At 39.5% G+C, this 60,948-nt stretch overlaps 1 protein-coding gene across 3 annotated transcripts; it reads left to right on the top strand.

The window, feature by feature from the left end:
- The first annotated feature begins 6,124 nt into the window (after positions 1–6,124).
- MRPL39 (mitochondrial ribosomal protein L39) lies at positions 6,125–28,648 on the top strand. Of its 3 annotated transcripts, none has more exons than XM_079704866.1 (10): positions 6,125–6,199; positions 6,994–7,200; positions 9,210–9,349; positions 12,015–12,114; positions 13,195–13,262; positions 16,733–16,845; positions 19,365–19,430; positions 20,652–20,805; positions 25,613–25,676; positions 28,541–28,648. In XM_079704866.1, exons 1-10 carry the CDS (start codon positions 6,136–6,138, stop codon positions 28,546–28,548), a joined length of 984 nt encoding a protein of 327 aa, XP_079560992.1. In that variant the 5' UTR covers positions 6,125–6,135; the 3' UTR covers positions 28,549–28,648. The 3 variants fall into 3 exon arrangements, with proteins under 3 accessions (XP_079560992.1, XP_079560991.1, XP_079560993.1); XM_079704865.1 differs by having other exon boundaries at positions 25,613–25,778; positions 28,541–28,599; XM_079704867.1 differs by lacking the exon at positions 25,613–25,676 and having other exon boundaries at positions 28,541–28,637.
- Positions 28,649–60,948: the final 32,300 nt, after the last annotated feature.

Here is a 60,948-nt window from a genome sequence, read left to right as displayed (position 1 = left end):
AAAAAAAAAAAAAAAAAAAAAAAAAAGAGCATTGCCTTAGTTAATTTTCACCCCACCACCCCAAGAGCATGAACCCCTCACTCTGAAAAGCTCTGAATTTGTAGGTGATCTTTCTCACTCTGAAATAGGATGGATGGGTGGTGCTGAAAAAGGAGCTTACTTCTGGAGACGCAAGCAAGCTTATATCTGTCCCTCTTCATCAAAGAAAACACATTTATTAACATGTGTTTGAGGGATTAGTACATCTTTGAAACCCTAAGCAAATGGGAGAATTCTTGCAGTGTCCACAACACTATGCAGTGAAGGATTTGGTGTGGCTTCCGCAGGGTGGGATGATCCAGAGCATTCTAAAGAACACATGCCAATTTCAGGAGTCCTGGCATTTTTCACATGCCCTGGTGTTTCCTGTCATCCCAGATGCTACACTAGCATTCTGTGTGAACTTGAGCCAAACACTAGCCTTTCTGTAACTTCTTTTCTCTATTAAACAAGTTGGGGGTGAGTCGAGTAAATGATCCTTACTATCTCTTCAACTTGTGATTTAATTTATAGTTTTCAAGACTTACTGAATCATTAGTATTTTAAATAAATATTATCTGGTATCTATTAATAAGAGTCAGAAACAAAAAAATTGTGTTACTTTCTTAACACAATTTATATACACACATGCACATACATACATGCATATTTTTTAGAAATGAAAAAGAAGATAATATTATGTACAAGAAACTCTATGCCTTGATGATCATCCTTGGTTCTCTCTTTACTATTAGGAAAAGCACTGATAAGATTTTCTTGTGGTATAAAGAAGAAAGGGATGGTTTAAGGAGGAATGGTAGTGGAAGAAGTGGACTATATGTACATCTTTATATTCAGCTGCATTTCATTTCTCCAGATACCCAGCAACACATACAGGCACCCAGTCACCCCCCCACACACACCCTCCGCTGCCACCTCAGCCCATTAGAGAGTTGGTAAGGACGGATGTTGAAGTTTAGCTATGGGTTGCACCTGCTTTTTCTCTCTCGTTATTTCTTAGGGGTAGCTTGTCTGTCCTCACCTGCCAGGCCAGGTGCAAGCGGAGGGTATTGTGCCCTGATGTGAGATGACTGTTAGAAATGTGCATGTGTGTGTGTATGTGTTTAACACGTAGGAAATGTAAAATGCATAGCAAGTGCTTCTTTAACTTCTTAAACACAGCTTATTTTGTGTGCTTCACAGACCTCCAAGTACAGGGAGCCTCACTGACCGAGAGCGCCAGCTGCTGACTCTGAAATCCATGGCCATGTTTGCAGCCACACCCCCAAAGGCTGCTCCCAGCCAAAGACTGGGTGCGGCCAGGACAATAAGGCAGGTCCACTCCTGCGAGACTGGGACCCCTCTGGTGGTGGACTTTGGCTCAAGGACACCCCTCAAAGCCTTGATGACCCTTCTTTAGCCTCCTCTCTACCTTCCTTCCTTCTCTATTTTATGAGGGGTCAGCTTTACCAGGCTCCTCCCCCTTTTCTCTCATAGGTGTTTCCCCTAATAAAACCCTTGCTTGATTAACTCTGTCTTGGTGGCTCTTAGGGGAAACAGATGAACACAAACTGATAAAAAGTACAGCTTTTCAAGGCAAAGAACCACATGTTTGCTTGCTTGCATTTTGGGTCAAAAAGGGTGGAAAATAAGATTATCTGTTTGGATTAGCAGACTGAGGCCTCAAGAACTCTCAAGGATACATAAGAAATTAACAACAGTGGTAACCCCTGTCAGGTTTTGGTTAAGAACTTATGAATGGGGAAAGAAGCTGGGAGGAAATTTTCCACGGTATGATATATTTTTTTTTGATTTTCCAAGCGAGTAAATGTATAATAATTTGAAGATGTAAAATCAATTATTTGGATTTAAAAAAACATGTAAATTTGAGAAAAAAGAAAGCGTCGGCTTTGGAGGTCGATCTTCATTTAAGTCTCAGCTCATCTTGTGATTGTGGGAGAATAACTGTGTTACTGGATTCTAGATTTCAGTGTTCTGTTTCTCAATGGAGAGTTTTATAACCTCATTTACTGGCTCCCTGCAGAAGGCAGACACCTCCTGCCAGACTCCACTGGGCTTGGCTGTGGGACTTGCTGGGGTTAGGGGACTCGGAGGCTGAGAACCAGCTGGATCTAAGCAGAAGCTCTGAAGGGTCCTGATGAGTCCTTGCTCTCTTTTCTCTTTGCCACAGAATCGCAAGTCCCAAGCAGGGGCTGCTTTTACAGCATGGATTCTGGGATAATATTGCAGAACCCCAGCGGGCCTTTAGCTGCTGCCCCTGACAGGCAGTGTGCGCAAAACCGACTTTTGTGGTTGAAAACTACTGTGGTTATTCCCCCAACTTTTATTTGGAAAAATTTGAGAATAAAGTTGAAAGAGTGGGACCATCAGCAGCTCACTTAGCTTCACCAATTGGTAACATTTTGCCACACTTGCTTCCTTTCTCTTGCTCCCTCTCTATGTTTACTGGACTGTTTGAGAGCTACTTATGGGTGTGAAGATACCGCATCCCTAAGTATTTCAACATTATATCCTAAGAACAAAGCCTTTCTCCTATATCAATACAATGATCATATCCAAGAAATATAACATTGATACAATAATATTAATTAGCATACAGTTTATATTCAAATTCCTTTCATAATAATACAACCCCCCCAAAAAAAAAACTGCATGGAATACACAGGGCTGCTTTTCTGAGACTTGATTCTTTTGCTAGTTCCGAGAACCAGGGATGATACTTTGGTTACTATTCTGCTGACATGAACTTTTCAAATACATAAGGATTATGTACCTGAGAAGTAAAAGTTAAGAACATGCAACAACCACAGCAGAGCAGCACAGGACTTGCATACCTGTTTTCATTCCTGGCCTCCAGGGGCTGTGCAGGGCCCCGTGACTGACCGAGGGGGTCGAACGCAGAGCCTGAGACACAGTCAAGAGGTCACTTTTAGTGCTCAATCCAGCACAACTGAAGGGATATGAAACCGCACACATGCTATTTAATTTACCTATTTATTAAATGGAATGAACATTTTTTATGCTTACATAAATATTTTGCATATTAAGAAACTGGTAAGATTTTTAACATACATAAAACCATGTAAATAAAACTGTGTGTTACCATGTAAAAACAAAAATAAATATCTCTCAGTAAAAAAAAAAAATATCCTTTGTACATTTTTTTCTTTCTGATCCATGATCCAAGCAAGGATCATACACAGGTACTAGTTGTATGTTTCTTTAATCTCCTTTAATTTAGAGCAGGTCTCTGACCTTTTTTGGTCCATCTTTCACAAAACTGATATTTTTGAAGAGTACAGGCCGGTTGCTTTATAGAATGTATCATTTTCTGGATATATCTGATTTTTCTTCCTCATAATTCTTTAGATTCAGGGTCAACATTTACGGTAGGAATACTACATGGATTATTTGTTTATATCACAACAAGGAGGCACAAATAATGTCAAACTGTCCCATTTTGGGTGATGACAAGTTTGACCACGATGTTAAGGTGGTAGCCACCAGATTTCTCCATTGAAAAGTTTCCTTTATCCCTTTATATTTTGTCAGTAATCTGTGGGGTGATATTTGTGAATATCTTGACCCTCAACAAAATTTCCCCATTGGTTTTAGTATCCACAGATGATCCCTTCCTGAATTAAACATTACATTGGTAGTTGCAGAATGGTTGACTTTTCCCCATTCTGTTATTCCTACTCTATGTGTTACCTGGAATTCTTTTGTAAAGAAAACGTCCTCTCCACTCTCTACTCCCATTTATTTTTGAGTATCACTATAGGCTCATGGATTTTTAGCATACATAACATCATAATCCTTCATCATTATTCTTTTTGTAATTCAAACTAAATTTGTACAATGGGAGCCCCCTTTAAGCTGGATCCTATGTCCTTTTAACAGGTTTCTTCCTGTCTTTGAGTATTTTCTTGCCTTCTGGCACAATAAGATGCTCCAAGTTCACCTTCGATATTTACTGTCACAGACCTGATTCTTTTTATTTGGGAGGGAAATTGAGAGAGTGAGACTAAGATTTGGGGAGGGGGGTGATAAAGAAGGGGGAAAGATAGGAGATTTAGGGTAAGGAAATATTTTTGGGGATTCTTGGCCAAATATCCAACTCACGTAGGTCTCTCAAGCTCTCCCAAGCTGAATTTCCTCTCCTAGAAAATGAAGATTAATATGCTTATTGCATGAGTAGGTTGTGAGAAAACCTGACTGACTGGCATGTCCAACATGACTGGCCATACGTTCAGTATTTGTTGGACATGATCATTTCTAACATCTTTCCAGCCAAGTTAATTTCTGTGATACTTGTGACTTCCAATCACTGCTTCCTGGGCAATTCATGATTAAACTTGCTTAAATTTATGTTCTGAGGCTTTAAGTATCACTCTAAAATGTTCTGAAGGCAACTACATGAGGTTAAATGGGGACAGACTCTAAAAGGCTAGTGAAACAAAGATCACCAAGGGATCAAATTTAAGGAGGAAGCAAAAAATACACATTTTTTGCTGATACATACACATCACACATATATATTGATGTATGCATATTTCGTGTTTTGAAATAGTATCTTAATTGAGAGGTGATCCGGTAAAACGCAGACTGGGTTTAAATCCAAGTTCGGACACTTACTTACATTCCTCATTTAAAAAGTGAAGATAATTATACTTTCCCTGTGCAGTTATTGCGAATGTAAAATTTGGGCCAAGGTGACAGATCTAACAAGCACAGAGTCTTTTTTTCTTGCAGTTTTATAAATAATGTACAACTCTGTTTAAGGTGTACAGCATAATGATTTGACATATGTATATATTGCAAAATGATTGCCACAATAAATTTAGTTAACATCCATCACCTCATAAAGTTACGAAAACAAAATACTTTTTCCTTGTGATGAGAACGTTGAGAATTTCCTCTTTTAGCAACTTTTTAGTACACCATATAGCATTGTTGATTATAGTCATCATGTTGTACATTACATCCCCAGAACTTATAACTAAGTTTGTGCCTTATGATCACCGTTCCCCAATTTCCCTGCAGGAGGGAGTCTTATGGTGCCCATCTGTTCCTTAGCCAGTATCACCACCTGGTGGAGGTGTATTTCAATTGCAAGTCAAGGAGCAGAGTGAGGAAAGGCCTTGGGCTGAATTTGTCAATTTACATGATTGATTTAAATAAAGCTATAGCAGTAAACAACTTTGAATAAGAGCATTTCCATACTTAACCTCTGGGATGCTTACTTCAATAGCAGCAACATCCTAGTTGGACAAAGGAATCAGACACTGCGCTGAATGCAAAGGCATTCAGTCATTCAACAAATACATATTGAGCACCTACTGTGTGCCACGCTGCGTTCTGGTTGCTTGGGATCCATCAGTGAACAAGAGACAAAAATTCCACCCTTTAACATGGGATCCTTTTAACGTGCTCTCTATATAGTATATAAATTAATGTAGATAATTTGTAAAACGCTCTACGGATTACAAAGTTCCCTCCAACGTCAACAGGACACGTTTTGAGGTCCATATTACTACAGCTAAACAAATGGAGAAGCCGGACGCAGACCCACTCCAGCTACCCTAAGAACTCACCCTTGCAAAAAGGAGAGTTAAGCCAAGAGCTTGAAGATGCCATCGACGTGGCCGGCCGGGCTGACCACGAAAGTAAGAGTAAACAGAAGTCATCTTTTCTCAGTTTTTCTCCCCAGAAACATACTTTGAGAGAAACAAGGGTTTCGCCCAGCAGGCGGGGATCGAACCTGGGCGGAGGTTGACGACGCGTGTCGGGCTCTGCGGCTCCAAAGGAGACGCTTGTCCCCCTGCAGAGCCCACCGGGTGGCCGACCGGCCGCCGTGGGTCCCAGGACCTCCGGGTCATCCTCCACGCGCCAGGAACAAGCCGGACTCTGGACTCCAGACCTCCAGCGACTGACTCTCAGCGAGGAGCGAGCGCGCCCCCTGGTGGCGGATGCAGCCCGACAGCCCGGCCCGGAACAAAACTCTCCGACGGAACCTGGGGTGCGCGCTCGGAGTTTCCGGGGAAGAAGACGGAAAAGGACCTGCGCGCGGCGGTTCCTAGCGCCGCGGAGGAGGCAATGGCCGTGGGAATTTGGGGCTTGCGGCTCTGGCGGGCCGCCCCCGGCGGCGGGGCTGGCTGGAGTGAGTTTTAGCGGCCATAGGGTCAGGGAGGGAGGCTTAGAGGGTGGTGTCTGCCCAGATTGGGCCCGAGGCGGGTCCTGGGGGGTCCCGCGGGGTTGGGGGCCGAGGAGGGTCTTTTGAGTCCCTGCTGTGTTGGTCGCCCCTTCCCGGCCTTGGGGTACATATCTCGGGACGCGAGAGGGACGGGGAGGGCAGGGGCGGGGCCGCGGGAGGAGCTTGGGGCGCCCCTGGGAGGGAGACCACGTCCCGGTGCAAACATGTCCTTATTTTTCCACTGGACTCATACATGCCTTGCCAAATCCTCTGATTTGGGGTTTGGAAAATAAGCTTAGCATTTCTCGCTCTACATATGGAGAGTTTTGGCGTGGGACCTGCAGTCTCGTGGAGCTTTCTTGTCCCCAAGACCTTTTCAAAGAGACAGTTTTGCTCACCTTTCCAATGACTGGTCTGGTTTTGACTCCACTTCCTGGTTACTTTTTGCCCTTTATTGTAAAGCACAGATTGGAATACGACCGAGGAAAGTGGTGGGAAGTGGCGATCTGATGGTGAAAGAGCAAAGTTGAAGTAAAGGCGCGGATCAGGGCAGGCTGCAGTTCTTTTCCGTGGGTGTTTTAATTATTAATATTAGAAAGGGGTTTAAGTTTACTTCTGAACTCATTTTGGTGAACAGCGTTTAAAATTCCCTTGCCTCCTATTCTTTCCTTGTTGGAGGATGGTGACACGGGAGGGGAACAGGGTGGGGCAATATATTATTTTTTTGGTCAGTATTCACATTTATTGTAACTTCTGCATAGGATTTATAGCAACATCACCTGCTTCTCAGCTGTCACCGACCGAACGGACAGAAATGCAGAATGATCTCTTTAACAAAGAGAAAACCAGGCAGCTATCATTAACTCCCCGAACTGAGAAGATTGAAGTGAAGCACGTTGGGAAAGCTGACCCTGGCACTGTCTTCGTCATGAATAAAAACATTTCAACTCCTTATAGCTGTGCCATGCGTAAGTAACGAATCAGGGTACCATTTTGAAGATTTTGCATAAATCAGGAGAAGAACCGGTGCAGAGGAGACAAGATGCTGTAATTGCTCCCTGAACTTCCCGGAAGTTCTCCTTTATGTAGCATCTTACTGTGTGTTCACTGCGGGCTTAGCAGTTGAGGGCACTGTGGGTCTTGAAAGGTTGGTGCTGTAACGCATAGGTTGTCCTGGGACTTGCTGGAATCTGGCTGAGTTTAGAGAGCTGTCACTGTTTCCTGCAGGAGGCAGACCTGAAAGCATTGCTACTAGTGTGCTTGCCCCTTCTAGACACACTGTGGTGTAATGGGAGCAGTCACCATGTGAGTCCCATTAAAGGATTTTGGGGTGGAGGGACTGCCCTGGCCTCAGATGATCAGCTGTTTTTGGCCTTCTTTTCCTTTCCTGCTCTTTATAGCCTAACTTAAGTCTTTTATCTGCTCACCACTTGCCTCTCTGTGTGTTGTGTCTTTGTTTACATTTACACGTACATGTAGTAAATGTGTGAGTGCATGGGGTGAATGTGATTGGGGTAAAAATATTTGTTGTGTTCATATCTTAAGGGAGAAAACAAGGCCCTGTGTGTGATTTGGTGTGGAAATGAAGGGAACAAGGCCTCTATGTTATTTTTTTTTTTTTTTGCGGCGGGCCTCTCACTGTTGTGGCCTCTCCCGTTGCGGAGCACAGGCTCCGGATGCGCAGGCTCAGCGGCCATGGCTCACGGGTCCAGCCGCTCCGTGGCATATGGGATCCTCCCGGACCGGGGCACGAACCCGTATCCCCTGCATCGGCAGGCGGACTCTCAACCACTGCGCCACCAGGGAGGCCCCTCTATGTTATTTTTGATCAAAATGCTTTTGTAGTAGCTTTGATAGAACTGGTAACGTTTAAATTCCGAAAGGACAAAACGTAGATATGTACACCTACATGCTCGCTTGTATATGACTGGTTGCATTGTTCAGATTTTTGGAAAACTCAGTAATGATTCCATTTAAGGAATTAACTTTAGTTAAAAGCTTAAGCTGACCTGCCAAGTGTGTACTCTCAATCTTCCTTTACTTTGGCACTTGAATTAGTACTTGTAATTGCTTACTTGTTTGGCAAGCATTTATTGAACCTCTGCTGTAGGATAGGCATTAGGAATGCAGAGGAGGCTAAGACAAAGCTCGGGCCCTTAAGGAGTTTTACACACATCACACGTAGAGATGAAGCCTCTGAACCACTCTTAGCGTGACCGCTGCCCTCAGACTTGCTTGTCACTCATACCCTCAGTCATTCAATAAATTTTATTGAGTACCTGGTGTATTTCAGGCCTGATGCTAGTCTCTAGCTATACTGGCGAGTGAGCAAAAATAGGCATGATCCCCGCCTTATGGAACTTATTTAGACCTGTGGTTTGACCACTTCTGTGAATAGCTGGGTACTCAAAAAACATCTAATCAGAGTTGGAGTTGCATTCTGGAGTCATATAACAGACCAGAGCTGATTGGTTTATGTGTGAATTCATACTGATAATTATTGAATAAAAACTGGTAACTATGGTATTTAACTTGAAGAGTTCATGTTAGGGAAGTAAAGATGGTTTGGGAGCAAGACCCCAAACCATGTAGAACAGACTTGCTGGGATGTATATTTATATATTCTCCTTTCTAAGTCGTGTGTGCATATAGCCACATATATCCACGATGCTGCTCTCTGAAAATTTAAGGGTAGCTCTTGGAAAACTATTTTATTACTTAATAATTGACAGATTAATTTCAAGTTAGACTTAGGCTTAATGATTTTTGTTTGGGTAATTTCATTAATAATTAGCAATACATTGGATGTGTTGGGAATTATTTTTTTATTGGCTACAAATCTTTCTTTTCTCCCCAAAAAAGACAGCTTGCAGAATCTTGCCTTTCTGTTGTTTTATTTCTTAACGTAGCACTTAAACATGTAATTTTCACTTGGGTTTTGTTAGAGTTAGATCTTCAATCTGTTTTAAATTCCTAGATTTAAGTGAGTGGTACTGCAGGAAGTCCATTCTGGCTCTTGTGGACGGACAGCCTTGGGACATGTATAAGCCTTTGACCAAGTCATGTGAAATTAAATTTCTTACTTTCAAAGATGATGATCCAGGAGAAGTCAATAAGGTATTTCTGCTTCTATGTTCTTTTGTACCCCTCCCCCCAGTTTTTTTTTCTAGTCTTTTTTTTAAATTAAAATCTGTTTCCTATGGAGTTTGAAATGTACAGATCTGGCCAAGGTCAAATGTTGTACTGTACTAGATAATCAGGGTTTTACTTGGTAGATTAGGCATGTTCATAGTTCAGAAATCCTCAGTGGCATCAATGTCTCTGTATTTTGGTTTGAGAAAACTAAATGACATTCATATCTTTGTTCAGCTTACTTTTATTAATCACCCTGTATATTGCAGTTATTTCATTCTTGTCTTTCACCATCTTTTCTGGATTATTTCAATAACTTTTTAAATCTCCCACCCAGCCCTTTTTTTTTTTTTTTTTTTTTGCGGTACGCGAGCCTCTCACTGTTGTGGCCTCTCCCGTTGCAGAGCACAGGCTCTGGACGTGCAGGCTCAGCGGCCATGGCTCACGGGCCCAGCCGCTCCGCGGCATGTGGGATCTTCCCGGACGGGGGCACGAACCCGTGTCCCCTTCATCGGCCGGTGGACTCTCAACCACTGCGCCACCAGGGAAGCCCCCACCCCCCTTTTTTAATCTGAAAGTCTTCCTTAATAGTCCTGCAAGAGTTTTATTAAATGATGTGACTAAGGATGATGTCACTTATCCCTAAAGAACTTGCCTACCTGGTAACCGTTCATATAACTTTCCCAGCTCTGCGTGGACACTTTTCTCACTCTCGCCTGCCTTTTGAGCTTCACCTTCCATGAGATCTTTCCACTTCCTCTTTGCTCCAGCCACACTGGAGGACTTGGTCACTAATGGTTTCTGTTGTGTTATCCTCCTTGCTTTTGTTGATGCTCTTCGAGTATTTACTTTCCTCCCTATTAAAATCCTGTTTATCTGTTATAGTTCAATTAAAATGCCATATGCTCTCTGGAACCTTCTCAGTTTCTTCTTGTCAGAATGAATCCCTCTTTTCTTCTGGGCCTCACAACACGTGGCTAGTGTCTCTAGATACAGTAGTTTGATTTTCCCTTGTAATATGAACTGTTGAATGTACTGGATTCTTGGCTCTGTGAAGACAGGGATCATGTCCCTTTTAGATCTTGTCCTTGACTTACATACAGTAGGTATTTAATAAATATTTGTTGAAATGAAATACTTAAAGAAGGAAATGGTAGACATGATAATAGTAGTAGCTAACATTGAACATTTATTGTATATCAGGCACTGTTTTAGTGATTCACAAGTATTAACTCATTTAATCCTCATTAAAAAAAATCCCATAAAAGGTGCTATTATCTCCTTTTTACAGATAAATAAACTGAGGCAAAGTGAGGTGTCGTAGCCTGACCAAGGTTACCAGTTTGCTAAGTGGCTGAGCCTGGATTTGAACCTAGGCATTGAACCTGGAGTTCACCAGACAATAAAAACAATCAAGTCAGATAGATGAGGAAGTGCATTTTGCTACTGGCCTTCAAGGCCTGGGTTTGCATTTATTTTTAGTGTATTTGTGTGGTTGTGTAGAACACATTCTGAAGCAGTCTCTGCCATGTGCAACCAGATGAGCCCACTCTTGTTGTCCTCAGATATGGACAAGAGCTTAGGAAAGTCAAGTGCCTAGTTATAGTAGTGCCAGTACAGAGCTTAAGATGGTGTAGGACTTATGTTTCTCTTTATGACTCTGGGAAGGTCACTGCATGGATACCCACATTGGGCATGTCCATGGATCAAAATGCTAGTGAGATGAAAGCCCAGTTAATAGTGAGGTTGCTTTGTTATAAATATGAGTAACCTAAGTGATATGTGATGTTAGGTATAGGATAGGAGTCATAAATAATTCTTTTTTTAAAAAATTTATTATTTATTTTAGGCTACATTGGTTCTTTGTTGCCGTGTGCGGGCTTTCTCTAGCTGCAGCAAGCGGGGGCTACTCTTCGTTGCGGTGCACGGGCTACTCATTACGGTGGCTTCTCTTCTGGAGTACGGGCTCTAGGCGCACGGGCTTCAGTAGTTGTGGCGCATGGGCTTCAGTAGTTGTTGCACGTGGGCTCAGTAGTTGTGGCTCGTGGGCTCTAGAGCGCAGGGTCAGTAGTTGTGGCACATGGGCTTAGTTGCTCCGTGGCATGTGGGATCTTCCTGGACCAGGGCTTGAACCCATGTCCCCTGCATTGGCAGAGGGATTCTTAACCACTGTGCCACCAGGGAAGCCCATAAATAATTCTTAAAAGTTGGCTTCCATTGTAAAGCAATTATACTCCAATAAAGATGTTAAAAAAAAAAAGTTGGGTTATCCCTCCATATTTATATATGTTATAAACAGGTACATTTTAATATATTTATTTTACTTTAGCACAAGTTTGTTAACAAGTTAACTTTATCCTGGGTTAAAAATAAAATTACTACCGATAGTAAAACTGTTTATTCGTTGATAAATATTATAGTGTCTGATATCTTATACAAACATTGCTAACCACATGAAGTTGGTGCTTCATTCTTTTGTGGGTTTTGCTTGGTGGTGGTCATGTCATGGTCTGATGGTAACCATTGCTAAATGCGGAGGATGGACAGATATTTGAGAAATGGTTCCTAAGTCAAAAGTCAACCTAAATTTTAATATTAAAGAAATGTTAGTAAATCTTATGTTTTTTATGTTTGTATTTTATTTTTCTAGGCTTATTGGCGTTCTTGTGCCATGATGATGGGCTGTGTGATAGAGAGGGCATTCAAAGATGAATATGTGGTCAGTTTGGTCAGAGCTCCAGAAGTTCCAGGTGATGTACATATATAAATAAATAAATAAACATATATATATATATGTGTGTGTGTGTGTGTCTGTATATATATATATATATGTAAATAGACACACACACACTTTCTGTAATCTTTGAATATTTTGGTGCCTATTTTTGTTGTTGTATAGAGTTCACTTCTAATTTAGTCTAATATAAATTACTATCATACATACATTCCATTTATAATGGGTAACAAAATACATCCTGTTACTGTCATATATACCTTCTATTTATAATGGTAAAAGAATCCATTTTATTTAATTATTGGCGGTCAATTATTAACATAATAGAATTAGAGAAGAATGTTTCTTTTGAATGTGAATTTCATGTAATTATATTGTGTCATTATTTATTTCTTACCATTTTAAGTACTTATTTCCACACAGAATGTGAGGAAGAGGAGATATGAGTATAAATAGACTTCTGTAGAAAACTGTGTTTAGGTGGTACCATTTCACCAGAAATGACCCTGACACTGGAGAGGAATACCATTTTGGGGAGGTGGAAGAGTTCACATTCTTTGTAATTTGCCTAAAACTAGGATTTTGCAACAGTATGTGTAGTAGGATCACAATTGTATTTTTTTTAAAAAGGTGGAAATTTATATACCAAAAAATATTTGATTTGGCAATAAATGATTCTAAGCAAAACAAAACAACAAAAAATGAAGAAATTTAGAAGATATTAAAAAAGAAATTAAACATTTCATGTCCATTTAGTTATTCATCTACTTATTAAATATATTACTCTTTAGGAATTTTTATATCTAGTAACTAATATTTGAGATCTCTATGGTGGTAATATTCCTGAAGAAAATGTGAATGGTTAAAAAATACTGGTGATGTTGTGTTAACAAAAAGGTGAGTTAGTTTTATGGTAGGGGGAAAGTTGGTACAGCTCTGACAAGCAGCTGGAATAATGGTGACAATTTTATAATTTGTAGTGTTGGGAGAGATTGTTGACCCTTCATTTTATGGTCTAAATATTCATTTGTTGCAAATTAATAACTTTCTACCCTAACAGATTTGACTTTGCTTTTTATTTTGGTTGGATTTACAGTAATCACTGGAGCCTTCTGCTATGATGTAGTTTTGGATAAGAGACTTGATGAGTGGATGCCAACAAAAGTAAGTCTACTCTTTGGAGTATTAATTTTAGAGTCTGTGCCTTTCTTTGTTAGAACGAGTCCTGTGTTACTATTGTTGAATGGTACTGCATGTCAAGAATATTTAAAAGAATCAGTCAATCTTTATTGCTTTTTAGTGTATTTAAGACAGATGTATATGATTGAGGGTATTCACAACAGCGTAGTACCCAGAGTAAAATATAGAAGCTTAACTATCTTGGTTGATGTGGGGGTGAGGGACCTGGAGCCTTACCTCCTTGGATCTTCAGAGCACAACTTGAAAACTACTGCCCTAAGCCATTTTAAGCCTACTGCATCCTGAGATCTTCCTATCAACAAGGGTTACATTGAGAGTGGGGGAGGGGTGAATTAAAATATCAGGCTTTGACAAAGGTAACCGAAATAGCAGCAAACTAAATAGCAGCAAACTAACCTCTTCTGGAGTGGTCTGCCTTCATAAGGAGGGTGCTCCTTCTTGGTCTGGGACTGGGGTAGCAGCAGGAGCCTGGCTAACAGAGTGAATCTAGATCAGGTGCTGTGTAGGTAGAGGATGCTGATGGCTTGCAAAAGTCAAGCCTAGAGGCTTAGTTATGATTGGGGAGAACAGACAAATGCCTAATTCTTAATTAAGCAAAACTGTATGTCCTACAGATTGGAAGTCTGGAGATCAGAAGAGGGGAGGCAGTGTAGCATACCATTTTATCAATTCCACTATGTACATTTTTTTCACATTTTAATATCTCTGAAAACAAATGTGTCTTTTGTTTGTTTATATAACTTTTAAAAATTAAACTGTTTTTAGTTGAAGAAAATTATAGATACACATGGAGTTGTAAGGAATAATACATAGAGATTCCATGTTCCTTTTACTCCGTTTCCCCAATGGTATTATCTTGCAAAACCATAGTACCATATCACAACCAGGATATTGACACTGATACAGCCAAGAACATTTCTATCACCGCCAAAATTACCCACGTTTCTCTTTAGTCTCCATCTGCCCCCCATCCTTAAACTGTGGCAACCACTAATCTGTTCTCTATTTGTATAGTTTTGTCATTTCAAGAATGTTATGTAAATGAAATCATTCAGTATGTAATCTTTTGGGATTGACTTTTTTCACTCAGTGCAATTCTCTGGAGCAAATGTGACTTACAGTAGATAGCATCTTATGATTATAACTGGTAATGTTTTTTCTTAGTGGTGCATCTTGGATTTAGTGAAATATTGTAGTTTCTAAAAGCATAAATTTTGGAGTCAGCCAGCAAATGCATGGAAAGATGCTCAACATCACCAATCATTAGAGAAATGCAAATCAAAACCACAATGAGGTATCACCTCACACCAGTCAGAATGGCCATCATCAAAAAATCTGGAAACAATAAATGCTGGAGAGGGTGCAGAGAAAAGGGAACCCTCCTGCACTGTTGGTGGGAATGTAAATTGATACAGCCACTATGGAGAACAGTATGGAGGTTCCTTAAAAAACTAAAAATAGAATTACCATATGATCCAGTAATCCCACTACTGGTCATATACCCTGAGAAAACCATAATTTAAAAAGACACATGTACCACAGTGTTCATTGCAGCTGTATTTACAATAGCCAGGACATGGAAGCAACCTAACTGTCCATCAACAGATGAATGGATAAAGAAGATGTGGCACATATAGACAATGGAATATTACTCAGCCATAAAAAGGAATGAAATTGAGTTATTTGTAGTGAGGTGGATGGAACTGGAATCTGTCACGCAGAGTGAAGTAAGTCAGAAAGAGAAAAACAAATACTGTATGCTAATGCATATATATGGAATTTTAAAAAGCTGTACTGATGAACCTAGTGGCAGGGCAGGAATAAAGATGCAGATGTAGAGAACAGACTTGAGGGCACGGGGTGTTGGGGGCGGGGAGGGGAAGCTGGGATGAAGTGAGAGAGTGGCATGGACATATATACACTACCAAATGTAAAATAGCTAGCTAGTGGGAAGCAGCCGCATAGCACAGGGAGATCAGCTCGGGGCTTTGTGACCACCTAGAGGGGTAAGATAGGGAGGGTGGGAGGGAGGGAGACGCAAGAGGGAGGAGATATGGGGATATATGTATATGTATAGCTGATTCACTTTGTTATAAAGCAGAAACTAACACACCATTGTAAAGCATTTATACTCCAATAAAGATGTGGGAGGGGAAAAAAAAAAAGGAAATCACAAATGACACCTGAAAAAGAAAATTTTGGAGTCAGGGAAGATCCAGGTTTAAATGCTGGCTTTGACAGTATTTCTTGTGTAATCCTGCCGTTACTGCTTAATATCAAGAGAGAGAGAGGAGGGAAACAGGAAGGAAAAAAGAGAGAGAAAGGGAGAGAGGGAAGAGAGGTATTGGGAGGGATGGGGTGGTGAGGGGAGAGGTTGGAATGGTTTCTTCATGATCTGTGGACTTGTGGCAATATAATTTCTTTTTTTTCCAAGTCTGTCAAGATTCTTAATTCATTGGGGGAGTTAAGTAAAAACTAAGGAGATGAAAATTTAAGTCTCATTATGTATGAAACTTGCTGCCTCCTTTTCCTTTTTTTAAAGATAAAACTTTAAAAAAGAAATGTACTAGTTAATTGCAGGCACCATGGAGTTTAGAAAGTGGGAGAAAGTTACAGTCAAGTAACAGCTATATTAAACCATGAATGTGCATTGGTTATACAGAAAATTATCCATTTAAGAATGGAGAAGAGCCATTTCATTCAAAAGAGTCTATTAGGAAGTTTATGGAAAGAATTTTATTACAAAAATTATTTGCATAATAGTGCTTGATCTTTTCTGTATTAGTTATGATTTATAGTGTGAAAACTCAACTATAGTTTTTATTAAACTCATAAACATTGTTAATGTGTATTATTAATCATTTTAATTGTGTGAAATTGACATTTTCATCAAACAGAAATTTCTAATATTGGATTTATGCTATATTTTGGACATGGCCAATGATGACATTACATTTCCTAGTGAAAGTTTCTGAATCACATAAATAATAATTTTTTCCTTATGCATTTATTTAAAAAGCTTAGTTTTACTCATAGTGTAAACAAATTTTTGTATCTTACCATTTACTTATTAGTATTTCTACTTGTTGCACCATCATTGTAAGAAACATTTATAGGGCTGTATAATTTGAATGAAATGTTTATTAAAATGTCTTTGTAGGATTATCCATAATAATTATTTCTAATACAGGAGGCTATTTAATTACAAGTTAATTACAAGTTTTATGGTTTGTAGAATTGGGAGAAATTGCTAATTGTACATTTTATGGTTCCAGTATTTAATTGTTGTAAACTAATGCTTTCTTTCCTAGAAAATTTGCTTTTTGCTTTTTGTTGTAGTTGGACTTACAATATTAAGCATACAGTTTTATCTACCTTATAGGGAAATGTTTTTAAGTAAATTGTTACAAAAGGTTAATACTTTCATTTTTAAGGAGAACCTACGTTCCTTCACAAAAGATGCTCGTGCTTTAATTTATAAAGATCTTCCATTTGAAACTCTGGAAGTTGAAGCAAAAGTGGCGTTAGAAATATTTCAACACAATAAGTAAGTGTTGGCTTCCTTTTAAACAAAATTAAACCTCCCAAAGTTGTATGTAATGAAGAAAATTCAGCTCTTAATAACTTTCATACTTGATGTATTTATGTAGCACACTTTTTACTTTTTAGCTCTGGGATCTCTTTTCTGCACCAGCCTATTTGTTTTTGTTCATCTCATTATTTCACTGAGAAGAAGTGCCCCTGCCACACCTTTGATAATTTTCTTACTTTGTCTTACTTCTCTTTTTCTTTGGCTAGTCCTTTTCTTTATATCACCGTAGCAATATGTTTCCCTTTTTTCCTTCCATTGTGAAGTGGTAGCCTATGTTAAGAAATTGCATTATTTTGAATTTAAACTTAAATTTATTTAAACTGTTGCATTTGGCAACCTTTCCTTCCCATCTTTCCACTCTTCAGATGAAAAGGGTAAGACAGAAAATGGAGGCAGCTAACAGCTGAAGTAAAACGTTCACACAGATCTTAGTCTTCTGTATGGGAATTAACCATTTGATAGATTTTCTTTGCCAACATGTTAAATCCTGCCTGCCTTCTCAATTCCCCTTTTCACTCAGAAAACTTACAGTTCATCTTCTACTAATTGTGAGAACATAAACTAAATTTTAATGTTAAACTAATTAAAATTAGAATTAATTAGAAAGGAATATCTGCATTGCAAAAAATCATATAGATACTAGATTCTAAAGCCAAAATGTGCACCTGCAAGTTGTTAAAGGTAATGGTTTGGAATTTCTTTAGCTATTTATAAAATGAGGCACAGATTCTCATGGGGCTAGTTTATAATATTTAGCATATTTTGGAACCAGTGTACTTAGAAAGCAGTAGGAATATACTGAACTGGAGTACAAATAATTCTTTACAACTAAATTACCATTAATTCTATAAGAAAATTCCTTAAATTATCAGAATTTATCAAGTCACCACCCCCACCAAAATTCTAGGGCTGTGTTGTCTAATAGAAATATAATATGAGTCATCTATATAACTAAATTTCCTAGTTAGCTACATTAAAAAAAATTCAAAATAAAGGTGAAGTTAATTTTAATAAAACAATTTTATTTAAACAATGTATCTGAAACATTTCAACATGTGATTGATATTAAAAACTTAATATTTTATAGTTCTCTTTTTCATACTAAGTCTTCAGAATCTGGTGTATATTTTACACTTAAGGCACATTTAAATTAGGACTAAGTACATTTAAGTGCTCCATAGCTACCATATTGGGCAGCGTACTCTAGACTTTCATTTCATGTTACACTGAGATTTCCGTTTCCTCCCACTCAGCTCTCAAAGTCTAGGAGAGGCTTGTAGGACTTTGGTAACTCTAGGTGAATGTGTAAAGGGAGGTGGGAGATCATTTAGGGGCAAGTTTGAGGAGACAGAGTTTTGGAGGTTGAAGGTGGATCAGTGATGGGGCCTTTCTCCTGTAGGGGGAACTTTCAGTGGCTTTGCCTCCCAGGGGACAGGAGTTTCTCTTAGAAGTGGGTCAAGAGGAACAAGTATTCAAGGGAGTTGGCTCCCTCAGTAATCATCAAGGCTCTGGAAGAAGGGGTGTGGCAGTAAGTGGATGTTTTTTGCACAAACTGACGCTTCCCAACCTTGCCACACATGTGTAATGTTTGTTTAGCATTCTGGGGTAAATAGGCAAGGCTCTTAATAGTAAGTGGTAAGGTCATGATTTGCACCTGGGCTGTGGAGTTCCATCTGTACTATTCATTATACTGACAGACCCTAGTGGATTTGAGAGACATTTAGGCAGTAGAATTGATGTGACCTGGTAATGAATTGGACGGAGGGAATGTGGTGGGGGAAACAGGAATCAAGGAAATCTCTGAAGTTTTTCACTTGGAGATGTGGGTAGTTGGTGGTGTCATTTACTAAACTAGGGAATTCAGGAATAAGAATAAGTTTGGTGAGAAAAGAGAGGGTAAGTTTTTGTTCAGTTTGAGAACTTGGGAGTGTAAGATGCTTGTAGACACCCTGGTGGATGTCTGGAGTGTTTTGGATATACAGTTTGGGGCTCAGAAGAGGTATGTGGATTAGAAGCAGAGGTGTAGAAGATATAAACACATAAGTGGTAATTAAAACTGTGCAAATCAAGGAGCTAGCCCAGAGAGGATGCTTAGAGTGAAAAGAGTTTATGGACAGAATCCTTGAAGGGCAGGGAAAGAGCAGGGTGACCAGAGAGTTAAAATAACAAGCAGTAGGGAATGAATGCCACAGAAGCTGGTAGAAAAGAACACTTTGAGAAGTGGAGGTGAGCAGTGGAAGTAAGGACTAAAGAGTGTCCATTAGGTTGGCAGCAAGGAGAACAGTTCGGTGGAGTTGTGAAGCTGTGGCCAGATTGAAGGAGGTGAGGTGTGAATGGGAGGTGAGGAAGGGGAGGTTCCGAGTGTAAACCCCTCTTGCAAAAAGTATGGCTGAAGAGGAAGAGAAAGGGAAGTGGCTTTAAACACCTTTTTGTACATTTAGAATTAAAACATTTGTTTCTTTGCTGCTTTTTAGGTACAAATTAGATTTCATAGAAGAGAAGGCATCTCAGAACCCTGAGAGAATAGTCAAGCTACACAGGTAAGTAAAAATATAAAAATTGACTGCTATGCTAATTTATAGGAAGGCTTAGTTTTATTGTTGCCTGACTGGTGTATGACTGGAAAAGATTTGTACCTTAATTTGTTGTTCTGACTACCTTACTTTTTACCGCTTTGTTCAATTTTTTGCTATGGTGGTAATTGGAAGCTTTAAGTCATCTTCAGGAACAGTTGTGGTTTCTATTCCTCATTTTATTGTTTGTTATTTTTATTTCTGAAAGAGTTGGAAACCATTGTAAGAAAATGTAATTTTTAGAGTTAATTTTGAAATTGGGCAAAATGCTCATTGTTATGAATTGAACGTGATTCATATGTATACAGAAACATGAATACTGGCTAATTAGTTACTACTTATGTTACATATAAGGAAGTTATATCACAATGTGCTTTCTGATGCTGGGATGAGAGAGGTAAGAATGCATTATGCAAAAATGGCTTCACGGCCTGTATCAGTTTTCTCAACTTCATGTTTTCTTGACTCAGATTTAAATTTTTTCCTCTAGGAAGCTGTCTTACATGCTAAATTCTAAACTCTGTTGCAGTTAGTTGTTATCAGGTGATAGGATATCAGTTTTAGACATTGGATCCACTTGATAGCATGATGTGTTCAGTGATCTTAAAAATCTTTAAGGGACTTCCCTGGTGGTGCAGTGGTTAAGAATCTGCCTGCCAATGCAAGGGACACAGTTTCCAGCCCTGGTCCGGGAAGATCCCACATGCCACAGAGCAGCTAAGCCCATGTGCCACAACTACTGAGCCTCTGCTCTAGAGCCCACGAGCCACAACTACTGAAGCCTGTGTGCCTAGAGCCCGTGCTCTGCAACAAGAGAAGCCACCGCAGTGAGAAGACTGCTCACTGCAACGAAGAGTAGCCCTGCTCGCCGCAACTAGATAAAGCCCGCGCGCAGCAACAGAGACCCAAAGCAGCCAAATAAATAATTAATTAATTAAAAAATTATTTAAAAAATCTTTAAAATTATATCAATGCTAAGTAATAAAAAGATTCATTGATTTTAATTTCTAAAATTTTAGTCTCATCACTTGAGATTGTTGTGTCAGGGGCTATTAGAGATGGAACTGATCCACATGGATTGTTCTTGATTAGGGATGTAGTGGCAAAAAGAATGAATAGATTTTTTTTTGACTGTTGTAAGTGATTTGATTTTGAGGTTTTATTTGTTTATTTTTTAAATCAAATCAGATTTGGTGACTTCATTGATGTGAGTGAGGGCCCTCTTATTCCAAGAACAAGTATTTGTTTCCAGTACGAAGTGTCAGCGGTTCATAATCTTCAAGCCACCCAGTCGAGTCTTGTACGAAGATTCCAGGGTCTCTCTTTACCTGTGCACTTAAGAGTAAGTAAAGCTTAAAGTTTCAGGTCATTCAGTTTGGGTGTGGGTGTGATTCTGGTCTTGATTTTATACCAATTTGAAGGACATACATTTTAATTTTCATTAAGTTGTGTAGCACTAATATTTTGTCAACTTGGCTTTATGATTAAAAATAATTTTACCCAGGATGTAAACAGATACTTTACAAAAGAAGTATCAGTTGAAAAAATTAAATCAAATAGAGATAGTTTCTCTTTTTTTAATAAATTTATTTATTTATTTATTTATTTATTTATTCTTGGCTGCATTGGGTCTTTGTTGCTGTGCCTGGGCTTTCTCTAGTTGTGGTGAGCGGGGGCTACTCTTTGTTGCGATGTATGGGCTTCTCATTATGGTGGCCTCTCTTGCTATGGAGCACGGGCTCTAGGTGCACGGACTTCAGTAGTTGTGGCACGCAGGCTCAGTAGTTGTGGCTCGTGGTCTCTAGACCTCAGGCTCAGTAGCTGTAGCACATGGCCTTAGTTGCTCCACGACATGTGGGACCTTCCTGGACCAGGTCTTGAACCCATGTCGCCTGCATTAGCAGGCGGATTCTTAACCACTGTGCCACCAGGGAAGTCCGAGATAGTATTTTTAATACTTCAAATTAGTATGGAGGAGGGTGCAGTGAGGAGTAATGGAGCACATATTGATAGGAACTTCAGGGGTGCCTTTTGGCCTTAACGTTTGGCACGTTCTTCTCCCTATTCTATTTTGAGGATCTACTCCATACCATTTTCCATATTACTCCCACCCCTTGCTAATCCTTTTATTTTTTTAATTAAAGTTCTGATTTTGAGATAATTGTAGATTTATATGCAGTCCTAAGAAATAATACAGAGAGATCCCAAGTACCTCTACCCAGTTTTTCCAGTGGTAACATCTTGCAAAACTATCACAGCCAGAGTATGGACATTGATACAGTGAAGATACAGAGCAATTCCTTCACAAGGATCCCTCATGTTGGCCTTTGATAGCCACAGCCACTCACACCCACTCCCCTCTGCCCCGCCTCCACCTCCTTGCTTCTGGTAACTTCTCACTTGTTCTCCATTTCTATAATTTTGTCATTTCAAGAATGTCATATGAATGGGATCATTCACTATTGTGATCTTTTGGGATTGGGTGTTTTCACTCAGCGTAATTCTCCGGAGATTCATCTAAATTGTTGCATATATCAGTATATCAATAGTTTGTTCCTTTTGGGCTTCCCTGGTGACGCAGTGGTTAAGAACCCGCCTGCCAGTGCAAGGGACATGGGTTCAATCCCTGGTCTGGGAAGGTCCCACATGCCGTGGAGCAACTAAGCCCGTGCGTCACAACTACTGAGCCTGTGCTCTAGATCCTGCGAGCCACAACTACGGAGCCCGAGTGCCACAACTACTGAAGCCTGCGCACCTAGAGCCTGTGCTCTGCAACAAGAGAAGCCACCCAATGAGAAGCACGTGCACTGCAACGAAGAGTGACCCTGCTCACCACAACTAGAGAAAGCCCACATGCAGCAACAAAGACCCAAGGCAGCCAAAAATAAAAATAAATAAATAAATTAAAAACAAAACAAAACAAAAAAACCAGAAAAAAAAATTGTTCCTTTTAATTGCTGAGTGGTATTCCTTGGTGTGGATATACCACAGTTTGTTTAGCCGTTCACTTGTTAAAGGATATTTGGGTTGCTTCTGGCTACTTTGAATAAAGCTATTATGAATAAAGCTGCAGTAAACGTTGGTGTATAGATTTTTGTGAATAAACGTTTTCATTTCTTTGGGATAAATGCCCAGGAGTGCAAATGCTGGGTCATATGGCAGGGGCATGTTTAGTTTTTTAAGAAACTACCAAGCTAAGTTCCAGTTTCTGTTCCCACCAGCAGTGTGTGAATAATCAGTTTTTCTAATCCTTGCCAGCACTTGATGTTGTCAGTAATTTTTATTTTAGCTACTTTGATGGGTTTGTCGTGGTTTCTTATTTAATTTTAATTTGCATTTCCCTACTGGCCAGTTATGTTGAACGTCTTTTCATGGGCTTACTTGCCATCGGTATATCTTTTTTTTGATGAAATGTCTTTTTCTCTTTTGCCCACATTCTAATTGGATTGTTTGCTTTTTTACTGTTGTTTTGAGAATTTTTTTGTTTTTTGTTTTTTTGATATTCTGGATACTAGTTCTTTGCTAGATATGTAGTTTGCAAATATTTTCTTTCTGTCTGTAGCTTGTCTTTTCATCCTCTTAACAGGTTTTTATAGATAGCAGTTTTTAATTTTGATGAAGTCCGGTTATCAGTTTTTCCCTTTATGGATCATCCTTTTGGTGTCACTTCTACGAATTAAAGGCCCAGCCCTAGATCCCAAAGATTTTCCCCTATTCTTTTTCCTAAAAGTTTTATAGTTTTATATTTAAGTTTGTAGTTTATTTTGAGTTAAATTTTGTATGAGGTGTGAGATTTAGGATGAGGTTCATTGTTTTCTTTTTCCCTATACTTGTCAAATTGCTCCAGTACCATTTGTTGAAAAGGCTATCCTTCCTCTGTTGAGTTGCTTTTGTACTGTTGTTAAAAATCAGTGGTCATATATGTGTGGGTCTATTTCTGGGTTCTCAATTGTGTTCCATTGATTTATGTGTCTCTCTCTCTTTCATATATCACACAATCTTGATTACTATAGCTTTAATAGTTCTTAAAATGAGGTAGAATAATTCCTCCCATGTTATTATTTGTTATAAAAATTGTTTTAGGGGCTTCCCTGGTGGCGCAGTGGTTGAGAGTCTGCCTGCCGATGCAGGGGACGCGGGTTCATGCCCGTGTCCAGGAAGATCCCACATGCTGCGGAGCGGCTGGGCCCACGAGCCACGGCCGCTGAGCCTGTGTGTCCGGAGCCTGTGGTCTGCAACGGGAGAGGCCACAGCAGTGGGAGGCCCGCGTACTGCAAAAAAAAAAAAAAGAAAAAAAAATTGTTTTAGCTGTTCTAGATCCATTGCCTTTCCATTTAACTTTAGGGTAATCTTTTTTCTATCAATAAATCTTGCTTGGATTTTCATTTTTCTTTTGCTCTATCCAGGTACGTGGGGGAGTTTCTTGCCTTTTGGGAAGTCTGAGGTCTTCTGCCAGCGTTCAGAAGGTGTTCTGTAGGAGCTGTTCCACATGTAGTTGTATTTCTGATGTATTTGTGGGGAGGAAGGTGATCTCCGTGTCTTACTTTTCCACCATCTTCAGTGGTTCTCCCTTGCTGGGATTTTGATAGGAATTTTATTAAACCTGTGTATCAGTTTGGGGAGAATTGATGTCTTTACTGCATTGAGCCTTCCAGTCTATGAACACAATATATCTTTTCATTTATTTAAATCTTCTTTCATCCCTTTCATCAGCATTTTTTAGTTTTTACCATACGTGTCCTTTACATGTTTTTTCCACACACCTTCCTTTCCTAGCTTTTTCCATTTCAGTAAATGATACTGTCGTCTAGCCGGCTGTTTGAGGTAATCCTTGATTCTCTGTTTCCCTCATAGCCATGCCCCATCCCATCCATCAGCAAGTTCTTTCAACTCTTAACCCTAAAACATATTCCGAATGCATCCACGGCATAGCATCTCATCTACTACTGCTTCCCTCATCCCTGTCACTCCTTCTCTTCACTCCCCTTCTTTGCTTTCATTCTTGCCCCCTACAGCACATTCTCTGCTGAGTAGCCAAAATGAAGCTTTTAATATACAAATCAGATCATGCAGTTCCTCTGCCCCAGACGTTCCAGTGGCTTCTCATGAACAAATGCCAGCCCTTCACTCTGTCTCACAAAGCCCTACGTTGTGTGGCTCCTGCCTCTCTCTCTCTGACTTCATCTTATACCGCTTTCTCCGTTACCCATTATATTCCACTCACACCTTAAAGTCTCCCACCCGCTGCTCATTCCGCCTGAGCCAGGTATGGTTTTCCCTTTAACATACCATGCTGCTCTTCCTCCAGAAGGTTTGCATGTACGTATTTACTAATTTTACCTTTTATTACAGATTTTACCAGCTCATCCAGTTTGAAATAGTCCCTGACCCTCCCATATCCCTCAGTATCACCTTCAACTGAGTTAGTAACATTGATGTGGTCGTTTTGCACTTTGCAGTTTTCATTTATGCATTCTGATAATCCTCTGCTACATAAGATTGTTAAGAATTAAGGAAATTGGTTCTATAACTTTACTGTTGTCTTCATTAGTTTTTACTTGTTCTTTACGGTAATTTACTAAATCCTCTAGGTCTGCTCTTTCAGTGTGAGATGTCACAGTTGGTTTTTTTTTTTTTAACATCTTTATTGGAGTATAATTGCTTTATGATGGTGTGTTAGTTTCTGCTTTATAACAGTGAATCAGCTATACGTATACATATATCCCCATATCCCCTCCCTCTTGCGTCACGGTTGTTAATGAACCTTTCCTTGTGATTGCTTGTGATTTGAAGAGTGACCTCTAGAGCGTTGGAATTGGCTATTTAAGAAAAGAACAGGTGGAAAAGTGGGGCAGATTTTTGCTTCCCATTAGAAGGAACGTGTTCTCCGGTGGTAATGATTAAGAAGGACAGAGACGAAGAATGGCATATTCAGTCCTAAGTCTTTTTTTCTTAAATGCTAAACAAAGCAGCTGCTCTGTATAGTACGTACCCTTTTTCCCTACTTGAACTCACTTTTGGAACCATTTAGCCTCATTAGTACTGCCTAACTTTTTATGTATTTGTTTTAAAACCTATGTAAAGACTCAGCCTCTTCTATTGTAACTTTTGTGCTTTATATAATTCATAGTAAATCTTTTCTTCTCAAGGCACATTTTACGATATGGAATAAACTATTGGAAAGGTCTCGGAAAATGGTGTTTTTGACAACATGTGAGTACATTTCTATGAAGAAATTTTCCTTGAAATTAAGCAACTACTACTACCACAACAACAAAATAATAAAGAAAAAAGAAAAGAGAAAGAAAGAAAAAAGTAATTAGTTGTCTAAATAGCTAAAGTGGCATTGTGCTTGTTGACCCTGTTAGTATATTGGCAAGAGAAAAGTTGTTATTTGGCAATTCTTTTCATTTTTATTTCTTAGTATCATGGGAATGATATTGTAGAACTTGAAGAAAAATAAGAATATTACTGTATAGTAGTTGTAGTTCTTAATGGTTGTAATGGTGTTAATTAGGTCTTGATAATTTTTTGGTAAACTTAATGAACATTTAAAGATTTGCCAGATATGAGTTAAAGCTGCCTTGACAGTTGACATATTAAATATGCAAATGTCCTGAAGAACCAAATTTGAATACTTATGTTACTGTCGTTTATTCTGTGTCACTAGCATCTAGATTTCACAAATAGGAATGATTATATTTCTTGACCACGATTATCCCTGTTCACTCTTTCAGAGACTAAGTGTTAACTTTTTACTTACATTATCTGATAGCTATCCTGTGTAATCTGGCCTCATGAACCCTTCCTAGTTTCCCTAAGTTTCCACTCTAGTCAAGCTTACAAGTACACATCAAACTTACTTTCTTGTTTCTTTGTTTTAGTTTACCTTCTTCTGTCACTTCATTTTTTTCCAGCTTTATTGAAATACAGTTGCCATACAACATTGTGTAACTTTAAGGTATACTGTGTAATGATTTCATTATATCTGTATATTGCAAAATGATTAACACAATAAGGTTAGTTAACACATCCATTATCAAAGAGAGTTAGTTTTTTTTTATGGTGAGAAGGTTTAAAATCTCCTCTCTTAGCAACTTTCAAATACGTATTGCATATTGTTAACTCAAACTTATGCTCAAATTATGTTTCTTTATGACAGTTATGTCTGGACTCTGTTTCCCATCCTCCTCCTGTCTATTTACATCCTACTCATTCTGCAAGACCTTGTCCAAGTCTTACCTTCTCCATGTACCATTCTCAGAGTAATCTCTGAACAAATATCCATCCCTGCAATTTCTGCTTGATTGTATACCTCCTCATATTGTTTTCTGATTATTTTTGCTAGTGCATTTACATTGTGTTAACCCATTCAGGGTTTGTTGTATACTATGTGTAATGCCAAAGTTTGAACACAGCACTTGGCATATGGGGGATTACCCAATAAATTTTTATTGATTATTTTGCATGATGATGTGTAAACCTAGTCTTTATTAATGACTTTACAGATAGACTTCACTATTTAGGCACTTAGCTATAATGTTTTTGTGTAAAGGTGATGTAAATTTTCTTTTTCTCATGAGAAGAAAGTGTTTTTGAATAGGAAGAATAACTTTGTCTCTTTGGTTGGTCACAATGTCCATTTTAGATTAAGAAACTAGAGAAAAAAATGAGTCTATAAGAAATGTAGAAAAATAGTAGAGACAGTAACCTAGAGTAGTATCTAGTAGAAATCAGTGAATAGCTGTTTTCACAACATTTATTTTGGTTCAGTTTCCTTCCACTGTTTGCTCGTCTAAAGGGAGTAGGTTAAACATATGGTTCATTGATTTAACTACACAGACTTATTGAATGTTTGTTATGTGCCAGTAACAGTGGGTACAGTAATGAACAAAATCTTCTTGCTGTCCTCAAGGAAGTTACTTGAACAGGATAACTAGACTTAGAAGCAGACAATTCAGGTGTACATGTGGGGCTCTGGCATAAAGAAGAGAAGGACCCAAACCAAGCTGGGAGGGGTTAGTTAAGGAAGCTTTCCAGGAATTGGTGTTTCTTAAGCTGGTTTTAATGGGTGAATAAAAGTGGGCCAGGCAGTTAATTTGCTTGAGGATGGGTTTATCTCAGAGGAAGCTACTCGCCTAACAGGTGTGGAGGAATGGAGTGCGTGGTGAATGTAAGATGAATCTGGATGTACATGTAGGGTGGGTGATGAGTCCAGATTAGTCTGTTAGAAATAGAATATGAGGGGCTTGTCTTCCATGATGTGGAATTTGTATTCCCCTCCTGAAGGTGATTGGAGGTAACTGGAGAATTTGAATAAGGAAGTGACCTATTGATAAACTATTTCTGTGTAAAAGCTCATTCTGGGGGCAGCATGGAAGATAACTGTGACTTAAGCCATAGTTGATGATGAGATCCTGAAGTTCCGGCAGGGCAGTAAAAATGGCTGTGAGAGTTACTTAGGTGGAATTAATAGGACTGTTGATTAAATATGCAGGTAAGAGAACTGTGGATTCTCTCATGCCAGGCTTGGGCACCTGGGTAGAGCCCTTCACTGAAATAGATAATGCAGGAAGTAGGGCAGGTTTTGGGGGTGATGAGGGATACAGTTTAGCTCTGTTTGTTTGCTATATCTGAGTGACATATAATAGAAATATTAACATACAGTTATCTATTTCTACTAAACCTGTATTATACTATATTCAAAGTAGAATTATTGATTTTTTTCAACAAAATAGATTGATTTAAAATACCTTGTTGCAGCACTGCTGATAGTTTTCTTATATGAATGATTTCATTTTATAGATGAAAAATAAAATGACCATCTTGAGAAGCCTAGATATATGCCTCAGGTTGTATTTTTAATGGAATTGTTGTACTTGGTAATTTATATTGGGAACTTGGTCATGTAAGTTTTCTTCTCTTTCTACTTAACTTTCTATAATAATTACTATTGAAGGAGAAAGAAAAAGACAGGGTCATTGTAAGAGAAAGGCTGTGCAGTGATTTTAAATGGTGGGTGAAGGGTAAAACTAAAAGTGTTTATTAGAAAAGTAAAGCTATTTATGTTTTTACAGGTACCTGAAGATCAAACTCAGCCTACAGAGGAAAGTGTATCTGCCTAGTAACTTCCTCAAATTTAGATATGTATAGTAAATTAAAATAAAAGTTTTCTGTGTAATGTTTGTGTGTGCTTTTTGTCTTTTTCTCCCTAAGATGTATACTGATGTTTACTTTTTCCTTTTTCTAAAGGATAACACAACTTATGTTCACAGTAAAAATTTTACACAGAAACACCTGTCTCCTCCTCTCCCCGAATGTAACATTTTGGCATGTTGTCTCCTTTCAGTCCTTTTTTGTACATGTATAAACATATATGCACAAATACCATTGCCATCTTTTACAAACATAAATAGTACCATCCTAATTCCCATTTTTCACTGTTGTAAACAGTGATGCATAAACATCATTGTGGCAAGTGGCAAGTGTTTGTGGATGGATTAACTATTTACTGAGTAACTGAGTATTTCCTATATACTATATATATGGCCATTGTGCTGAGCTTTTCACATGGAGTCTCTTATTTAATCCTCACAACAACCTGTTGAGAAGGTGTTTCCATTTTATAAATGAGGAAACTGGGGAGCATAGAACTAGCAAGTAGCAAAGCTGGAATTTGGACCCAGGTGCTTTCACTGACATGCTCTTATGTACCACTCTCTTGTTCATGTTTAACAGTTATAGTATGTACTTGTGAATCTTTCTGAAGATACTGATAGAGTTATAGTCATTGATTTGTTCATTCATCTATTTCCTAGTCCCTGAATGATCTCTTTCCTCTAGAGTTGGATTTTTTGCTTATCTCAGTCTTTCATGTTTCAGGCTTTTTTTTTTTTTTTTTTTTTTTTTTCATATCTAGCGACTGTTGGTTGTTAGTTTTAGTTGATAATGCGGCTGTAGGGAGGTTGAGTGGTAGCTCTGTGGTATGGGCGAGGTTTGGCTTCTCAAGGTGAGTAGGTGAAGCTGGCTGTTAGGATGGGGATTTTTCTAAGGCTAGAATGAAGAGACTGTCATTCTTGGTGACTGGTTTCTATAATGACTAATCTCGTTCTCCCCAGACTGTTCTTTTCTTTTATGAGATCCCTCCAGTATCTTACCTGTGGGCAAATATCTGGATTCAGGCCCTTCTGTATTTGGAGGTAGGGGGTATGGGGTAGAGATCAACTGGTTTGTATATAGACCTTCAGTTGATCCCATTCTCTTTAGCCCCTCTTCTGTCTTCTGTCTTCCACCATCTTTGAGCTTCTCCAGGCCCACTGGGCAGGTTGGCTCTCTTCTGCTGGACTCCCACATGTATTCTAGGCGGTGACATCCTCTACTGTTGCATTGGTCACTTCACTGTCCGTCTTTTAGCAACTGGGCGAAATTTCTTGTCTGCTGCTGTTTTCGTCTCCCATCCCCTTTGTTGTCTGTGGATTTATACTTTGAATTTCTTTTTCTTTTAAAAAATTGTGAAATATTTTGAGTTTACAAAAAATAATTTAACAAACCCTTATTTGGATGGACATTTTTCATGCTTTTTGGGCACCTAGCCCTGCTTGAACATCCACTTTTTGTTGACTTCCCCCTTTATGTATCTTACCAAGTGGAGAGTGAAACTTAATTTCCAAACCTTCCTTGCAGTCAGGGCCCAGACAGGCATCCTAGGCTCACTAGTTAGACACACCTGTGTGAAATTTGAAAGCGATGCTGTGGAGACCATGGCACATGGGATCCAGTTTGTCGAGGGGAACAGTGACATGTGGCTTTTAAGGCAGCAGCGGTGGAGGGTCCCGTGTCGTGGTACAAGAAGTGGGGCTGTGCTCAGTGGTGTTCTCCCTGCAGCTGCTCTGTGCTGTAATAGTGGGCATTTCTTTGAGTCCTGTAACCTGATCTCTGAGCCTTGTGAGCCATTTGTTTTTTGCTTAAACTAGTAGAGCAGATCTTGTTTGCAACCAAGAATGTTGACATATAGCCACTATCCAAATTAACCACTGTTAACCTTTTTTCTTTCATTTTTAAATAAAGAAAAAGCTGCCTATCCATTGAAAGTTTTCCTCATGTCATTTCCAAGAAGAACTGCTGTCCTTTTTTTGTGCATATCCTTACCATTCATGATTTGCAATGTATATTATTCTCTGTATTCTATACTAAACATAATAGGTTTCATGATATGCATATCCTTTTGAAATTTGCTTCTGTTGCTCAGTATTGTGTGTTCACATTTAACATGTTGATACATGTAGAGCTAGTACATGTGCTGAGCTGGTTAATACCTGTAGGAGTGTATAGTATCCCATTTGTATGATTAATCCCACAATTAGTTCATTCTCTTATTGACCATTGAGGATGGTCTTGACTTTTTAGTGTTACAAACAGTACTGCAGAAAATACTCTTGTTTATGTTTCTTTGTGTACACATTTGACAGTATCTCTAGGGTACATACCTAGAAGTAGAACGTGCATCTTCAACTCTACTAAATATTGTTAGTCAGTCACCACAATAGTTGTACCAGTTTACTCCCTATCAGCAGTCTGATAGTTCCTGTTTCCCTACTCCCTCACAAATACTTGTCATTGTCAGACATTCAAATATTTGGTCGGTTGGATATGCATGATCCTATCTAATTAAATTAATTTGTTTAATACTGAGCATATAGTGACAATGAGCATTTCTCCCTTTGTTTAGTATCCAATAAGATTTCCTCTTCTGTGAGTTACCAGTTTAAGGCTTTGCCCCATTTATTTATTTTTTTTTATTGGATCTTTGGTCCTTTTATTTTTTATTATTATTTCTTTTAATAAAATTATTTATTTATTGGCTGCGTTGGGTCATCATTGCTGGGCGCGGGCTTTCTCTAGTTGCGGCAAGCGGGGGCTACTCTTTGTGGCAGTGCGCGGGCTTCTCATTGCTGTGGCTTCTCTTTGTTGAGGGGCACAGGCTCTAGGCAAGCAAGCTGCAGTAGTTGTGGCACGTGGGCTCAGTAGTTGTGGCTCGTGGGCTCTAGAGTGCAGGCTCAGTAGTTGTGGTGCACGGGCTTAGTTGCTCTGTGACATGTGGGATCTTCCCGGCCAGGGCTCGAACCCATGTCCCTGCATTGGCAGGCAGATTCTTAATGACTGCGCCACCAGGGAAGTCCCCTCTTTGGTCCTTTTCATATGAGTTCTTTATATGTTCAGAAAAACCTTTGTCACTGCAAATATCTTTAGTCTGGCTTACCTTTTAACTTCGTTGATGCTTTCTCTGTGTGGTCAGAATTACTCATCTTTTCCTTTATGATTTATATGTGTTTAGGAAATTTTAAAAAGCCTTCCCTAACTTGAAGTTATAAGGTATTCTTTTGTATTTTTTAATATTTTAAAGTCTTTTCATATTTAATTGTGTCATTTATTTGACATTTAATTTTGCATATAGAGTGAGGGAAGGGATCTAATTTTGAATCCTCTCCACCCCCACATGGATAGTCAGTTATTCTGTACCATTTATTTTCTTCCTACTCTTAGAGGTTATATCACACATGTATCAGATTCCTTTAAATGCCTGGGTGCACCTCGCTTGTCCATTCGTCTATCCCTGCACCACTGTCACACAGTTTTAATTATTTACAGCTTTATAACACATTTTAATTTATGGTATGGTGAGTTCTTATTCTTTTTTTTCCAAAATTATGATGGTTGTTGGATCATGTCAACTTCTGAGTGCTAGTCTGAAAATCTGTTTTTCTGATACCAATACTTCTTTTTTTTGAATTTTATTTTATTTTTTTATATAGCAGGTTCTTTTTAGTTATCCATTTTATACATATTAGTGTATACATGTCAATCGCAGTCTCCCAATTCATCCCACCACCACCGCCACCGGCCACTTTCCCCCCTTGGTGTCCATATGTTTGTTCTCTACATCTGTGTCTGTATTTCTGCCTTGCAAACTGGTTCATCTGTACCATTTTTATAGATTCCACATATATGTGTTAATATATGATATTTGTTATTCTCTTTCTGAGTTACTTCACGCTGTATGACAGTCTCTAGATCCATCCACGTCTCTACAAATGACCCAATTTTGTTCCTTTTTATGGCTGAGCAATATTCCATTGTCTATATGTACCACATCTTCTTTATCCATTCATATGTCAATGGACATTTAGGTTGCTTCCATGGCCTGGCTATTGTAAATAGTGCTGCAGTGAACATTGGGGTGCATGCATCTTTTTGAATTATGGTTTTCTCTGGGTATATGCCCAGTAGTGGGATTGCTGGGTCATATGGTAGCTCTATTTATAGTTTTTTTAAGGAACCTCCATACTGTTCTCCACAGTGGCTGTATCAATTTACATTCCCACCAGCAGTGCAAGAGGGTTCCCTTTTCTCCACACCCTCTCCAGCATTTACTGTTTGTAGATTTTCTGATGATGGCCATTCTAACTGGTGTGAGGTGATACCTCACTGTAGTTTTGACTTGCATTTCTCTAATAATTAGTGATGTTGAGCAGCTTTTCATGTGCTTCTTGGCCATCTGTATGTCTTCTTTGGAGAAATGTCTATTTAGGTCTTCTGCCCATTTTTCGATTGGGTTTGTTTTTCTGATATTGAGCTGCATGAGCTGTTTATATATTTTGGAGATTAATCCTTTGTCCGTTGATTCGTTTGCAAATATTTTCTCCCATTGTGAGGGTTGTCTTTTCGTCTTGTTTGTAGTTTCCTTTGCTTTGCAGAAGCTTTTAAGTTTCATTAGGTCCCATTCGTTTCTTTTTGTTTTTATTTCCATTACTCTAGGAGGTGGATCAAAAAAGATCTTGCTGTGATTTTTGTCATAGAGGGTTCTTCCTATGTTTTCCTCTAAGAGTTTTATAGTGTTTGGTCTTACATTTAGGTCTCTAATCCATTTTGAGTTTATTTTTGTGTATGGTGTTAGGAAGTGTTCTAAATTCATTCTTTTAAATGTTGCTGTCCAGTTTTCCCAGCACCACTTACTGAAGAGACTGTCTTTTCTCCATTGTATATCCTTGCCTCCTTTGTCATAGATTAGTTGACCATAGGTCAGTGGGTTTATCTCTGGGCTTCCTATCCTGTTCCATTGATCTATATCTCTGTTTTTATGCCAATACCATATTGTCTTGATTACTGTAGCTTTGTAGTATAGTCTGAAGTCAGGAAGTCTGATTCCTCCAGCTCCATTTTTTCCCCTCAAGACTGCTTTGGCTATTCAGGGTCTTTTGTGTCTCTGTACAAATTTTAAGATTTTTGGTTCTAGTTCTGTAAAAAATGCCATTGGTAATTTGATAGGGATTGCATTGAATCTGTAGATTGCTTTGGGTAGTATAGTCATTTTCACAATGTTGATTCTTCCAATCCAAGAACATGGTATATCTCTCCATCTGTTTGTATCATCTTTAATTTCTTTAATCAGTGGCTTATTGTTTTCTGCATACAGGTCTTTTGTCTCCTTAGATAGGTTTATTCCTAGGTATTTTATTGTTTTTGTTGCAGTGGTAAATGGGAGTGTTTTCTTAATTTCTCTTTCAGATTTTTCATCATTAGTGTATAGGAATGCAACAGATTTCTGTGCATTAATTTTGTATCTGGCAGCTTTACCAAATTCATTGATTAGCTCTAGTAATTCTCTGGTGACATCTTTAGGATGCTGTATGTATAGTATCATGTCATCTGCAAACAGTGACAGTTTTACTTCTTCTTTTCCAATTTGTATTCCTTTTATTTCTTTTTCTGCTCTGATTGCTGTGGCTAGGACTTCCAAAACTGTGTTGAATAATAGTGGTGAGAGTGGACATCCTTGTCTTGTTCCTGATCTTAGAGGAAATGGGTTAAGTTTTTTACCATTGAGAATGATGTTTGCTGTGGGTTTGTCATATATGGCCTTTATTATGTTGAGGTAGTTTCCCTCTATGCCTACCTCTGGAGAGTTTTTATCATAAATCAGTGTTGAATTTTGTCAAAAACTTTTTCTGCATCTATTGAGATGATCATATGGTTTTTATTTTTCAATTTGTTAATATGGTGTATCACATTGATTGATTTGTATATATTGAAGAATTCTTGCATCCCTGGGATAAATCCCACTTGATCATGGTGTATGATCCTTTTAATTTGTTGTTGGATTCAGTTTGCTAGTATATTGTTGAGGATTTTTGCATCTATATTCATCAATGATATTGGTCTGTAATTTTCTTTTTTTGTAGTATCTTTGTCTGGTTTTGGTATCAGGGTGACAGTGGCCTCATAGAATGAGTTTGGGAGTGTTCCTTCCTCTGCAGTGTTTTGGAAGAGTTTGAGAAGGATGGGTGTTAGTTCTTCTCTAAATATTTGTTAGAATTCACCTGTGAAGACTCTGGGCCTGGACTTTTGTTTGTTGGGAGATTTTTAATCACAGTTTCAATTTCGTTACTTGTGATTGGTCTGTTCATATTTTCTATTTCTTCCTGGTTCAGTCTTGGAAGGTTATAGCTTTCTAAGAATTTGTCCATTTCTTCCAGGTTGTCCATTTTATTGGCATAGAGTAGCTTGTAGTAGTCTCTTAGGATGCTTTGTATTTCTGCGGTGTCTGTTGTGACTTCTCCTTTTTCATTTCTGTTTGAGTTCTTCCCTCTTTTTCTTGTTGAGTCTGGCTAATGGTTTATCAATTTTGTTTATATTCTCAAAGAACCAGCTTTTAGTTTTATTGATCTTTGCTATTGTTTTCTTTGTTTCTATTTCATTTATTTCTGCTCTGATCTTTATGATTTCTTTCCTTCTACTAACTTTTAGTTTTGTTTGTTCTTCTTTCTCTAGTTCCTTTAGGTGTAAGTTTAGATTGTTTATTTGAGATTTTTCTTGTTTGTTGAGGTAGGCTTGTATTGTTATAAACTTCCGTCTTAGAACTGCTTTTGCTGTATCCCATAGGTTTTGGATCATTGTGTTTTCATTGTCATTTGTCTCTAGGTATTTTTTGATTTCCTCTTTGATTTCTTCAGGGATCTCTTGGTTATTTAGTAATGTATTGTTTAGCCTCCATGTGTTTGTGTTTTTTACGTTTTTTTTCCCTGTAATTGATTCCTAATCTCATAGCATTGTGGTCAGAAAAGATGCTTGATATGATTTCAATTTTCTTAAATTTACTGAGGCTTGATTTGTGACCCAAGATGTGATCTATCCTGGAGAATGTTCTGTGCGCACTTGAGAAGAAAGTGTAATCTGGTTTTGGATTGAATGTCCTATAAATATCAATTAACTCTATCTGGTCTGTTGTGTCATTTAAAGCTTGTGTTTCCTTATTAATTTTCTGTTTGGATGATCTGTCCTTTGGTGTAAGTGAGGTGTTAAAGTCCCCCACTACTATTGTGTTACTGTCGATTTCCTCTTTTATAGTTGTTAGCAGTTGCCTTATGTATTGAGGTGCTCCTATGTTGGGTGCATATATGTTTATAATTGTTATATCTTCTTCGTGGTTGATCCTTTGATCATTATATAGTGTCCTTTCTTGTCTCTTGTAACATTCTTTATTTTAAAGTCTATTTTGTCGGATGTGAATATTGCTACTCCAGCTTTCTTTTGATTTCCGTTTGCATGGAATATCTTTTTCCATCCCCTCACTTTCAGCCTGTATGTGTCGCCATGTCCTAAGTGGGTCTCTTGTAGACAGCATATATATGGGTCTTTTTTTTTTTTTTTTTTTGAGGTACACGGGCCTCTCACTGTTGTGGCCTCTCCCGCTGTGGAGCACAGGCTCCAGACGCACAGGTTCAGTGGCCATGGCTCACGGACCCAGCAGCTCCGTGGCATGTGGGATCTTCCCGGACTGGGGCACGAACCCGCGTCCCCCGCATCGGTAGGCAGACTCTCAACCACTGCGCCACCAGGGAAGCCCTTGGGTCTTGTTTTTTTATCCATTCAGCGAGGCTGTGTCTTTTGGTTGGAGCCTTAAATCCATTCACATTTAAGGTAATTATCGATATGTATGTTCCTATGACCATTTTCTTAATTGTTTTGGGTTTGTTTTTGTAGGTCCTTTTCTTCTCCTGTGTTTCCCACTTAGAGAAGTTCCTTTAGCATTTGTTGTAGAGCTGGTTTGGTGGTGCTGAATTCTCTTAGCTTTTGCTCGTCTGTAAAGCTTTTGATTTCTCCATCAAGTCTGAATGAGATCCTTGCCGGGTAGCGTAATCTTGGTTGTAGGTTCTTCCCTTTCATCACTTTAAATATGTCGTGCCACTCCCTTCTGGCTTGTAGAGTTTCTGCTGAGAAAAGAGCTGTTAACCTTATGGGAGTTCCCTTGTATGTTATTTGTCATTTTTCCCTTGCTGCTTTCAATAATTTTTCTTTGTCTTTAATTTTTGCCAATTTGATTACTATGTGTCTCAGCGTGTTTCTCCTTGGGTTTATCCTATATGGGAGTCTCTGCGCTTCCTGGAGTTGGGTGGCTATTTTCTTTTTTTTTTTTTTTTTTTGTGGTACGCGGGCCTCTCACTGTTGTGGCCTCTCCCGCTGCGGAGCACAGGCCCCGGACACACAGGCTCAGCAGCCATGGCTCACGGGCCCAGCCGCTCCGCGGCATGTGGGATCCTCCCCGACCGGGGCACGAACTCGTGTCCCCTGCATCGGCAGGTGGACTCTCAACCACTGTGCCACCAGGGAAGCCCTGGGTGGCTATTTTCTTTCCCATGTTAGGGAAGTTTTTGACTATAATTTCTTCAAATATTTTCTTAGGTCCTTTCTCTCTTCTCTTTCTGGGACCCCTATAATGCGAATATTGTTACATTTAATGTTGTCCCAGTGGTCTCTTAGGCTGTCTTCATTTCTTTTCATTCTTTTTTCTTTATTCTGTTCCGCAACAGTGAATTCTACCATTCTGTCTTCCAGGTCACTTATCCGTTCTGCTGCCTCAGTTATTCTGCTATTCATTCCTTCTCGTGTAGTTTTCATTTCAGTTATTCTATTGTTGGTCTCTGTTTGTTTGTTCTTTAATTCTTCTAGGTCTTTGTTAAACATTTCTTGCATCTTCTCGATCTTTGCCTCCATTCTTTTTCTAAGGTCCAGGATCATCTTCACTATCATTATTCTGAATTCTTTTTCTGGAAGGTTGCCTATCTCCACTTCGTTTGGTTGTTTTTCTGGGGTTTTGTCTTGTTCCTTCATCTGGTACATAGCCCTCTGCCTATTCATCTTGTCTATCTTTCTGTGAATGTGGTTTTTGTTCCACAGGCCGCAGGATTGTAGTTCTTCTTGCTTCTGCTGTCTGCCCTCTGGTCAATACCGATACTTCTACATGAGATTTCTTTAGGTTAGTGGTAAATATTTTTCCATTCCTTTTAACTTTTCATATCATTATGTTTTAGGTTTTCTCTTTAAAAAAGCACATAGGAATTTTTGTTTGTTTGTTTTTTCTGCCTTAAATCTATTCTCCTACAATGATTGTGGATTTGACAATTTATATTTGCTTATTTTATTTTGACACTATTTTGTTAGCATTATGCATTCTGGTTTGGAATTTTTATAACTTGGTGGCAAATTGTTTCTTTTTTATCAGTAAATAAGGATCCTCTGTATCCCTAATAATGCTTTTCTCCCTTATTCTGGTTTCCTCAATCTATTTTTTCTTTAATCTGGTTCTATTTTTACTTTAGATTTTTGTTAGTTTTTATATGGTATACATTTTTCTTTCCCTTTTCAACTTTTTAAACATTGTTAATGTTTTAAGTCTTTCTTTTATAAACAGTATAAAACTGTTATTTTCTTTTCAAATCCCATTTTGGAATTACTGTCTTTTAAGAAATAGGTTTTCATTCATATACCCCTTCCTGTGATTACCATTTCTTTGCATTCTTTTCTCTCCTTTCTTGCCATATACTGGATTGATCCCATTTTCCTAATTTTCTTTTTTCCTTTCTGTTTTAGAAGTTACATACATTGTTTCTATTCTTTCAGTATATAGTATTCTGTTTGTACTGAATATTGTATTTGTGTTAAATAAAGTTGTACCATTATTTAGTTAGAACCCTGTTGATGGTTGATTTAAAATTTTTGCTATTAAAATAATGCTTCACTTGGTAACCTTGAACATATGATGCTCCACGTGTGCTAGTAGTTCTATAATATAAATTCTTGTAGGTGATCCTATAGGTCAAAGAGTACGTGTATTTTCAGTTTTGAAAAATATAGATAACATCCTTTTGAAGATAAATTTATTCAATTAGATTTTAGATTTCATACATGGTTAAATATGTTGAAAGGGAAAATATTTATAGTTTTGGGGGTGGCTACTACTGCAGTGTTATTTCTAAGGGATCGCAAAGTTGCATGTTATTATACCAAGCCTGCCTGGAGAGAGAGAAAGGACAAATTTTCATATATATATTTTTAATGATGGAATTTCTTAAAATGAATATGGAGACTGCCTTCTTGAGCTTCAGAATTTAGGAAAAGCCAAATTGATGTTTGAGCTGTGTGTAATGAGTCCATACAAGTCAACCTGAAAAACAGTCCCTCAGGTCTGGACATACACATATGCCAGGTACAGATAGTCTCCGGCATCAGAACAATCTGTATTTCCAAAGTCAGTGGAGACTTGGATACGTTTTCCCATTCCACTTAAGCAACTGTGAGCAAGGCCCTGAGCTGAGTGGAATACAGAAAAGTTTAAAATGATATTTCTTCCCTACAGGAGCTCATGATCTAGAAGAGAGGGCAACATGTACACAAATAATGGATGCGGGGCACAGTGCGAAGCACTTTTATGAGATACAAACTGTACTTTGGGTAACAGAGGAGAAGGATCACTTTTGGGTGCAACCCTTTTCAGGGCTCTTTTCCTATGTGCTCAGCATGGGCAAAGGGGTCAGAAATTGCTGAGCTGTCAGCATTTGGGAAAGGGTAGGATTTTCCTAAGTGGAGACTGGGTATAAAGGTTGGTGAGGCCTTGACAGCCCAGGGGTGAGAGGGTGAGATAGGATGGCAGCGACATTTCATGCTTGTTTCTTTAGTCAGTCCATTCCTTTGTCAGGAACTGCACTGAATTCCTTCTACTTGACCCTCCCTAACTACTGCTCTAAGTAGCAGCTGATCTGTTAGGCCTAAATAGTACGAGGTCATTGATTGGTTATAGCTGGTTTCATGGGCAACTTTCAAGTCAGGTGGATTTTATTGAGATGGTTAGGATCTTTTTGGAAGGGAAGGATAATGGGACCTGAAATTTATTGCTTCTTATCCCCCAAAGAGATCAGTGATAAGGGCATCTCATCACTCAGCCCACATTGCAGAACTTCTCATTACACAGAGTGAATGGTGTGTAAACAGACATTACACCTGTATGTTGCAGGATTTCTGCTGAGCATCATTCCTAGCTGCCACACCAACAGCAGCACTGGGTATAAACTACTGTTTCTCAGAGTCAGTTTATGAACCACTTGCGTCTGGATCACCTGGTTAGCTTGGTAAAAAGGTAGTTTCCTCAGCTTCATTACAGAATAAGCACCTGGGGGGCTGGGAGCCTGGGAACCTGCAGCTTAACAAGTTTCCAAGGTGAGAGTCACTGCCCTAGCTCTTCAGTTTTATGTAGAACTTTCCAGTCATTTGTTTGCTGTAATGAACTATTGTTTACCCTAAATCACCTCTTTGAGCCTATCAGTATAAAGTGAAATGTTTATTGTATTTAAACTTATTTCTGTTTTTACAGTTGGACTTGGAATGATAGTGGTGTGATTAAGTCAGTAAACATGGAGTGGGATACAGAAATGCAAGATGGTGGATGGGCCCTCATGGGTACCACTTCCTCTACGGCAGTCATTCACACACCAAAACAAATTAGGATACAGTGTGTTAAGTGCTAGTGATCTGGGAAACCCCTGAGCTTTGCAAAGAAGGGTGGAAGAGTGATCCAAGATAGAGAAGACATCTTTGGGATGATAGTTGAGAAATCCACCCCAAAAAATCATTACTTAAGTGGTTAGGAATATGTATTTGTTAGCCAGCTGAAGACTAATACTGGAACACTTAGATTAGTTAAAATACAATAGTAATAACAACAACAGCAAACCTTTTATGTGTATATTATTTCTTTATACTCAATGCATAGAAGAGAATTTGAAATATAAAGTGGAAAGCTTATGTGCAAGTTTCATCAGCTGGTTTCACTGTTTTCTGGTCATTATAAGTGGAGAACCACATAATGGGTCAGCTTTTTTGAATGCTGCCCATTTATGGGCTCTATTTTCTTCAAGCTTTTTTCCTCTTCAGGTTTCCCCACCTTCTTTGAACAAAGCCCTGCTCATCTCTATTTGTGGGGAAATTCTAATACTCCATGTTTTCTATACATTCTTTCATCCCCTGACTTCATTTTTTTTCTTCTTATTTCTCTATTTCTTTTCCCTTTATTTTATTTTTTAAAAAATATTTATTTGGCTGCGCTGGGTCTTAGTTGCGGCATGTGGGATCTTCATTGCTGTGTGTGGAATCCTCATTGCAGCACGTGAGATCTTTTTTCAGTTGCAGCATGTGGGCTCTTAGTTGCAGCATGGGGATTCTTTGTTTTGGCATGCAGGATCTAGTTCCCTGACTAGGAATCGAACCCGGGCCCCCTGCATTGGGAGCATGGAGTCTTAACCACTGGACCACCAGGGAAGTTCCTTCCCTTTATTTATTTTATTTTTTTATTTTTTATTTTTTGTGGTACGCGGGCCTCTCACTGTTGTGGCCTCTCCCGTTGCGGAGCACAGGCTCCAGACGCGCAGGCTCAGCGGCCATGGCTCACGGGCCCAGCCGCTCCGCGGCATGTGGGATCTTCCCAGACCGGGGCGCGAACCTGTGTCCCCTGCATCGGCAGGCAGACGCTAAACCACTGCGTCACCAAGGAAGCCCGCTCCAAGAATTTTTGAAATGACTGAATATATTGGTCAGAAGGACTTCATCTAAGACCATGAGATCAGGAACTAGAAGCCTGTGAGGATGGGGCCAAGAGAAAACCCAGTGGCCCTTGCAGTATCTAGGTTCTCTTGGTTGTCATCATAGGCTTACCGTTAGATCACTTGATTTAAAGGCTGAAATTTAAAAGTTTTTTTTTTTTTAAACAGCTTCTTGAAGGGATGAGAGATTTTATTAATTAATTTATTTATTTTTGCTGTGTTGGGTCTTCGTTTCTGTGCGAGGGCTTTCTCTAGTTGTGGCAAGCGGAGGCCACTCTTCATCGCGGTGCGCGGGCCTCTCACTATCGCGGCCTCTCTTGTTGCGGAGCACAGGCTTCAGACGCGCAGGCTCAGCAGTTGTGGCTCACGTGCCCAGTTGCTCCACGGCACGTGGGATCCTCCCAGACCAGGCCTCGAACCCGTGTCTCCTGCATTAGCCGGCAGACTCTCAACCACTGCGCCACCAGGGAAGCCCCTAAAAGTTTTAAAGCTAGTGTTTATTTAACACAACGCATAGTGGACATGGTGGGTGCTCTTTACAAGCACTTTCATTTAAGCCTGTCATCCTTATGAAATATATTCATCATTTTACTGATGAGGAGACTGAGGCTTACAGAGATTAAGTAACTCCCTTTAGTTTCATGTAGGGTAGTTTAGTGCTCTTCAAAGGAAGCATTTCACAGCGCAGTTTTTCTTAATCTGCCTTTTTGTTGGTCATAGCTTTTCATTATCACAGCAGGAAGGTAATACGAGCTTAGTGTATTCCAGGCCTAACACTATGGGTCCTGGTGGCTGTAGGTAGCAAGCAGAGTTTTGAAGCATTGGGCCTCAAAACAAGGACTCCTCTTGTAGACAAGCAGTGCAGTTGAGATGCACAGTGCGAAGAAATACCCTTCAGCGTGACATACCTACATGGGGGCTCCATGGAGCCAAACGTTCACTCCGGATTGAGGAGAAATTTATCTTGGTAACACTTAACTTGAACAGAAATGGGGGACAGGCCAAGGGGATGCCCTCAGATGAGAATACTGTGTCCTAGGAGTCAGGAATGTTCCCCTTAGTATTCGCATAATTTTTTCCCATTTTTTTTTGTGTGTAAATAACTTCTGAAATTACAGTTTGTACTTTGCAAAAGAAAAAAGGCCATAACAAAAAAAAATTATTTTAAATCAAAGGCTCAAGAGATTTATTTGGTTACAGTGCATAACCCCTTTGACAAAATGTTAAGAAGAGTTGCTAATACAAATACACATTAAGTATGCTAACAATTACAATTAGCTACATATTTGTAAGTGATATAGTTCTATAATTATGGAGAAAGGTTGCATAGAAATCCAAACCTGAAAAATTCTGTAAACCAAATCATTAGCTTTTCTCTAACAAAGTAGGGGGACTAGTTCTTGGATTAATTTTATTATAACATTAATGTAGCACTTTATATTTTACAAACTAGTTCTCTACCTCATGTAAGCCTCACACCAACATCGTAAAGTATTAGCCCAATTCTGTGGAAGGAGAAACAGGCTGAGAGGAAAAGTGGATTCTCTGACCTCACGGTGTTATTATGTGGCTAGATATGGGACTTAATTTCAAATATTAAACTTTTGATTAAATCTTTGTATCTTGTAGGGAAAAGACAGGGGTTATCTCTCAGATGTCAATTACCATACTAATTTCTAAAAATATAAAAGACAAATTATTGATAATTGTCATAGCCTTTCAATTCCCCCTTAAGATTCAAATAAAAGTATCCACCTTACACTAAAGTTGTCTAAATAGAATTGTAACATGGGGGAAAATACCAATTTCTAAATCTTTTTATACACGTTTCTGGACAATCCATGATGTAACTGGTGGATAGTGGTAGTCCTTTTAATTTTCAACTACAAGGATATTCGAGAAGCTTGTTTCAGAATGTGTTTAGTCCATATTTTTTCCAGTTGAATTGTTGAAAGTGTTTATGAACAGTTACAAGGGACAAACCATAACTTCGAATTAAAAAGAACACGAATATATTTTCCATTAAAGATAAAAACAAGGATGTGGGCTTGAGGATTAAAGTAAAAATGTTGGCATTCAGGATACAGCTGATAAATCTTTTAAATGACCTTACTCTTAACACTTAATTTAAGGTGGAACATCCCAGTGACCATATTATGATTAACAAAAAAATAATAAAGCCTGAAGTCTGAGTTTATCCAACGGGGTGACTCACGCTTCTTTGCCATCGTCCCACGTCGGCCGTTTGTCCCATGTGAATGCTAGTAACAGGCACCATACCCTGCTAATGCTAACATGTAGGAGTCAGTCAGAGGTAACAACCCCTATCACGATTAGCATTAACAGCATACAGCCTCCAGCAAGCCTCCAGCCCTCAGAGGATGAGGCATAAAGAATTTAAACCACAGATTTCCCCTTCCTGGTCTGTGCCACCTGCAAGAGAGACAGAAATTGTTGTGTACGCACATGCAGTTATAAAGTTGGAGTCACAGACTATAAATCTGAAAGCAAAAACAGTCTCTTTTTTTCTTTAAGGGAGGGAGTTCATTAAATCCTAGTTAGTCATTTGTTCAGGGTAGAGAAATTGGCAATTAAAGGATGATATTTTTACCTTTAAGTGTATTGGAAGACTTTTAAAATTTATGTTTTCAATTCTAATATAGTTCTGAATTATTTACACATACGGATCAACTTTAAAACAAAAATGAAACCATTCTTCAAAGTCCCCAAATGCTAAAATGCAAAGGCGAGACCTTGCGTTCTGACATAGTACTATCTTTTCTGATTTATATCTCACCTGAAAAGTAGGTAATTGAGGTAAAAGGCCAAAATATTAAAAATGGTACTTAATGATTTATGAAGATTAAAACAGAATTAACTTATTTTACAGAGGAGTTTGGGCTAGATTTTCATTCTGTAATAAATAGTTGTGGTTTTACCTGTATTTATTTTTTTTCGGGAGATCTGATACAGGGAGTGGAGGTCTTGCCTACAAATGAATCCATCATAAAATGGCCCCATCTTCTATTTAGAGATTCCTTAGGGGGAAGCACTACCCAGTGGTTTTGGTTTTGATCTGCGTAAAGGAAGTATGACTTACAGAGTGCTGTGTTTCAAACGACTTGCCTTCGGCAGAGTGGATTGAAAAAAGAAAAAGATGAATTTGCTACTTCCTGTTAGAGTCCGATTTTACTCTCTCAGATAAAGTGACATTTCTCCCACAAGCTTCTGGTTTCGGTGTTACTATAGCAGAACCTAGAAGTTAGAGTATCATTCAAGTATGTGGTTGCCTTTAGCAGAAGAGGGGAATCACCTTCTCTTTTATTTAATCATGAAGCCAGCTCGATGTGAAATTGTGATTAAGTTCAAAAGAAGTGTATAAAGTTAAAAATTCCCCAGTGAACATATTTTGACAGGGCAGAATATCGTGGTTTGGAAATTTCCAGACCAAGGAAATTTGTCATTCTTACTGATAGTACTTTTTTTCTTTAACTTTGCTGTTTTCTGAGATGAATTAGTTTAATGATGAAGAGCTTTGAATTAAATAATGGATTCTAGTTTACTTATACAGATTTTCAGTCAATAAAGCTTATAAAAATAAGGACTTTTTTCCCCTTTCACAGAGCCTTGGACTCAGTAAATGCTCAGTAAATGTATATTAATATCCTAATGTTAGTTCCTTTAGCCAATATCATTCAACCTTCTTTTAAAGAACTGTGTCTAATTCGTATTTAAGGTGAATTGCTTGCATACTGTTCTTCCCATAAATTTTACTCCTGTTCTTTAAAGGTGACATCTGAGCACAGGTATTAAAAGAAATGCATTTAGTATAATAATCAGATTTTTTTCTCTTTCATCTTTTTTCACAATTGCCCAATTAGAGTGCTCAGAAAAGTGACAGTGGTTTTCACAATACTATATTAAAAATTCTAACAGCTTTTATTTTTTTATTGGTTCAAACACTAAAGGTATGCTGAAATAAAAGCACCACGCAGGTCCCCTTCTGTTCACAGTGCTCAGACAGAAACTGTGGTACTGTGTTATCTAGACAGACCCCTCAGACATGATGAATTCCTAAAACTGCACAGAATGAGCAGTTTGTCTAAATATACTGCACGATCTTAAATCTCATTTAAAACATAATGAGAGGTGAAAAGCATTAATCCCAATAAACAGAATAAAGGAGAAATTATCCCAGAATAGTATATATATATATATATTTTTATCCAGAATAGTATTTTTAAAAGTATAGTCAGTAGACTTTTAGATACTAGAACGACCAGAAGGTCATTCAGCCAGCAGTGAATCTGTGCTCACTTTCACTGTTTTTGCCTGGGTTTTCAAGGGAGGACCCAAGCTAACCAAAACCAGAATTGCTCTGTGTGTCTGAGTGGAAATTAGTGACCACAGTCAACAAAGGCTAGTCTATTAGTCAAGGCATTGGACACAGGATGATGTCATGAGGTAATAAGAAAAGAAGTGGCTTATTCTGGAATCAGTACAGCCACCCAGCTGGTAGGGTGGCAGAAGAATTGTATATAATTATAGGCCCAGCAATCAACAGCTACAGCTGCTAACCATTTGATAAGACTGTAACAAACATAATGTGTAATGTATAGCAATACAGAGAAATTCATATGGATTATACAATATAAATTAGAGTGAGGGTCTTGACTAGGGCAGTTCTAAAGACATACTTTCAACCTGTGACCCACACTACTTTTAGGCCCACAGCATGAAATGTCCATTGTGAATATAAACTTGGCTATAGCACAATTCTTTTCAGTAGCTGAAGATAGGTTCCAAGTTCATTGTAGTACTTGACAGAATTTATTACTCAGTAATTGAGTGTCAGAACCATTCCTTCTTATCTTCAATAAAAATCTACCAGGGCTTCCCTGGTGGCTCAGTGGTTGAGAGTCTGCCTGCCGATGCAGGGGACACGGGTTCGTGCCCCGGTCCGGGAGGATCCCACATGCCGCGGAGCGGCTGGGCCCGTGAGCCATGGCCGCTGAGCCTGCGCGTCCGGAGCCTGTGCTCCGCAACGGGAGAGGCCACAACAGTGAGAGGCCCGCGTACCAAAAAAAAAAAAAAAAAAAAAAAATCTACCAAGATGAAGCTCTAGATATACTAGATAAATAACAACAGTAGATATCTTTCATTATATGGTAGATCGATTCTCCCTCTGGTAGTTAGCACTAAACTGAAGGCAGCACTCTGGGGAAAATTTCCTTAAATTATGCTTTTCTGAAATATGATTTTTGTAGGGGGGGGCATATTATTTCAATATATCCTTTTCTTCTTACCTTATTGATTTGCCAGGAAAGATGTCAGTAGCTGTACATTCAGAGTAGAATATGTCTTAAGTTTGTCACTAAGGATCTCTTCATATATGAATCATCAGTTACATCCTTCCACAATTTTATATACCTATATATTTTCTTATTTTGCTGCTTATTCTCAGCACCAACCACTTCATATTTGCATAGCAAAAGAACTGCATTCCGGGAGCTATTGTTATTATACATCCTAGCTGACTCAAAGATCCATGCTCTCTTCTCCATACTCACTGCCCCTGCCTTCTTATCCTGAAGCCTTTGACTTCAGATTACTCCACTGTTAGCTGGGCAAACATGTGACTTGTCCTCCCTCTCCAGCCCGTCTCCCATCACACCCCCCACCCAGACCTTCTGCACCAAGTCATTCCAGTGCCTGATCTCTCAGGATTCTTACTTTCACCTTTGCATACGGTGTCTCTGCTGCCTGGGGTGCCTCTCTCTCCTTCTTCCCCTAGCCAATAACTTCTCATTCTGGAAAACATCAACTTCTTGGAGAAGGTCTTCTGATCTCTCAAAACAAGAAAAGAACACTTCTTCAGTGCTCCGATAATACTCTGCACCTCTGTCATAGAATATATCACACCATGATTAAATTACCTGTTTATCAGTCTCTCTTACTACACTGAGACAATCTAATGTCTTATTCATTTTCTTATTCCTATGTTTAACAGAGGCCCTGGAATATAGTAGGCACTCAGTAGTGCTTGTTGAATGAATGAATGAATACCAAGCATTTTCAGTATCTTCTTTCATGGGTCCTGCATTACTCTTGTCACTCAGTTTGAAAGATTACCCCTTTCCTATTATAGAAATCCTCAAGAATTTTAGTGTAATATCCTCTTCTAATAAACCCAAACACACACACACACACACACACACACACACACAAAAGCAGAAATCTGAATTGTTGATGTAACAGATATGAAGATTCTGTCAATATAACAAATGTTATGGAGACATAGATATAAAGAAATAGATATAGATGGAAATAGATATGGATTCACAAGATATTTCACTTCACAAGGCTTTTATAATAGGTAATTAACATGAATTTGGAATACATAATACTTCTCCTCTTGGTAAGAAAATTTAGAATACTGTAACCTTTTTCAGAAATATCTCTTTTTTGATGGGAGTTATGAATGTGGACATGTTTACAACTCTCATTAGTGTTTGAGTGTGCATATTACTTTCAGATAAACTCAAGAAAAAGGAAACAAATTCAAAGGACTTTTGATGCATAAAAAATTAAAAATAAGTGAACAAAAAAAGAAAAAAAAAAGGACTGTATGCTATGAAATTTTCTTTAAAAAGAAAAGAGTCACAATGATTGACTCTCATAACCAAGCCATCATGAGACAGCCCTGACTTTACTCACCATGAAAGGTATAAATACTTGGAAACTATTAATTTGTTGCTACAAAGTGAATATACACTTATTTCTACTGAAAGGCATGATCCTATGTTGATGTAGCCTTACAAATCCTAGCTCCAAAGCCATTTTAATAGGTGAAAAGTAATGTAATTATGCTTTTGGAGATTAAAATGATTAAGTTTAGATAACTTCCTTTAAATATTTCCCCATTTTTATTTAATTTTTTTATGTACCAGTAAAAAACATAATCATTAAAATGGAATTCAATGTTGATTCCTATTTGGATCGGCTCACTGAAAGCGACTAGCATATAATTGCATAAGAAAGCAGTATCTGGCTTTCCCACCAGAACTTGCTCTAATTCTCTATGTTCTGAAGTTGCTGTTTTGATTTAGGTCATAAAACTAAGCAGTGAAGATTAATGAAGGTAAGTAAAAATCAAGATCCTGAGAAAATTTGTACTTGTCGTTGTTCATCTTTGGAAGAACAATTTCTTGATTAACTCTTGACTAGGGTGCCTGCACACATGATGCCCCAAGGACCTGCCCCTCTAACAATTCTACATAGTAGTGCTTCCCTTCGCTTCTACTTAGTCTGAATTTCTTACAGTTAGAACCATCTCCTTTGGGTGGGAGAACCACGGTGGCAGGTAATGTTTCAGGTAAAGTGTCCTTGAAAGGCAAATCAGTTATTTGGAGAAGGAGGAGAAGGGTGGGGTTGAAGTCCCTCCATGGACACCTCAACTTAGACTTGTTTGTTAGGTTAGTTAGCTAGTCATCTCTGAAAGCAGAGATCAAGGACTGAGGAGGGAGGACCAGGGTGGGTAAGTTTTAATGGGGATAAAGAGTGATTTGGAGGAAAGATGAGGATATACCCTCAAATCATCCGAGAGCTCATTCTTTTCATGTCCAGCCTACAAGAGCCACAAATTAAGTATTTAAAGCAGTCTCACCTGAGTTTTAGTTCAGTCCTCTGTGTTTCAACCTCTGCGTGTTATAAAACCACATATAAATTGTTCAATTTCTCACTAATTCTTCATAAGGACCTTCAATATTTGGTGACAAAAAGAAATATTTAAGTGACTGGTTTTCTAAAGTGTGTTTAGTCGTGTGAAGTTTTTTTTTTTTTATCATTTTCTGTAGAATATGATTATTCTGTGTTACATCTCAGTAACTCATTTTAGAGTTAAGTCAACTTCTGTGCTGTCAGGAAATGCAGCAAAGAGTATTATGTTCCTCTTGTATTCACATGAATTCCATCATTAAAGAGGGATTGATGGTGTGACCTGCTACTGATTGAGATGGTGGGGATACCTGTATACATACAGCTGATTCACTTCACTGTACAGCAGAAACTAACCATTGTAAAGCAATTATACTCCAATTAAAAAAAAAAGCACAAAAATGCATCTTCTAAAAGTAAAATGGATTGTTCTGTAGAAATAACACATATCCTGACCTCTTGATAAATGATAAAATTACTTTTCATATCATTAACTTTACATTTAAGGAAAATTCCCTGTATAAGCCATTGCTGGGAAAAATATTATAAACTCACTATGTCATGATACTTTCTTTCATTTGCTTCCATAAAAAATCTAACATCCCTTTTCTTAATAGTTCTAATTAAGAATTCTTTAACGAAAATACCTACTTTTTCTAAATTAAGAGCTCCTTACTGGAAAGACTGGTTTGCACATGAAACAGCTTTAATAGAACATGCCTTTCTGTATTTTGAAATTCAGAAAATGAGTTTTTAAAGATATATGTCAATAATGATTTTAAAACATAAAACTAAGTACTTCATACTTTTGAACTGTCTCAGAAGAAAGCCAGTGTGGATACACAGGATCACCATGGAAACATTATACAGAGTGACCATTTGATTGTGAATATGCAAATGAGAAAGAATATTGGCCTTAGAGGATTATTCTGCTTTTCCCAATTTTAAAACCAGGAAGTTTTTAGTGAAACTCCCTTGGAACTTATTTACAAGCTAAGTAGCCTTCCCAATAGTTCTATTATGGACAGAGCTTAATACCTTCACTTTTCAGATAAGGATGTGGAAAAAAACAGGTTAGAACTATTTTCCCCCAGAGTCATTCTATGGAGTGAGAAGCAGGTTGAGAGCCAGCCTGAGTCCAGCCTGACTCCTGGACCAGTGTATCACAGAGGGGACTTCCTCCATGCCCCGACCTCACTCTGGCACAGCTTCAGGCCCGAAACTTTGGGATAATGTTATCAAACAATCATGGGTAAAAACAAGGGTTGGGAAGGAGAGAGCTCAGGGGAGATGCATTCTATTGCTTTAAATCATAGCCGTTCATTCTTCTTTCATATTTACACAAAAGGTTTTCCACGTGCCTAACAACTTAAACTTTAAAGTATCATATTCCAGAAGAGAATTTTAATCATAATTTTCTTTTTCGTTTATAACTTATTTTCAATATCTTTTCTCTCCCCATCCCCTCACGTCCCCCGCCTCAGGAGAAAGGAAAGGTGATGGCAGGTATCAACTCTGGGTGTTTGCCATCCTTCAAGGGTCACCTCTTCTAGGCCTCCTCTGTGCATTTGAGTTTATAGTGCCTATTCTCAACAGTGAATTTCAATAAAATGCCTCCTTTGGAACTTACTATGTGTAAGCTGTTTGTTAGTTATATGTACACGGTCCCCTATGTCTAGCATTATAGGAAAAATCAGCTTTTCTACAAGACACAGTTCATAAATTTCTATTTCTACACACCATCATGGCAAGGAAAATTTTGTTTACTGAGAACTATGTTAGACAAACTGAGCAAGTTCTGGGAACAGTTTAGTTTTGCCCATTTAAAAATTAATTTTCTTAAGATGCCTCATGTATAGGATACCTTGTGTTACAAGGCAAACACTATACCATTTACTTCTTCCACCGCCATAGCATTTTAGTCAGGGCCGTAACACCCCAAATGAGGGTTACATCTGCTGCTCCACACGAAGTCCTCTCTAGACATAATCTCATACATACTCTTAGGCACTAGATATTCCTACTCCAAATTTATCCTCAAAGATAGTCTTCTCCGCCTTGCCTTCTTTCTCTTTCTCCTGCAGAGAGCAAACTCCTGGCGGCTGGGTTCTTTTTGTCTTCTGATGTGACCCTCCCTCCTGCTGTCTCCCCCAAGGTGGTCAGTCCTCTCTCCATGCTCAGTTGGAGCACTCATCACACAACACTGTGACTGTGTCGTTCACTAGTGCTGAGGTGTGCTTGAGGGCAGGGGCTCGGTCTTGCCTCAGTACTTGATACACAGCTCACGCTCAGTAAATGCTTTGAATAAGTGCTTGAGATCCTCCAAAGGCATTTCTGTCTGCACAACTGGCTTGGATCTGACATGGGAGCGTTTCAGTAAGATTTAACTAATATGCAGATTCTTGGAGAGTTAGGGTAGTAGAAGCTTATAAATTTGGAAGCAGATCAATGAGGTTTGTTGGTATTCCAGATGAGGAATGGACCATGTACATTCAGAAGATTCTAGGCTTTGATCTCAGTCTACAAAGTGTAATCATTATAGGATAAAGCTGGAGAATTCTGCCAGATATAATTATCTGAAGTTGTGGATAAAAACTAGGTTCCATTCCTGTTTTTTTGGAACCACAGTTGGAATGCCATAAACATGTGTTTTCATTGTGTGGGAGCATGTTCTCATTCTTAGGAGACAACATGCCAAAGCATTTAGAGGTGAGATGCCAGGTCTGCATATAGATACAGTCAGAGAGAGAGAGGTGGATGGGGACAGAGAGAAATAAAGCAAACGTGGCAGATGTTATGAATCTAAGTGAAAGGTCCAGGGTGTTATTGTTCTGTTGTTTTCAACCTGCCTGGGTTCCATTTCTGACGCCAGCAATGTTACTAGCTGTGCGGTACTTGGTAATTTAATTGACCTCTTTAAGTTTTAGCTGTTTCTCTAAAAATAGAGATAACGATGGAACCTACTGAAAAGGTCGTTGTGAAGATGAAGTGACACAATGAACGTAAAGCATTTGTCGGGTGCTAGGCTCGTAATCACAGTGGATGCGAGACACAGGGCTAATAGCATCAGTCATGAATACTTGCCGAGTGCCCATAAGTCTCTGTACATCTATTACATGTTGCACTTGTTGTTTTAAAAGTACAAGTCAAGATACATTTACTACTGTATAACTGAATCATTACATAAATTAGAGGTTATTGAAAAACCTGTAGAAGCCAAATAATCCTTTTGTATCCTAATCTCCAAGTCATAGGTAACTGCTAAAAGGTACAGCAAGGTGTTTCCTTGGAAATGATTTTCTAACATGTTTCATTAGTTTTTCTTTGGGATCAGGAGAGAAATGCATTCTGAAACTGTTAGAAGCACTTTAAAACAAACAACTTTTTACTTTGTCAAGAACTTTTAGAGACCACTTTGTACATACATACTTTACTTTCTTAGGCCGTTTTTGTATCTAATTTTCCAAATTGGTTTCCTGAAATATAAAAGATCATAAATGTATTCATAATAATAGCAAACACTCACACAGGGCACCCTCTGGACCCGGCAGCAGTTTGACTGCTCGAGGTATGCTAACTGGCTGATTGCCCAAGGTTAAGCTGCTGGGATACCAACAAGGGCAATCTGGCACCAGCGTCCATGCTCTGAACCACAATGCTGGCCTGACCATGGCTGAGCCACGTAAAAGAGCATAGCATTTTGTTAAGACAGCCAAGAACCTCTACTGCGTATAGAACATTCTCATTTATGGAGTCATGACACAAACGTTGTTATCTGTCATTGTCCTTATCCAAACATCAGCTTCACAATTTCATGAAATCAGCTGTTTGATAGCCTTCAGTAATCTTTCCTTCTGCCAGTGCCTTAACCCCATGTACCCAGGCATGGTTCCTGTTTTTCAGAATTAGCACAGATGTGTTCACAGTCTATTGTGGTACCATGCCCCCTGACTGATGTTAAGCCCCATTTTCTGGCTAGTGTGTCATCTTGCATAAGGGTGGGAGCTGTGCCTTTTGGTTCAAAGTGTTTTTCCACATTGCTGTGAGTCTTGGAGTTGTGAGTAAGGGTGTGGAACTGTTCAGACACGTGGCATATTTATTTAAGAATAGATGTGCTGTGGGGGTGGTCTTGCTTGAGGCCCCGGGTATTGTAAGCCGAAGACAAGATTGATGGACAGAGCTTAAGTGTTTCGTGGCAGATGAAAATTATACAGCAGTGATCAAATTAAAAATGCGGCATTTACTTAAGAGTCTGAGATAAAGATGTATTCAAAAGGTGGGATAAAGAGCAGCTTTTAAAATTTAAAATTTTAATATTTTTCCTTGAGAAAAATAAGTTTCACAATTTTTTTATTCTAGCCAATTTCAGCCAACATGTGACAGTTCTGAAGCAGTAAGATCAGTGAAAGACAAACATATATACTCTAGTCAATTATAGTGGTACTTACTTACGCTCTCTTTGGACATAAAGGATATGAATTCACTGAGCCCAGCTGTGTCTTAGGAGCTATATGAAAATGAAGTGGTAGTCACGCTGGAATCATAGAATTTCATCAGTTTAAGTGACTTCAGAAATGACTTTAATCCCAGCCACCCATTTTAGAGATGAGAAGAATGAGTCACAGGCATTTGCTCAGAACTTGGGACTTAGAAACCTGCCATGATTCCCAGGCTGGTGCTCTTTCCATAATACCAGGCTTCGGAGGCCTAACACACCAAAGCAAAGAAGGTATAAAAATCAATGGCTTTAGCTGAACAATTGCCAATGACCTCACAAAACAGTAGAGACGCCAGCTTGTCAAAGACAGGGGTGCTCAATCCAGGGGCAAGGTAGAGTCTACCCACCAGTCTCTACCACTCAAGCTATTTAGTCCTACTAGGTTTAGAATAGAGATTATGAAACTCCACCCCTAGGAGGATCATGGCTGAGATTCAAGGAAGTCTGGAGCATCCTGACACTGAATGCAAAATTGGGTGTGAGCATGCACATTAAAAAAGAAAAAAAATCTGGGAAAAGCATACATAACCTCCATTAGATTTGAGATAGGAAAAAAACAGTTAAGAACTATTACTTTCATATGAAAAACCTCCTTTCAGTTGAACGGTACCTCTTAGTCATGACATAAAACAGCTGATGAAAAAACCTTTCAAAAGTTAAAACTTAGGGCTTTGTGGGTGGCTTTTTTGATTCACAGAAGACCGTTTTGACGACAGAAGCAGAAAGATGAAGGTTATTAATTTTCCATGTTTGCGATTGGAAAGTACAGAATGACACAATTCACAGCACATTCTAACTAGTTATGTTACTGCGATTGAACTGCATGCAGAGCACTGGCATTCAGGGATTTTGTTTGTTTGTTTTGTTAAGACCAAGAAGTTACACTTTTTTTTTTTTTTTTTTTGCGGTACACGGGCCTCTCACTGTTGCAGCCTCTCCCGTTGTGGAGCACAGGCTCCGGACGCGCAGGCTCAGCGGCCATGGCTCACGGGCCCAGCCGCTCCGCGGCATGTGGGATCTTCCCGGACCGGGACACGAACCCGTGTCCCCTGCATTGGCAGGTGGACTCTCAACCACTGCGCCACCAGGGAAACCCATGAAGTTATACTTTTTACACATGATTAGTTAGGTAAAAACAAGACTAGAAGTTTGTGCCAATGCCACTGTCCTGCCTTGAAAGAGTGCAGGTTTCAGCCCGCGCTCAGGTTTCTCTTTGTTAATATATGTGGTTCGGAAGCTTGGTCCGGTGGCCAGGGAGAGCTGACCCACTGCATGAGGAAACTCGGTTATTACCAGCCATTACCCACTAGTCCGTGCAGCAGAAGTAATTACTCAGTGTGCTTTGGCCCCCTGAAAGAAATCAGGGGGGCAGCAAGTACTCTGGACATGAGCTTAAATGGAGTCAAAAGGCTCCTGGGCTGCACAGTCCCACGCCCCACATCACACATCCCACATCCGTCCCTAGAAGCAGGCTTTATACTAAGGACCTAGTGACCTTACCAGAGAAAACATAAATTCTCCTAGCCACAAGTCCTCATGGGCAAAATGGGGATAACACCACCTACCGTGCTAATTTTCTATTATGATGACTCTATCAAACTAGACAATAGGCAGGAAATTGCCTTGGCAACTTTATAGCTTATATTACCGTTCACATGGATAGACAATTCAATACTTTATACATATCCATTTTTAAAAGCTCAGTCCCATGATTAGTCAAAGTTCAGCTGCCCTACAGTCATTTAGAGTATACATTTTGTTAAAGCCATACATCAGAGGCACTACTTCTTCAGAGAGATGAATGGAGAGAAGGAGTAACTCCGGCTTTATGCAATCTTCTACATAAGGTCATATGAAAAGAATATCTCCACTTGACCTCAACTATTAGACATAAAATATAGACTAAATTATGAGCATTATTAGATACCTTTGGCCTCTTCAAATCACATGGGGTCTTGGATCTGCTGTGTGACATTGGAAAAGTAACTTCACCTCCCGGGTCCTCAGTCTTCTCATTTTAAAGGATTGGATTCTGGCTTATATGTTTGTCAGCTGTCAACTTCAGTAATTCCAGGTTAAGTTTTATTCATAATCATCCCAATATGCCTGCTTTAGATGACAGAAAATTCAAAGAACTGGTCCACCCTTGGGACGTGGAGGACAGACACATACGGGGGGTTTTGTGGGAATAAAGAGAGCTAACCAACGTGCTCTGCCAAAGTGCACCCTGGTACGATGGGAGCAAGTAAAAACAGAGGCTCACAGAACGTCTGCTCAGTCCTCACGTCGATTAAATAAAGACCTTGATATCTAAGACATTGTGATTCTAACTTTATAAAATGAAGGTATATTATTTGTTATTTTTCAAAAGAAAATAGAAAAGGCTCCTGTCCTGAAGGCAGTCCTTTTGATCCAATCCACCCTGCCCCTCAAGTCTGTTCTGCACACTTGTCTGGCCGCTCCATTAGCTAAGCTCGTCCAGGACCACGTCCCTGGTACCCCTCCTACCAGCCAAGGGAACTTTGGGGAGAAGCCGAGGGCCGGGTCTTGAGCACCCCTCCTTCCCCTTACCCCTTCCTCCCCAGAAATCCATCCCGAGCCACCTGATGGCCTGGGCGAGGTCCCCCGGACGGCGCCCCTCGGACAGACGCTCGCGGGCTCGGGCGGGGCGCTAGGTGGTGGCCACGTGCGCGCCGCCCCCGCCCCCGGCGCCCGGCAGCGGGGGACCCGGGAGCCGCCGCCACCGCCGCCGCCCGCCGCGTCCCGGCGCGGAGAAGCAGAGGGCAAAGTCGGCGTACCTTCCTTCCTTCCCCGCGTCGCGTGATCGCCGCTGGGCTCGGCTCCGCTCGCATCCCGAGGCTGGAGGCGGCCCGACGGGACCTCGGGGCTGCGACCCGGCTCGGCCGCGCACAGGAAGCCCGCGCCTGCGAACGTGCGACCCTTTTATAACCCACTTGTGACTCATAACCGACCAGGCGCCTTTTCTGTAAACCCCCGCCTCGCCCTCCCTTCTGCCTGTTCTTGGAACCTACAGCTTGAAAAACTTTTTTCTTTTTAAAGGAAAAGTCGAAAAAGCCCAGCGCGGGATTGGTGTTTTCCCCTTTCCCTTTCTCGTGGGTCATTTTGTGTGTGTGTGTGTGTGTGTGTGTGTGTGTTTGCTCTCGACACACGTCGTGTACTTTCCGGCCCCCGAGCTGCGAGGCTCGGACTCCAACCTTTGTTCTTAATGAAAAGGAAACGCATTCAAATGAGCGTTCAGTCGCGGGCAGAGGGGAAGTTGCTAACTGGGTGACAGGGGTGTCTTTACACTATCCTTGCAGATGAGAAAGAAGAGGGAGCAAGTGGGAGACTTTTTCTTCCCCAACGGAATCAGCTGGAGGCAAGCGGGTCCCAACAGAGGTAGATACGGTCAAAGGACCCCTCCATGTGACCCCTCCTCTCGGTACCCTTCAGGAGTCAGCGTGTGGTTTGGGATGTACACCTGGGGTCTGAGTGCATTCGCGCCTTGCCTGTTACCCACATTTGTACTTGAGGGTGGTAGGATATAGGGCCCCGACCTTCTTTAATTTTGGCCTCACCAATATTTTTTCACCCGCACCTCCTCCAACCCCCCATTCCCACTCTAAGGTTATATTCCTGGAGCACAAAGGACTTGAGTTTTAATTTTGGTTTCATTGTCTCTCTCTTCACTTTCTCTCATCCTGTCAAGAGCTGGGGGGCATTTTCCTGGAGCAGGTCCTTTGACACATTGGATGGAAATGAATAAAATCAATCTAAAAACATGACACGTGTATACCGCAAGCCTAATTGAGTAACTCATTTTTGAGCCTCAGTTCAATAAACTTGTAGACCGTAAGAAGGAAGAAGAAAGAAATTTGAGGGGGAGGGAGGAGGGGAAATTCAGGAATGGACTTGGCCCCATAGCCACGAGACTCATACCTTTTTGTGGCTAAGACAGGGCCAGTGCTGGATTCCAGCACAAGTCTCCTATAGTGGGATCTCCATCCCAAGGTGGGGCAGGAGACATTTTAGAATAGTTTGTATTAAGCTGATGTCAGAAAATTAGTTTCTAGAATGCCTGATGGCATGGAAGCTAGAAATGATATAGTCAATTTACAGGTGGCCCAGGTTGGTTAAGGAAGTTGGAGACATTTTAAAACCCTCTGTTCTTAATGCTTACATTTTCCCTATTCCTTGTAATTCGTAAAAGAATGATTATAATAACAAATAACACTTATAAAGCATTTACTATGTGCCAGGCCCTGTTCTAAAACTCCTTACATGTATTCATTCTTTTGGTCCTCAGTGTGATCGTAAGAGGGAGGGACACAAAGGCACAGAGAGATTAAGCCCTTTGCCTTAGGTTATAGTAAGAAGTCAAAAAGAGACTCAAACCCAGCTCTGCCTCAGGTGTATGTCTCCACAGTCCTATCTCCCTGCCAGATCCACGCTGGTCCAGGAGCTGGAGAAGAGCGGTAAAGTGTGTGGTGGGGAAAGGAATCATGATCCCCACCAGGGTGGGCCATACCCCATGCTGGTTGTAGACACCTGCAAAGCCTGTCCAAATTCCCTTTTCTCATATTAAGTCCTAGTTTGGGATACACAGTAATGGTAGATAGGTAAATGTTTTTTTTTTTTTTTAATTTTTAAAATTTATTTATTTTTGGCTGCATTGGGTTTCGTTGCTGTGCGCGGGCTTGCTCTAGTTGCGGAGAGCGGGGGCTACTCTTCATTGCGGTGCATGAGCTTCTCGTTGTGGTGTCTTCTCCTGTTGCAGAGCATGGGCTCTAGGCACATGGGCTTCAGTAGTTGCAGCACCCGGGCTCGATAGTTGAGGCTTGTGGGCTCTAGAGTGCAGGCTCAGTAGTTGTGTCTCATGGGCTTAATTGCTCCACGGCACGTGGGATCTTCCCGGACCAGGGCTCGAACCTGCGTCCCCTGCATTGGCAGGTGGATTCTTAACCACTGCACAACCAGGGAAGTCTGATAAATCTTTTTTGAAATTGAACTGACTGACATTTTACACTAGTTCTAGCTGTGGGACCTGGGGATTAACCTCTCTGTGCCTCAGTTTCCTCACCTGTAAAATGAAGATAATAATGTCTTCCATTAGGGATCTCTATGGAGTGAATTGTTTCCCTCAAATTGTTTCCCCCAAATTCGTGTGTTGAAGCCCTAAGCCCTAATGTGACTGTATTAAGAAATAGCGCCTGTGAGGAGGTGATAAAGGTTAAATGAGGTCATCAGCGTGGGAACCTAATCTGATAGGGCTGGTGCGCTTATGAGAAGAGGAAGAGATCCCAGAGCTCTCTTTCTCCACACTCACGCAAAGAAAAATTCAGCCAGGAGGAGTCTTCGCCAGAAACCGAATCCTGCTTGACCTTGATCTTGGACTTTCCAGCCTCCAGATCTGAGAAAATATATGTCTGTTGTTTAAGCCACCTGTCTATGGTATTTTGTTATGGCAGCCTTAGCAGATCAAGACAGGGATACAATGATTAAATAAGATGATGTATATACAGTGCCTGTTTCAAATGAGAGCTTGAGAAAGTAGGAGCCACTTGCTGGCACAAGTGTTGTTTCATGGATGTTGTTATGGGTTGAATTGCATCTCCCCTGAATTTATACATTGAAGTACTAACCCCAGTACCTTAGAATGTGACCTTATTTGGAAATAGGGTCATTGCAGATGTAATTACTTAAGATGAAGTCTTAAGGTGGGCTCCTATTCCAATAGGACTGGTGTCCTTAAAAAAAATTGCCATGTGTAGAGAAAAAGATAAACATAAAGGGAAGATGATATAAAGTGACACAGAGAGAAGATGGCCATCTACACACCAAGGGCAGAGGACTGGACCAGATCCTTCCCTCACAACTGTCAGAAGGAACCAACCCTGCCAGTACCTTCATTTTGGACTTCCAGCCTCCATAACGGTGTAAGACAATAAGGTTCTGTTGTTGAGGACACCTAGTTTATGTTACTTTGTTATGGCACCTCTAGCAAACTAATCCATATGTGTGTCCAGGGCTGATCTGGCTGGCATCCTTGTCCTTCTCCTCATGACTCATGTCCACCAGAGGCTGAGCAGACCAGTGACCTCCCAGATCACAGTGGTACTTGTTGATATTACTTATTATAGATAATGATGAATTGATTGTGGCAACTGACACAACTATATACCAATGAAGAAGTCTTGGTAAACGCACCATAAGCTCATGAAATTCTGCAGAAACCACAATAATCACAGGGAATGATTAGGAACCAATCTACAACCTCTCTCCTTAAAAATTAATCATGGAAAAAATGAAAAATAATTCCAGGAAGCTTAGTATTAAACTCATCTTGAAGCTCAGCCTTTTGGAAGAATATAAGAAAGAGACATTTGTCAGAGTGGATCATAGTTTTTAGATGGTGGGTGAAGAAATAGACTGACATTTCAGGCTTGGCCAGCTTATGTAATGTAGCACAGGGTTTCAGTTGAATAATAAAATGGAGATAGTTCACTTCTCCATGAACTTGTGGATGCTTTCCGTTCCTGGGGATGTAACGGGTTGAATTGGCATCTTCTAGACCCCACCAGTGGCACAACCATAATTAATGCCCAAGGCTAAAAATTTGCCTGCATAATATGTCCAGACTTAATGAATGGTGTTTGTTGTTGTTTTTCATACATAGAGCGTAAGAAGTTGGGTTGTTTTTCTCTCATAATTTAACTTTTATTCCTTTCACTGTTATGACGTCTTGGAAGTAAATCTGAAGTCTATGTTTTCCTACCGGCATTTCCTCTGTAAATGGGCTTCTGGTTTAGAGTGTTACATGATACTCTTCAATGCTGGGATGCCTGTCTTCCCCTTCAGAGGATAAAGGCGTGTCCCCCTCTCCTTTTTAAATCTCTTTCCATCAAAGAGATGAAGTTTACAAATTACAATTAACCTTTCAACTTTGTCTTTCCCTTTCACCCCTTCCAAAAGCACAGTGGAATGAAGTCAGACATCTAAATAAGAGAGTAGTGTTTGTTGCACTGAGTTACAGGCTCTGATTAGCTATGCCCTAATTGTCAACCATTTGTACGCACCAATTACCTCATGAGAATCCTTTTGTCTATATATATGCTGCCTGCCTTCTGTAGATAACTTATTTTATAACCTTAATGTTTAAACTTTATGGTAATGAAGACTTTTTGCTCTTAGACAATTTCTCCTTTTTCATGTTTTGGGAAGCCAGGTTGTCACAGTGTGTTGGAAACTTTCAAGTAATAAAGGAAGAGTTAGAGTCTTGGGATTGAACGGAGATCCTAAAAATATTTTGGCTTATGAACAACATTGGCAGGGAACCATCCTG

This window comes from Hyperoodon ampullatus (assembly GCF_949752795.1).
Source record: "Hyperoodon ampullatus genome assembly, chromosome: 5".
Classification (NCBI taxonomy): Eukaryota; Metazoa; Chordata; class Mammalia; order Artiodactyla; family Ziphiidae; genus Hyperoodon; species Hyperoodon ampullatus.
This window is presented reverse-complemented; position numbering and strand designations above follow the sequence as displayed.

Excerpts from the sequence above, each read along its gene's own strand:
- MRPL39 (XM_079704865.1), top strand. The coding sequence starts at position 6,136 with ATGGCCGTGGGAATTTGGGGCTTGCGGCTCTGGCGGGCCGCCCCCGGC. Across the intron at positions 13,263-16,732 it reads ATGAGTGGATGCCAACAAAA|GAGAACCTACGTTCCTTCAC; the intron begins GTAAGTCTACTC and ends TTCATTTTTAAG. Across the intron at positions 20,806-25,612 it reads CTTTACCTGTGCACTTAAGA|GCACATTTTACGATATGGAA; the intron begins GTAAGTAAAGCT and ends TTTCTTCTCAAG.